We start from the raw sequence: 72,089 nt of genomic DNA, 5'->3' as shown, positions 1-72,089 counted from the left end.
AATGAATAAACAATCATTCTTTAATAGTTTTCAAAAACTCTAAATGATTACTAGCCAATAAAATATCATCTACATATAGAGTTAGAATTATAAATTTTTAACCTTGACGTTTAAGATAAATACAGTGGTCCTCATCAATCATAACAAAGTCATTGTTCATGATGGTCTCATGAAACCTTAAATACCACTATCTCGATGACTGCTTCAATCCATAAATGGATTGTTTGAGCTTGCATACTTTGCGCTCAAATCCAGCGGTAACATACCTCTCGAGTTGTTCTATATATATTTCTTCATTCAGTTTTTCATTTAGGAATGCAGTCTTAACATCAGTTTGATGTAATTCTAAATCTATATGTGACACTATGGCTAACAAAAGGCAAATAGAGGTCAATTTGACTACAGAAGAGAATGTCTCCTCATAGTCTATCCCTGTCACCTATGTGTATCCTTTAGCAATCAAACATGCTTTGTATCACTTGATAGATCCATCAGCATTCCTCTTAATATTGATAACGCATTTGCTCCTAATAAGTTTTCTTTCTTTTGAAAGATTAACAAAATTTCAGACCTCATTGGATGCCATAGATTTCATTTCCTCTTCCATTGCCTTGCGTCATTCATCCCTTTTAGAACAAGATAGAGCATCTCTAACACTCTTAGGTATCTTATCATCTTGGGGCATGACCACAAAGACTTTCCCTTCGATTTAGAATCTCTGACGAGAAATTCTTTTCCTTGAACTCTTTCGAGTTGCCTGATCTTCTTCACAGTCAATATCCACTTGAGTGTTACTCCCACTATCCAATAGTGGTATAGACATATCCTCTTATGTCTCTAAATTATGATGATCAATCTCTTTAGACTGATCTGGATAATTCAATTCATAGAATTAGAAATTATGCTCTATCTCTCCTCTTTTAGTAAAATCACTCTCAATAAATGTGGCATCTCTAGAATCTATTTCAAAAATACTCTCATTTGTATTCTCTAGTAAGAATACATATCCTTTTGAATGTTCATAGTATTTTATAAAGATACATTTTTTTTTCATAGGACCCAAATTTTCATGTTGATGGGAAAGATCATTGACATATGTAGCATACCCCAAGGTCTGAGATAAGCCAAATCAGGCTTTATGTCTGTCCATAATTCATACGGAGTTGAAGAAATAAATTTAGTTGGTACACGATTTAATACATGGGTTGTAGTCAACAAACAATCACCTAAAAGAAAATGAATAAATTTGTCTGCGCCATCATGGACCTGACCATCTCTAAAAGAGTCTTATTCCAGTTTTATGCAATATCATTTTGTTGCAGAGTTCGATGAGTAGTCATTTGTCTATCTATTCCTTTTTCATCACACAATTACTTGAATTGTTTAGATAGATATTAACATCCACGATCTATTCTCAAAGCCTTGATTCTACGATCAAGTTGATTATCTACCATATTCATAAAGAATCTAAAGCAATCCAATGCTTCAAATTTATGTGAAATTAAATACACATGGCTAAATCGTGTATAATCATCAATAAAAGTAATGAAATAAGAGGCTCCATGCCTCGTTGTCACATCCATTGGTCTATATATATCAGCATGAATTAATTAAAGATGATAGGTTGCTCTAACTGCCTTTCCAAAAGGCAATCGAGTCGCTTTTCTAACAAGACAATGCTTACATATAGGCATTTCAATCTTTGCACAAGATCCTAAAAGACCCTCTCGTGCGAGCCTATCCATTCTCTTTTGCCCTATATGTCCAAGTCGAGCATGCCATATAGATACATCTACATTTATATTACTAGCAGCTGAAACAAGAGAAAATCATTTATCACTAACATTCAAACTTTTAAGTTCTATGTCCAACACATAAAAACCATTCATCAAGAAACCAGAAGCAACTATAGTTTGTCCACAAAAGATGTCAGCATTGACATCTCCAAACACAATTTTATTGTTTAACATAGACAAAGCAGAAACTGAAATCAAATTTTGTCGAATCTTTGAAATATGCAGAACATCGTGTAATAATAAAGATCGTCCTTCTCGCAAATCCAATTTGCAGGTCCTGATCTCTTTGACTTCTGCTTTAGTGTTGTTCTTCAAGAACAACCACTTTGAACCAGATGGCATCTTCCTGTATTCGACGAAGTTTGTGCGGTTTTTCGTCACATGGTCAGTGGCTCTTGAGTCTAAAATCTACATAGAATTAGATTCAATAATTAGTGCGCAACTATAAATATTTATCATAAATCAGGAGTTATAAGATAATGTACTTTCTCCTGCTCATGACATTCACGAGCATAGTGACCCAAATTGCAACACTTAAAGCATTTTGTATTCGCCTTATTTTTTCTACTATCATGCTTCTCATAACGCAGATAAGGCTTCTTTTCTTTCTCTTTGTCTTGTCCCTTTTTGAACTTCCTTGGTCCATAAAATTTTGGCCTCTTCGAGCTTTCTGCCATATATGCTCTCATCCTAGATGGTTGAGTCGCTTCTAGGCGATCATTTTTTAGCTCTACATGATGAGCAATATCATCGAAAGTCTTAATACTCTCATTATGGGTCATATTAATTTTCATATGCTCCCAACTGTGTGGCAGAGACCGAATCACAGCCTGGACCTGTTGTTCATCTGTAAGGATATGTCCCGCACTATTGAGTTCTTTTATCATATTTGCCATCCCTCTAAGATACTGACTCATAGTGTGTTGAGGGGACTTCCTGTAGGAATCGAACCTGATGGTCGGCCTTCTAAGCTCTGTGACTGATGTTCCCCCAAACTTATCTTTAAGGGTCATCCACATCTGTTGAGCAGTCTTATAATGCTCAAATTGACACATGATGTTATCTTGCATAGAACATAGCATGGTAACATGCGCAACAATATTCATGCATTTTCATTTCTCATAGGTCTTCATGTCCCTACGAGATTGTGCCCCATTACCACTTTTAGGTCGTTCCACAATATGGTTGAGAGCCTCTAAGGCCTCAGCCTCCCCCAATGTAAACTGAATCTTCCTATGCCATATATCATAGTTATCACCGTTCAGTTTCTCAATCCGTGCTAAGTCCATTATAGATTTGCTTGGTGCAGTCATGTCCTAATAATAAGGATACAATGCGCAATTATGTCATTCATGTATGTTATGATGTAATCGTTAACACATCTATATGCAGTCATAATAACATGATTAGATAATATATAATTTCTCTTAGGGCGTGGAAGCAAAAGCTCACTACGTTCACAATCATCTCGCACTTTCCCTAAGATGATTATATTCATCTAAACTATATTATAATTGTATGAATAAGATAAAATTAACTCCGAACCAAGTTAGGCTATCCCCAACCCAACCGGGTTTCAACAAAAAAAAAACTTGTGGCACCAGCCGTAGGCCATGGGCCTCGGCCCACATGGACCCTGGCTGAATGCCTGGATCCGACCCCAATATAAAAAAATAGGGCATGCGACCCTGTCGCAGTGGGTTTAGTCAAAGGTCGAGCCTATGTTGCAGCGTCCCACCTGGTCGTAGGTCAGGTCCGCAGCCTGGCCGGAGGCCGGAACTGCGGCTACCGTAGCCCGCCTGGCCAAAGTCCAGGTCTGCGGCCTAGCCACTGGGCCTGCGACTGTAGTGGCCCGCCTGGCCAAAGGCCAGCTGTGGCCTAGCCGCTGGGCTTGCGGCTGCAGTGGCCCGCCTGGCCCTGTGGCCTAGCCGTTGGGCCTGGTCAGAGGCTGGACCTGGCCCAGGCACTACAGTTGGATGATCCCTCGCCTTGGTCATGCGACCACTCTCACACGGTCAAAACAACAACAACAATATATATATATATATTGTTGTATGGCGGCCCCGTCGCGTACGTTCACCATGAATTCACATGGTCCCAACCATGTGCATATGAGGAATACACCCGCAAATAAAATGGCATAGAAAAAAGTGTAGCTCTGATACCAATGTAGGATAAAAAAAATTAAATACATACCGTTTTGTAGCGGAAGCGTAAAAGCGATCATTGATGCTCGCAATGCTCAACGGATGCGTGCCCTCTCTTGGAGAGAACAACGAATCCAAGTGCCCCACAACGCACTGTCACCACGAAGATGGCCTCGCTGGCTTCTTCTTTTTATTAAAATGTGCACTCACTGTGCACAAAATTTCTCTCTCTATGTTTCACTGTTGCACACACTTCTCTCTTTGTGTGATATCTCTCTCACACGCACAGTGCACCAGTCCCTCTCTCTCTCTCTCTCTCTTTTGTAACTTCTCACTTTTTCACGTAAAAGAGGAATCAGAGGTAAAGATGGGGAGGTGGGTGGTTTTCAAACCGCCCCCTCCTCATTAGTGGACCGGGTCTGGATCTTGCCCATCATGGGCGGACCTGGTACCCAACCCAACAGGTTGTTACCGCAAATGTCACTTGATGGAGATGTGAGTGGGCGCTTGTTGTTTCCCAGTAAAATTCACAGCTTAAATGAGTCCAGCCCTAGTACAAGGTGATCCACTGCCCATGGTAGACAGTGCAATTTTTTAATGCTCTAAACCGTTTTTACTGAAATTTAAGCTTACAAATGTGTTTATCACAATTCATTTACTAGAAATTGGTTGTTGAATCATGTTTTTATGAAGAAAAAAAATATGATTTTGTGAGTTTAAGATTATAAAAATTATGAGTTTTTGAGTTTTGAAGTCTTATAAAAACCTGTTTACATGTCATAATCGAATTATCTAAAAGCCATTTCTTATCAAACACGCCATGTAGATCACCTTTGTAAAAGTGGGATTCCAAAAAACAAAATGAAAAAAAAAAAAATCTTCCCACCGTCCTACCACTAGTAGGAAACACAGCACCCGGAGGTATCAACTTTCTGTGGTAGTAGGACATTGGCACACTGACTGCAGGCAAATGATTTTCATACAAAACTCACATTTTCATATAAAAGTGATCATTTCTTATAGAGAAGATGGATCAGGTGCAATCGCATTGCACACTTTGAGTGTGCCGCTGCACCTGACCGCCGTCTATCTCTGCGATACAGATTGTCAGCTGTGGGGCTCAACAGAAGATGAAGGGTGGATCAGGTGCAGTGGGCACACTAAAGTGAACAATGATCTGTCATTTGCAAGTGCGAATCTAACAAACGCACCTGGAAAACTTGGAATAAAAATTTGACAAGCTTGATTGTTGCCATATTCACCCTCCACATTTACTTTTGGTGAGAAGGAAATAGCAATCATTCCATGTTTTTGTGCGAGTGTCTTTAATTGATGGGCTTAAATAAGGGCTTGGATATCGGTGACCCCTCTGGGGTTCCTTATTATCGAAGAAAAAAAATTTCCATGTTTTCCATAAGGCTATCCATGTTATCCATATAGTTATTCCTTTCCTTTGAGGCTCTCTATAATTTGATCCATGAATAAAAATGTGATCATATTCACCAGAGTAGTAAGAATTTCAGAAACTTGATTAAGAAGCACCAACTATCAGGTTTATTTGGTGCTTTTGAAACCCTATGATAAGTTCACTTTCAAAGAATGAAAAGCTTGCTTTTTTTATTTTTTATTTTTGAAAAGCAAGCTGGGTTTAGGCCCAGCATGATTTTCCTTTTTGGTTCATATCGCCGACCCCAATTGTTTTGGGATGAAGGCGTAGTTGTTGTTGTTGATGTTGTAAGCTGGGTTTAGGCGGACCCTAACAGAACAACAGCCGCCCAATATGGCAGAGGGATTTGATCTTGGGCCTTGGGCCTTCAGCTTGACAGAGGACTATGAAACTAACTTTGACATTTTTTTCATGAAAGATAGGGAAACCACCCTCGAGATCAGAGAGAGACCTAGTTGCGCTGGCCAGACACGCTTACGAGTTACGATCGCTATCCTGACAGTGTAAACCCATGGTTGGGATCTGTCTCCAGTCTTTAGAAATGCAAATGGGTTGGACTCGTTTCATCCAAATCCAACCTAATTGGATCAAACGCATCTGGACTCCTGTTTGAGTAGACTTTGGGATTCACGCAATAAACCTTAAATATGGATATTTCCCTATCATCCGGTCCAACTTGGATAGAAATTTTCCTTATCCAGATTATGATATTTTCGGACCTCATACCCATTTCAGTTAAAGATCAGATCCAAACCCATGCATATCATTCTAGAATCCTTTATCATAGCCAAACTGAACCACCCAAACTATAGTAACCAATCTTGATCTTTGAGATTTACTTGGCAGGATAATCTCTTAAAATATCCAAAGTTTTTTTTTTATGTTTTGAGGATGAACCGTTAAAAAAATCTAAAAAATAGTAAAAGCTTGTAAAAATCGTAGTTAACATGTGAAATGGTCCTACTAGTGGTCTGGTCATTTGGTTGGAGTGGCTTCTGAGTAGTCAACAAGTTAAGGGGGGCGTCACAAGTTCGAAACCCACAGAAATGCCTCTTTGCCCTGGGGCCAAGCTAGGCACCTTGACGAGCAAAAGGAATATGGGTTTTTATGCTGATGAACTTGGTGCGCGAGGCACTTTTTCCCTGATCATCTGAAAAAAACAAAAGATGACACGAGTAAAGTGTACTAAATAATGAATGAATTGCATTAAAAAAGTTGGGTGAAGAAAACAAAAACAACTGTAAAACTGAGCTACTACTAATAATAAACAATACATATGAGTTTAATTGCATTTTGGTTTTCTAAATCAATGTACAAAAATATAGAGTTTTTTTTTTTTTAATATTTACACCAAGAAAACACTTCAGGATTAGAGACTTTGCCATGCTCTTTGTTCGCCCTAATTATGGTCGCTGTACTGTCAGCTTAAAACTCTGTGAGCTTTCCCCTCGAATGCAAGGAGTTGCCATGCTCAGGCATGCGCAAGGGGTGACACCATGAGATTTGAACCTAGGCCACCTGCCTAGGGGCCTAGGGGCCTAGGTCCCGTCCCACTACACCAAAGGCCTTTGGAGCACATACATATGAGATTTTTCCTTGGAAATCAAGGTAGGACATAGGAACCTTGAAATTCAAATTCACGACTCTTTGATTCAAATCCAAGATCCAACAAATTAATCCAAATTATAACAAGGTTTTTACCCATACTTTGCAAAAGATGAAGTTTTGTTTGTCTATTTGTGACCAAGATCTCGGTTGATCTCCAAAGTTCTGAATACTAAAAAGTTTCATACAACAACCGTCATCCAAACACATGTGCAACTCTATCCTCATTCAAAAACTTTAGTGGGGACATTGGTCAATCATAATAACATGAATGTTTTGATTTTAAGGGTTTTATTTTTTCAATTAGCATACTTTATGATGTTTGTGATGCAGTGACAGCGGAAGCTTTGATACCAAAATGATGTAGAATCGACGTATGAGTTGATTCACGATCCGAGATCCAAATGGATCTCTACGCGCGAAAGCTAAGTAAGTAGGTGCGTCCGACCAAAACTCAAATAATCAGCTATTTGAGGTTTGGGCACTCTGTTTCAACAGAGGTGGCCAACACGAGAAAGTTGCGCGACACACACAACTTTTCAACGAATCTAAAAGCACGGGATTAAGATCTGTGTAGAGAAAGTTACAATAGATTCAATGAGGTGGATGAACATGATACCCTGCAGTGTCAGGTGACCAGTCTGATTGTTTCGAGGAGATTTATGATCCCTCTGACAACTGGATTTGGGAAAACTTGAAACTGAAAAGTTTTGCAATTTTTTTTTAACTTTCGAACAAATCAAAGTTTGTAAATTTTAGAGTAATAGTTTGCAACTTATGCTTAAATTAAGTTGCTATATTTTCTGTTTTAGACTAACCGAGATGCAAAACTGATTTTCTAATATACAACAAAACAAACAACTTTTTGATATATCAGATGATCGATTCAATAAAAACTCAGAACATGAATATTCTCAAGCAGACAACTATCTTTTCAGATCAGATTTTAATTTAAAAAACTAAGCATGGATGATAAAGATACACAATAAATATGACAAGCTTTCAAGCAAATAACAGACATGCCAGTTCAAAAAATAGCTATCGGCAAACAGAGATTGTCGGCTATTTTAAGGTATCAACGTTTTTTATTTAGGAAAAATCATAAACATGAAAGATGCAGTGTATGAGATTATCTTTCCAACAAGATATGATTTGCATTTTTTCATTCAATAATAAAAAAATATATGGAAAACACGAAACAATAGCAGATCTACTTTGCACAGGATAGGACTCTAGTCTTGTCCAGACATCAATGACTTCTCAGGAATTTTCACGGCCAAACAATGATGATTCATGAGAAAGAGTAAACAACAAAGTTGACGGGTAAGATCTTAGCTTTCTAACAAGTCAATGATCATACAATTTGGCCCAATGTTTAGAGAGATATAATCCAAACACTGGGATTGTGTCAGATAGACCCAAACACAGAAATGAGTTTCTTTTGCAGAAACGAGATTCAATCAAACCAAACATACAATTACAAATGAGATGCAGAACAACAAAATCACATAAATAATTTTTTTAGCACTTTGGAGAACAATTTCACAAGTTCTAACAGAAAATCTAGCATACGAAGAACAACTAATATGCAAGACACCAAAACAAAAGTTAACAAGTTTGAAAATTATTATCTTGTTTGCAGCAACAAGATTGAAGAACACTTCAGCCACTTTCACAAGTTCAGCCAACGTCCACGCACAACAACTATCATTCAAGCTTGCTGCCTTCACAAGACGAAAATCTCTCTTCCACAAATCTCAAACCTTCTTCCCTCTTTCTTTACATTTTTTTTTTCAAATGAAAACAAAACCTTCCTGTTGGACCCCCCCCCCCTTGGGCTCTTAAACTCCAAAATTGGAGTGTCATTATGAAGGGAAGGGCCTTACCAATGCAGCTACCCAAACTTAGCTTCTCCATCACTAAGTTTGAGAAAGCATTTACCTTAGCTTCAACATCTAATTTGATTTTCAAAGTCAAATTAGAATGTTCAAATGAAGGTTGAACTCATCCACCTATGGGTAGTGCCAATTAGGGTCAAATATGGGTTTGGATATTAGGCAAGATCCAAACATGCTGTGAAATGGACCCTCACACGATAATGCATTAAAATAAAAAATAAAAACTACCTTTAAGCCTCATACACCCTCTAGTACCACAAAAAGATCTTACAAAGCACTATAACTATCAAGATCTGTAGAATCCAGCATATAAAAAAATAAAAAATAAAAAATAAAATAAAAATGTCTAATATGATTCCTTACTTTGACAAAATAGAATTGATACTACAAAATGCAATTTATAAGAAGGTAAAAGCAAAATCTCATAATTAGAATACAATAATCAAAATGGATTTTGCTCTAAGATCCAATTAGACTCGGATAGTCCTGTATGATATTGGATCTTCGAGGGTATTGCATCTCGGATCGGGTATAGTGAGTTGGGTTTGGATCAAACTCATCTTCTCTGAATTGAAGATATGAATGCTCTACATCAATTTGTTAGGGTTTATGATTTTGTTTAGTTTATTTTTTAAATATAATACATTTTAATTAGCACTTTGGGATTTTTTGTATATTTTTTTTCAATGTTTAGGTTTTTTAATTCTATTATCATTCATTATGATAATTATCATTCATTACGATAAGATGCTTGGTTTTGGTTAGAATATTAGGTTTTTCTTTTCAATTAACATAAATATATGGTTTTTAGAAATTAGGTCATTGATTTGCATTTTTCTAAATGACATAAATGTTTAATTACGATTTTATGGTTTTTTGTGTTCTTTTGTCTTTTCAATTATCATAATGAGTGCTAATAGAATCAACGTTTTGATTTTAAGGGGTTTACTTTTTTCAATTAGAATAATATATGATATTTGTTAAGGTTTAAGCTTTTTATTTAGTTTATTTTATAAATATCATATAATTAGGGTTTTAAGTTTTTTATTTTTTTAATTAGCATTAGGCATGTAATGAATGTTTGATTTTGTTTAGAATATTAGTTTTTTTTTTCAATTAGCATAAACCCATGATTTTTTAGGAAGTAGTGTAGTGATTTATATTTCTCCAAATGATGTGAATGTTTAATTAACTTCGCCTGTGTATAACTGTTTAGTTATACACTGCCGGTCCCAAGCTCGGATAAAGGAGGAGGGTTGTGGTAGGCCTGTGACAACCAACATAAAAACTTAGTCATAGCCTATGAAAATGAACCAATATGAAAATTTCGTTGGGGCGTTCCCTACTGAGCGACGCGCTGTACTCTCTAGGCCCGGAGGCAGTGATAAATGGGCAAGGGTTGCTAGGTCGTCGCCCAAAAGCGACGCGTCACACCGACGCCTGGATGTGGTGTCAAATAGGCAAGGGTTCCCTCATTTTGTTGGACGGGTGGGGGTAAAGAAGTTAGTCCAAGACCATAAAATTATGGTTAGCCACTTGGAACATAGGGTCTTTAACTGGTAAGTTGGTAGAGTTAGTAGATGTTATGTGTAGGAGAAAGATTGATATTTTATGTCTACAAGAGACCAAATGGGTAGGTGAGAAAGCAAAAGTGATAGAACCTTGGGGATATAAGATTTGGTATACAGGAATAAATAGGAATAGGAATGGAGTAGGGATTGTTATGAGTCGTCAGTTTATAGATAATGCAGTTGAGGTCCGTAGGAAGGGTGATAGAATTTTACTTATTAAATTAGTATTAGGTACGGATATTATTAATATTATTAATGTTTATGCACCTCAAGTAGGTTTAGATGATTCCATTAAGCATCAATTTTGGGAAGATTTAGATGGAGTAGTACAAGGGATATCTTATGGAGAAAAGCTTTTCATCGGTGGTGACCTTAATGGACATGTAGGCATTAGTAGGGATGGATTTGAGAGTATCCATGGAGGCTATGGTATAGGAGAAAGAAATGAAAGTAAAGAAAGGATTTTAGATTTTTGTTTGTCCTATGATATGATCTTAGCAAACACTTGGTTTAGGAAGAGTGAGTCTCGCCTAGTAACATTTAAAAGTGGGGTTAATACGAGTCAGATAGATTTTTTCCTACTTAGAAAGAGAGATAGGGGTTGTTGCATCGATTGTAAGGTTATACCGGAAGAAAGTGTAGTTACACAACATAGAGTCTTAATTTTAGATCTTAGAATTAGACAATGCCGCAAAAGGGATAGACATAGGATAGATCCTAGAATTAAGTGGTGGGCACTGAAAGGAACTAAACAAGGAATGTTTATAGAGCATGTAGTTAAGAAAGCTGTTTGGTGTTTCGAAAAGGATTCAGAATCAATGTGGAATAAGATAGCGGGTAGCATGAGAAAAGTGGCTAAGGAGGTATTGGGTGAGTCTAAAGGCGATGCACCACTAGGTAAGGATACATCATGGTGGAACGCGGATGTCAAATTAGCTATTAAGGTTAAAAGAGAGTGTTATAGAAATCTAAGTAAGAGTCATGATAATGATAATTTGGAGAAGTATATGATAGCAAAGAAGGAAGCTAAAAAAGTAGTTCGAAACGTGAGGGCTAAGGTATATAAGAGGTTTATGACAAGTTGGATACCAAAGAAGGCGAGAAGGATATTTATAGGCTTGCAAAGATGAGAGATAGGAAATCGAGGAATTTGGGTATGGTTAGATGCATCAAAGATGAAACGCAAAGGGTTTTAGTCAAAGATAAGGATATTAAGGAGAGATGGAAAGATTATTTTGATAAGTTATTTAATGATAGTCATGCTCAAGATCTTAGAGACTTCTCCATTCATTTTCATGAGATAAATCGTGACTTCATGTGCAAGATTCAAAAGAAAGAAATTGCAGAGGCTTTAAAGAAAATGAAATCAAGAAGGGCAGTTGGCCCAGATGGTATACCTATCGAGGCTTGGAAATGCTTGGGAGAAAGGTTTAGAATGGTTGACAAATCTTTTTAACAAAATTTTGCGAACAAATAAGATGCCTAATGAGTGGAGGAAGAGTACTTTGGTGCCTCTATATAAGAATAAGGGTGATATGCAATATTGCACAAACTATCGTGGTATAAAACTCATGAGTCATACTATGAAACTTTGGGAGAGGGTGATTGAGTCTAGGTTGAGGAAGGTTGTCATGATATCGGAGAATCAATTTGGTTTATGCCTGGAAGATCAACTATGGAAGCTATACATCTTCTTAGACAACTTATTTAAAGATATAGAGAGAGGAACAAATATTTGCATATTGTTTTTATTGATTTAGAGAAGGCATACGATAGAGTACCTAGGGACGTTCTCTGGTGAACAATGATGAAGAAAGGTGTTTCTCTCAAGTACATTAGTATAATTAAAGATATGTATGAAGGAGTAGTAACCAATGTCCGCACTTGTGGAGGGGTGACAACCAATTTTCTGATAATGGTTGGGTTACATCAAGGATCTGCTTTAAGCCCTTTCCTATTTGCGATAGTGATGGATGAGCTTACGAGATCAATTCAAGAAAATGTACCGTGGTGTATGTTGTTTGCTGATGATATTGTTTTGATTGATGAGTCTAGAGCTGAGGCTAATGCTAAGTTAGAATTATGGAGACAAACATTGGAAGCTAGAGGTTTTAAGTTGAGTAAGAGTAAGACTGAATATATGGAATGTCGGTTTAGTAAACAACGAAATAGTGATGGGAGTGTAGTGAAGCTTGGTGAGCAAGAAATACCGGTGAATGATTATTTCAAATATTTGGGATCCATCATTCAAAAGTATGGAGAAATTGATGGAGATGTAAATCATAGGATAAAGGTTGGGTGGATGAAATGGAAAAATGCAACTGGAGTGCTGTGCGATCGTAGAATGCCATTGAGGTTGAAGGGAAAGTTTTATAGGACGACTATTAGACCCGCTTTACTATATGGTACAGAATGTTGGGCTTTCAAGATACATCATATTCAAAAAATGAGTGTAGCTGAGATGCAAATGCTTAGATGGATGTGTGGAAATACAATAAAAGATAAGATTCAGAACGAGGAGATACGTAAGAAGGTAGGTGTTGCACCCATTGAAAATAAGATGCGAGAAAATCGTTTACGGTGGTTTGGACATATTCGGCGAAGGCCTAATGATGCTTCAATTAGAAGGTTGGAGAAATGGGAAAATATATTAGTTAAAAGAGGTCGGGGTAGGCCTAGGAAGACTCAGATGAAGATGATAGGAAAGGATATGAATGCTTTGAACCTCACCGAGGACATGGCATTGGATAGAAATGATTGGAGGAAAAGGATTCATGTGGAAGACCCAAAATGAATTTCTTTTTTGGTTCATATCGCTGACCCCAATTGTTTTAAGATGAAGGCGTAGTTGTTGTTGTTGTTGATGTGAATGTTAATTATGATTTTTGGTTTTTTTTTTGTTCTTTTTTTTCTATTATCATTAAGTATGATTCTACTAATGAATGTTTGATTTTGGTTATCACTCATCAAATCCTTATATCTTTGATTTTTATTAAGATTTAAGTTTTTCAAATGACATTGAATATTTAATTATGTATTTTTGCATTTTTTTCAATCAATGATTAAACCTGTTTTGATGAATGCATGCTTGATTTTGGTTATAATTTTAACGCATTATTTATTTGTTTACAATTAACATATCTATGATGCTTGTTAAGATTTACCAATTGACAGGTTTTTACTAAGAATTTGTGCCCACTCTAGTTTAGATTCCTAGATAGGCCCAGGTACTAATCCATGCACTTAATCCTTCACAATCCCACTAATCACAAACCAAAACCAAAATCACCAACTTAAAAAAAAAAAGAAGAGAAATTTTGTTTAGCTGCCAATTTTTGGTTGCTAATTTATAAAATGGGTGTCACTTTTATGAAATTTCTGATATGTTTCACCTACTCACAACATCCATCGACTTGAGAAAGTTGATTTGATTTTGTTTCCGGGACCTTGAACAGAAAAATGTCTAAGGTACTATGGATGTCGTCCATCATGAAGATGAACGGCATAAAAAAACCAATAAAAATGAATGGTCATAACAAATAGCTGAAAAGTGAACGGTTGAAATTCATCCAAAGTTTCTGATGGGGTTTTGAATGCCATTCATTTTGATGATAGACGGCATCCAAGGTACCTTGACCTGATCATTGGCATTTCCCTGGATGAGTGTGGTGTCCATATTGAAAAGTGTTGAGATGTACAGATCAGCGTGCAGCAGAATAAAAAATGACCCCTTATTGTAATTTGACCTCTGGACCAATAAAAATACAAGAATAACTCGACAGGGCCCCACTTGATACATCCCCGACGTGTGAACTAGCAGCATCCTTATTGCCACGTGTCAAACAAGTGGATCATGTGGTGGGGGATATCCCGCCTTGCCTTCTTCCCTCCTCTTCCTCCGTCCACTCTTCCCCATTTCCCCTTAATTTCTCCTGTTTGGCAGGAGTCCCTAATTCCCCAGATATTCTACTCTGAGGAGAAAGGGAAATTCCGAGAGAGAGAGGGTTGGTGGTCGTCCGGCGCGTGCCATGGTCGATGGGGGCGAGGAGTCGAGGTTGTCGGGCCCGGCGACGGCCGAGGGGGCTCTGTCGTTCATATCTCGCGGGTGGCGCGAGGTGCGCGACGGGGCCGGCGCCGACCTGAGGTTGATGCGCGACCGCGCGAGCTCCTTCCGCTCCCTCGCTTCTTCCTTCGAGGAGGAGCTCGAGAACCTCCTCGCCCGCCCGCCCGCCGCCGTCGGCCTCGTCAAGCGCCTCGAGCCCAAGCTCTCCGAGCTCCGCCGCGCTTACTCCGCCCCGGACTTCTCCGTCGGGGTCCTCGGCAGGTGGGGCTCTGGCTCCCCCGGGTTCGATCTCTCTGGGCTGAAGACCGCGCTCAAGGTGGAGGATGAGGGCGGCAGCGCGATTGTGGAGGTGGACCGGAGGCCCGCGAGGTGGAGGAGGGTGGGGTTTAAGGGCGAGGCGCAGGGATCGCAGCTGGAGTGGGAGCCGATACGGAAGCTGAAGATGCGGTTGAAGGAGTTCGAGCACAAGGCGTCCTCGAGTAACCTTCCGGGGATCGAATTTGTCGAGAAGGTTCGCAAGGGCTTGGTGTGTAGCGTCCTTCGATCCAACCTCGTGTTATTTGTTTCCCTCTCTTCTTTTCTTTTTCTTCTTTGGGGTTAAGCTTCTTTGGTACTTGAATTTTGCGTTAAATTTATTTTGTTCCCCCCACCCCCCTTTCTTTTTCTTCTTTTGGGGTTGAGCTTCTTGATGTTTGAATTTTTCGTTAATTTTCTTTTATCCCCCCCTCTTTTTTCTGGTGTATAGTTTCATGCGATCCAACTTTGTACATGGGAACTGGTAGAAATCCTAGACACCTTTTATTGGAAAAGGAAAATTTTTCAAGCTTAGCATAGTATTTTGTTGGTGGACTTTATGAAGATCGTTATTATCTTCATTCTTCTTGGCACATTTAGCTCTGCCGCTCTTATAATGTTAACAATTGTATTGAGCGTTTCGGGGTCCTCCATAACCATCCTTTAAAAACAGGAACGAATCAAAGTACCAGTCACCATCTTCTCGTAATTAGCAGATAAGGAGTTAATGTCGTAGCAGAAGATATGAAACTATATTGCTGGAGAAGATATGACACTATGTTGCTGGAACTACTCTTATAAATGTTGACAAGCTCAGGGTTTGCAGTTCCTGCTTCACTATTTTTGATATCTATTTCTTTAGTCACTCTCGAATGATATACACAAACTTGTAATTATTATCATTTACTATTATTTGACGGTGCGACGTTATCCTTGTACTGAAATAAGTATTAATGTTTCTTACCATATTGAAGATCCAAATCTTTATTCGTGGAAGTGTTTTTGTAACATGAACACCATTAAATTTTAACTGTTTGGACACTTTTTTTATGGTAACTCGAAGAAAGTGTTATATGCATTAGTATTATTATTCTATGTGACTGTCATTGACATATAAATGTTCATCTTGCAGGAGTCAATCAACAAGGATATTCAAGAATCAAAGGTTGAGATCTTTAACTGACCTTGACCTTAATGTAGTTGCATCTTTCATTACCTCTGTTGAACTTTTGGTGGCCTTGGATAAATCAACTAAATCAAAGTGCATATGCACATTAATGCATTGATCTGACCTTAACCTGGTGCAACAAGGGGATTGATTGGGTTTCGGCATGGCTTGCATTTTTAGTGCAAGCTCAGCTGTACATATGGGTATATGGTGATTTTTGTGAAGTTTTCAATACAACTTAAAAAATATAAAGGGATACATATCTAATGAAATCAAGCATAAAGCAAACCATAATATGCATAAGCACAAGAACAAGTCCTACAAGGGACAATACAAATGCCAAAGGCAATACAAAAGCACCTAAGTATACAATGGCTACAAAAAGCCTAAATGTGCAAAAGCACAAGCTCACAAAGGGACAATACACAAGCCAATCAATGGCAAATACTTAAGATCATAAGAGGCACCAAAGCGCATAAACAAAAGAACACAAGAAAATAATAATCTTTATTGAGATAGAATGCTTAGAAAAGCTTTAACAAACAAGAGTGGGTTTGAACCCATTTATATAGACATTACAAGAGGCCATATAGTTGTTGGGATGCTCCTAACAGCTATAAATATAACCGTTGGGGAGATCCCAATAACTATATTGGACAAAGTCCAATATACCCTTATATAAGAGGGAAACGAGATATAAAAAAAATATACAAAGACAAAACAACCGCTAATTGACAATACTTATTACATGTGTACAAATGACTAAAATGCCCCTACATGGGCAAAACCTATTACAATCTATGTAACACAGACTCTTCTAACAGGGCATGTAAGAATTAACCACAGTTGCATTCAGCTGTCAAGGAATGAGAGGAAAGGGGGTAGAAGGAGAGAGAGAGAATGCTAAAAAAAGACAGCCACTTAAGAGATGGCTAGCCCTAATGCTTTATTATGCAACATATATTACAAAGGGTTTAAAATACAACCAAATAACATAGATGCTATTACATAAAGAAAACACTCTAAGAATAATAAGACGCATGAATATGGATTCGATCCAAATCCGATGACGTCAAAACACATTTTATCACCCTCCCTCAAGTTGTGCATGGTCATGGACCATGGACAACTTGTTCTTTAAGAAACAAAATTGATGTTTTGTTAGGCCTTTGGTGAATAAATCTGCAACTTGGCTTTCTGTACGAATGTGACGAGGCTCAATCTCTTTGTCTTCAACCTTCTCTTTGATGAAATGTTGATCTATCTCAATATGCTTTGTACGACCATGCTTTATATGATTATAAGCAATGTTAATAGCACTCTGATTGTCACACAACAAAAATGATTGTGAGATTCCTTTTTCAAGATCTGCAATAAGATGTCTGACCCATGTAGCTTCAGCTTTCCCAGCTGCCATAGACCTATATTCAGATTCAGTACTAGACTTGACAATGACTTTGTTTTCTGCTACTCTATGACACCAAATTTTTTTTTAATAAATATACAATATCCAGAAACACACCGCCTTTCATCCGGATCCTCAGCCCAATCCGCATCTGTATAAGTGATGATCTCATGTTCCTTATTGTCAATCCAATTTCTTTGATAAAGAAGACAATCACCAATAGTTCATTTCAAAAATCTTAAAATTCTTTTCATAGCTTCAACATGACCAATTCTTGGTTCATGCATGAATTGAGAAACTTGATTAACAAAATATACGATGTCTGGCCTGGTAAAGGTGAGATACTGAAGCATTCCAACGATACTCTGATATTTGGTCGGATCATCATATAAGTCTCCATCATTAGAACTTAGTTTTTGATGTAGAATACAAGGTGTGCTTAGGGGTTTACAATTAGACATAACTGCCTTGCTTAAAAGATCAAGAGTATATTTATGTTGAGTAAGAGTTAAAATATTATCTCTTCTATCCACCTTAACCCCAAGAAAATACTTTAAGTCACCAAGATCTTTCATCTTGAAATTTTGCATCAATAGTTCTTTCACAATTTGTATATGACTGTTAGTCCTGCATGTTAGAATTATGTCATCAACATAGATAAGTAAAAGAGTAGTGACATCCTTCTCCTTGAAAATAAAGAGAGAGTGATCAAGAGAGCATCTGCGAAAACTATAATTTTGAATTTTGAGAGAAAAACTCTCAAACTAAGAACAAGAGGCTTGCTTTAATCCATAAAGAGCTCTTTTCATTTTTCAGACATAATCCTTGGGTTCTCCTTCAGCGTATCCATGAGGTTGCTCTATAAAAACTTCATCATGTAAAAATGCATTTTTAACATCAAGCCAACTTAACTGCCAACCATAATCAACAACCAAAGATATAACAACCCGTATTGTTCCCATCTTAACAACAGGACTGAAAGTTTTATTATAGTCTTGCCCATATTCTTGTGTGAAACCACGTGCCACAAGTCTTGCTTTATATCTTTCAGGACATCTATAAGGTTTATACTTAATCTTTAAACTCATTTGCACCCAACAACATTTTTCTTTTCAGGTCTAGAAACAATTTTTCAGGTTTGACATTCATGAAGAGCTTCCATTTCTTCATTCATAGCCTTTATCCATTTATGCGATTTAATGACTTGATGAAAGTTAACAGGTTCATCATGCTTCTCTATCTAAGACATAAACAACTGAAAATCCATGGAAAAATTATTATAGCTGACCCATCTTTGAATAGGATGACGTACCCTTTTCGATATTCTCAAAGAAGATTGACTCATACCCTGCTCAACATTGTTCGTGACATTATCTCTTGCCCTTTTGACATAAACTTGACCAGAAAATCTTTGGAATTCTATAGGCACCTCATTTTCAAAAGGATGTGAAGGTTCGAGACATTGTTCATTTGAATTCAATTCTTCACAAAATGGCAGACGAGATCTCTTTTCACTCTCAAACAGTTCAACACTTAACCAGGGATCATAAACTTCAACATTTCGAGATGAGTTATGTTCTTGGATTAATGACATGCTCTTAAAATTCTGTTAATCAAAGACAATATTTCTGAAAATCTTGTTACGCTTGGTCACCGGATCATAACATCTGTACCCCTTATAATCATCCGCATATCCTACAGACTTGCACTTTATAGCTTTATCCTAAAATTTATTCCTTAGAGATTTGTCAATATGAACATAACAAACACAACCAAAGGTGCGCAAGTTGTTATAATCAGGATACTTTCCAAGAAGGATAAAATATGGGGACTTGTCTTCTAAAATTCCCATGGGCAGACAATTAATCACATGTACTGCAATATAAAAGGCTTCTGTACAAAGCAGTGTTGTGAAAAGCATTGAGGCGCAGCGAGGCGCTCCACCAAAAACCGAGGCGAGGCGTAAAGCGTAAGCCTCAAATAAATTTTTTGAAAACTTTAAAAAAATTATAAAAAAATATCTAAAAATATAAATAAATAAAGAAATGCTTTATTGATGGAATAACAACCAATAAGAAATAGAAAATATCAAATAAGTACTAAAAAATATGAGTTTAACATATAAAAGTAACTAAAAACTGATTATATAACTAGAAAATATATGAGATTAACCAAAAAAAGTTAAAATATACTAAGAAACTGATTACATAACTGAAATAACTGGAAAATATATGAGATTAACCTACAAAAGTTAAAATATATGAGATTATTCTAAAAAATATGAGATTATTCTAAAAAATATGAGATTAACATATAAAAGTAACTAAAAACAGATTACATAACTGGAAAATATATGAGATTAACCAACAAAAGTTAAAATATACTAAGAAACTGATTACATAACTGAAATAACTGGAAAATATATGAGATTAACCTACAAAAGTTAAAATATATGAGATTATTCTAAAAAATATGAGATTAACATATAAAAGTAACTCAAAAACTGATTACATAACTGGAAAATATATGAGATTAACCAACACAAGTTAAAATATATTAAGAAACTGATTATATAATTGAAATAACTGAAAAATATACGAGATTAATCAATAAAAGTTAAAATATAGTAATATACTAAGAAACTGATTATATAACTGAAATAACTGAAAAATATATGGGATTAACCTACAAAAATCTTATTGATCATGTCTCACAAATCTTGTTGTAAAAAAGATTTTTTTTTGCGCTTCAAGGCGTGTTTTTGATAACACTGGTGTTAAAATACATGTAATTCATATATATATATGTTTATATATATATGTAATTGTCTAAAATACCCGATAGGGGTATTTTAGTCATTTCACAAGTACCCGATAGGGGTACTTGTTATTCTTCTTTTATTTTTCCTTTTATTTTTTGTAATTTATATTTTTTTGTTTTTATGTTTTTTGCTCACACAAAAGGGGCCCCACCATGGAGTCGATGGGGTCCCCAACGGTCACATTTGTGACCGTTGGGGGCTCCCAACGACTACATGGGGAGCCCCTAGGTGGCTCTCCTTTTAAGGCCTTATGGCCATCCCCCCTCTCCTTCATTTGTGTATATATAGGGGTGAACCCCTCTTGTATTCTTCACTCTTGAGAGCTCTCTCTCTTTTTCAATAAGAGACATTTATATTTTTATGTTGTGTTGTCTCTTGTGGGTTTGTGTGTTAGCCCTTTTGTTTGTTCATTAGTGAATGTTGTAAGTGCTTAATGCACTCTTAGTTTTTCCTCATATTTCATTACATGGTATCAGAGCCTTGTGTATGCTCTTCTTCTTAATATAGCTAGTTGAGTAATTATATTATTGGTTTTTGTATCTCTTTTCGTTTGTTCTCTTGTGAGTGATTAAATGGAAGGGGAACAAAAGATTGATCTCTCCTTCAAGCTCAATGGCTCCAACTACATGATGTGGGCCGCCGCCATGGAGAACAACCTCAAAGGTAAAAAGCTTTGGGGATATGTTATGGGCACCATTCCGGAACCACAACTCCAACTCACTAAGATGGATGGTGATCAAGAGAAAGCTCTTGAAGGAAATGCTCGCATGAAGGCCATTGAAGATCACCAATCTAAAGTGGAAGATTGAGAAAGTAAGCATGCGAAGATTCTTGCTTGGTTCATGAACAATGTGGAGCTCAAAATTTGCGCCAACATTGCTAAGTTTCAGATGGCTAATGAAGCATGGTTCTTTATGAAAGGTATGTTTACTCAAAAAGACCTTGCTCGTCAATTCTTTCTTCAAGAAAATATCCGGACTATCAAGCAAGGAGAAATGAGTGTAAGAGACTACTATAGCACTCTTGGACCCTTATGTGATGAGTTATCTTTACTAGAACCAAAGTGGGTTTCTAGTGTGGATGTGGAACTAAGAAGAAAATAAATGGAAAAAGAACACTTTTTCCAATTTCTACACGGGCTTAGGCTCGAATATGAACAAGTTAGATCTTCCCTTCTTCATAGATCTAAGCCTCTTCCCTTGGAAGATGCCATAGCCGAAATATGTCAAGAAGAAACTCGTCTTGGCATGATTAAAGGAGGAGATGATGTTTTGGCCGTATCTAAACCCGACAATCATGTAAAAACCTATAAGCCTCCACACTTTGGAAGACAAAATAATTATAATGGCAACTATAGAAAAGCCATTTGCCAAGAACCGGATCACATAAGACCTAATTGCCCTAAGTTGAATGAAGCACCTAAAAACAAGGTTGCCTCCGTTGAAGAAGCTACTCAAAAGAAGGAGGGAACTATCAAAGGGAAGGAGTCTTTTTCTCTTGCCCATCTATCGGAAGCACTACAAACTCTACTCAAGATTCCATCAACCTCGGGTGCCGCCATAGCTTCTTCCTCTCCTCCAGGTATGTCTTCTTGGATCCTTGATTCTGGAGCTTCCTTTCATATGACTCCTCTTGAAAATGAGCTTTCCGATTTGTGTAATAACTCTAAAAACTCCTATGTTTCAACCGTCGATGATACATCTTTATAAGTAAAAAGTTTTGGAACCTTAAATTTTTCTAAAGATTTCTTTGTGCCAAACGTGAGAGTGGTACCTCAACTTAATTTAAATCTCCTCTCTGTTGCTCAAATATGTGATCATGGATGTGAAATCTCTTTCTCAACTACAGATTGCTCTATACAAGATCTCCGGTCCGGGAAGCAGATTGGGCAAGGCCATAGGAGGGGAGATCTCTATTACATGAGGAACTTGAAACTTCCCACCAACTCTTTTTGTAACCATGTCCAAGATAAAAATATTGAAATTTGGCATCAAAGACTTGGACATCCAAGTTTCTCAAAAATGTACTCCTTTCCATTTGGAAAGAAATTTTGTAATGAGAAACATTTTGTTTGCAAGAGTTGTATTTTTGGCAAAATGAAATCCACCCCATTTCCAAATCGAACCTTTGTGTCCAAAAGACCTTTTGAGTTAGTCCATTTCGACGTTTGGGGTCCTTCCCCGGTCATGTCTAAAGGAGGATACTCCTATTACGTTACTTTCATTGATGACTACATTAGATATGTGTGGATCTACTTTCTCAATTTAAAATCCGAAGTCTTTGACTTCTTCAAAAAATTTCATATGATAGTCAAAAATCAATTTTCAAGTAATATCTCTACTCTTAGATCCGATTCAGGTGGAGAATATCTATCAAATGAATTTCAAAATTATTTAGAAATAAATGAAATTTGTCATCAAAGATCGTGTCCTAGGACTCCTCAACAAAATGGTTTAGCCGAAAGAAAGCATAGCTATGTCACATGGGTGCGGGTGCGACACGGGTGCGGCGCAATTTCAAAAATTTTGGACACGGGGACTCGGCTATATATATATTAAAAAAAAAATAAAAAAATATATATATATATATATATATATATAAGACTCGGTCAAAGTTGTGCCCATTAGGGGACAGGTGATGAGTTGTGAAGGCATTCTGTACACTTTCTTCATACAGGAATAATTCACTTTTGGGCACTTTCTTCATACACTGTAATAATTCACTTTCTTCATATAGGACAAAACCACAAAAACTTGAGTTGTGCCCATTCTGTACTTAAAACTTGAAAGTGTACAGGTTTTTTAGTTGTGATGGGATTTTTTCCTTACAGCTGTAGTCCAGAAAATTTTTAAAAAAAAATTTCAAATTTTTTTTTTTTCAAAAAATGGACCAAAATGACCCTGGGTGCGTTGACCGCACCCAGGGTCGGGTTGACCGAGTCCGAGCCGCACCCGTGTCCGCACCCGTGTCGGTGCGTGTCGACGCGGGTGCGGCGACCTTGGAGCCGAGTCCGTGTGACATAGAAGCATAGACACATCATGAAAACCACTAGGACACTCTTTATTTCCAAAGAAATTTCAAAGAGTTATTGGGCCGAAGCGGCCTTAACCTCAACTTACTTGATAAATAGAATGATATCTTCATCCTTACAAAATACATCTCCATATGAAAAACTATTTGAAAGAACACCCGATTTCAATAGATTAAGAATTTTCGGGTGTAAATGTTTTGTCCTTACTCATAAAAGAGACAAATTATCTCCTAAAGCTATTGAATGTGTTTTCTTAGGATATGGAGAAAATAAAAAAGGTTTTAGATGTTTTGACTTGAAAAATAACAAACTCTATGTATCCAAAGATGTAACCTTTTTGGAAAATGAAAATTGTTTTATGAAAACTAAAGATATTGACGAAAGTGAATATGCTTTCTTATTTGATCTTCTTTCCCAAGAAGATGAGACTCCTCAAGAAGAGAAAATCTCTAATGAGTCGTTGAATGACCTAGAGGATGTTCCTCTTGACAATATTGAAGATGAAAGTGATAGACCAATCCAAACCTATGTTAGGCGTGGTCAACAAGCTCAAATGAGCGCCTTAGAAAAATACTCTCAAGGGTCCAACATAGAAGAATCTTCTTTAGGGAGATCCTGCCGAATCTCCAATCCTCCTAATAGGTTTGTTTCCTATAAGTCCTTAACTCCAAGATATAGAGCATGTCTAATTGCATTACACTCATTTCATGAACCTTCACATTATAATGAAGCCAGAAACATTCCCCAATGGATTGAAGACATGGACTTAGAACTTAGTGCCCTTGAAAAGGTAAAAACTTGAGAAATAACTTCATTACCCACTGGAAAAAGATCGATTGGATGTAGATGGGTCTTCAAAATTAAAACTAAAAGTGATGGTTCATTAGAACGCTATAAAGCCCGATTAGTAGCAAAAGGATATGCTCAGAAATATGGTATAGATTATGAAGAAACTTTTCCACCCGTAGCTAGGATGACCAATGTTAGGACTCTTATCGCCGTGACATCAGTTAAAAAATGGCCTATCTATCAACTAGATGTTAAGAATGCTTTCCTAAATGGCGAATTAAATGAAGAAGTTTATATGGATCCTCCACCAGGAGTGTGTATTGGTAAAGATAAAATTCTCAAACTTAAGAAGGCATTATATGGTTTAAAACAAGCCCCAAAGACTTGGCATGATAGATTTAGTAATGTAATGATAAATTTGAATTTTCGTTCATGTTATACTGACATTGCTTTGTTTGTGAAAAGTGCATGGTCTTCAATAGTTATTTTACTACTTTATGTTGATGATATGATCATCACTGGAAGTGATGAGCAAGGCATTAATGATATTAAGAAGGTTTTGAAAGAAAATTTTGACATGTCTGACCTTGGTTTCTTAAGATATTTTTTAGGGATTGAAGTAGCGTACTCTCCTCGAGGGTACATTCTCTCTCAGATGAAACTTGCTGCTGACATCTGTTCCAAATCTGGTATCTCCGATGATAAGAAGACAGAAACCCTAGAAGTCATCAATGCAAAATTAAGGTTGGAAGATGAAACACCTCTCGAGGATCCTACTCCCTACCGACAACTTGTTGGGTCTCTAACCTACTTATTCATCACTCGGCCAGACATAGCTCATGCTGTCCACTCTGTCAGTCAGTTTAAACATGCTTCTACAACCGTGCACATGAGTGCAGTCTTAAGGATCGTCAGATATATCAAAAACACCATAACTAAGTGAGTTTTTCTTTCCTCTGCCTCGTCACTTGATTTAATTGCTTATACTGATGCTGATTGTGGAGGAAATCCCAATGACCGGATCTCAACTACGAGATTTTGTGTTTTCTTAGGTGACTCTATGATTTCTTGGAGATGCAAGAAGCAGCATAAAGTATCCTTGTCCTCAACGGAAGCGGAATATCGTGCTATGACCACTACAACCATGGAACTTGTGTGGCTAAGAAGTCTCCTCAGTGATATGGGCATTGTCATCTCCACTCCTTCGAAGATGTGTTGTGACAACAAAAGCGCAATCTATATTGCAAGCAATCACACCTTCCATGAGCGTACTAAGCATATTGAGATGGACTGGCATTACGTACGTGATGAATACCTAAGAGGAACCATAGCACTACCTTACGTCACATCTGAGTACCAGTTGACAGACTTCTTCACTAAGGCCCTTGCTGCTCCTCGTTTTTTGTTTCTCCTTAACAAACTTTCGGTTATATCCCCGTAAAGCTTGAGGGAGGGTGTTAAAATACATGTAATTCATATATATATGTTTATATATATATATGTAATTGTCTAAAATACCCGATAGGGGTATTTTAGTCATTTCACAAGTACCCGATAGGGGTACTTGTTATTCTTCTTTTATTTTCCCTTTTATTTTTTGTAATTTATATTTTTTTGTTTTTATGTTTTTTGCTCACACAAAAGGGGCCCCACCATGGAGTCGATGGGGCCCCCAACGGTCACATTTGTGACCGTTGGGGGCTCCCAACGACTACATGGGGAGCCCCTAGGTGGCTCTCCTTTTAAGGCCTTATTGCCATCCCCCCTCTCCTTCATTTGTGTATATATAGGGGTGAACCCCTCTTGTATTCTTCACTCTTGAGAGCTCTCTCTCTTTTTCAATAAGAGACATTTATATTTTTATGTTGTGTTGTCTCTTGTGGGTTTGGGTGTTAGCCCTTTTGTTTGTTCATTAGTGAATGTTGTAAGTGCTTAATGCACTCTTAGTTTTTCCGCATATTTCATTACAACTGGTCCAAAAATTAATAAGAAATTTACTATCATGAAGCATACTCATGGCACTATCAACGATATGTCGATGTTTTCTTTCCGCCACTCTATTCTGTTGAGGAGTGTGTGGACATGACACACGCCTACTTATCCCATTATTTCGAAGAAAATCAACAGTCATTTAAAGAATATTCACTTCGACTATCATATTGGAAATACACAACATTGGAAGAGAAACGATTCTTAACAAGGGCACAAAAATCTTGAAACAATATAAAGACTTTGGACTTATGTTTCATGAAATATATCCAGGCGAAACGAGAATAACTGTCAATGAATAAAACATAATATTGACTTCTTGATGAAGAACATACAGGAGATGACCCCATACATCAGAATACACAATTTCAAAAGCTTTTGATGCTTTTCCATTAACCAGATTAAAAGGAAGAACATGACTCTTACATAACTGACAACTTGGACATTTTTTAACATCTAGGACAGAATTTGAACAAGACTCTGAAATCAAATTTTCTGACACGTTTCTTAATAAAACCATGACTACAATGACCCAAATGACTGTGCCACAAATTTGGCTTATTATAATGAGAAAGACTAAAAACATCTCTATGACAAGACTTGAGACTCTGAAATGTTGGTGCCAAAAAAAGTGACTTCAAGGCAGAAGAAGAATGAGAAGTTAGATCCGCCTTGAAGATAGACATTTTCTTCGTCACTCTCCTTCAACGAATGTCTTCTTCGTTTGAAGATCCTTAACATACACAAGAATAAATTCAACAACAAAATTTGTATCATCAATAAGTTTAGATACATAAACAATATTCTTTTTAATATTGGGAGCAAAAAGAACATTGGAGAGGTTAAGAGAAGTACTAGACAAAGGAATTTGCACACTTTCAACATGAGAAATGTGATGATGTGTTCCATCTCCAGTGACTATACTACCTTTTCCAAAATAGGAAGATAAATTTGAGAGCTTATCATCATTTTCTATAACATGAGTGGCTGCTCTAGAATCTACACATCATTCTCCTTGATCATTTTGCTTAATAATCATTTGTGATAAAGCTGCAAGCAAAAGTTGTTGCATATCTCCAGAATATCTCTGTCCATCAGATTCTCTTTTGCTTCCCTGATTTATTACTCTTTCATTTGTTTTGAGGATTAAACCAATAGTCAGCTTTCACATGTCCTTTCTTATTACACTGAAAACATGTAGGCACTCTTTTCTGATTTTCTGTATTGAAAAATCCATGCTTGGAGTAGGGAGAATTCTACGACCTTCTTGACCAAAGGGTCCTCGACCTCTACTATTTTGAAGGCTACTACTTTCACGTCCAAAACCATGAGATATATCTGATGCCAAAACATTATGTGTTTATGCATGTTCACTACCTTCCGTCAAATGTTTTATGCTCATTTCATACCGAAGAAGTTTAGCTTGAAGATCCTCAAAACTGAGTGACACAGGTAGAACCAATAAAGAAGTGGAATGAACATGATATTCTAGACCCAGTCCATTGAGAGTTTGCTGCACTTTTTCCTTGTCAGAAACAATACATCCAACAATAGCAAACTGATCTATAACAGATTTCACCTTGTTTAAAAATTCCATGACTGACATTGAGTCCTTTTTAAGAGTCTCAAACTCCCTTTTTAGAAATAAAATCCTTGCCTCTGAAATATGAGAATAGGTTTGCTCAAGTTTGTTCCATAATTGTCTAGCAGTGCAATTGATGCAGAGCAGGATCGACCCAGATCCATACAGCCTGACCCAGGCAGGGGACCAGACCTGCACGATGGGACCGAGGATCGGACCCAAGTAGTGGATCCGACCCAAATCGCGGTACAAAGATGCAGGGCTGATGTACCCCTGCATACCTACTCCAGACGAGCACAGGCCTGTGCGTCCCAGATCTAGCAACAAAGAGGAGTCATCTCGGGTCCAGGGCCGGACCCGAGACCCGAGACCCGAGACCCGAATCCAGTTGCACACTTTAAATACCCTATTCTAGGGTTGCATGTGGGGGAGAATATTGGATTTCTGAGCTTTCTGTCCTCTGTCTCGTTCAGCTACAGTCTTCTTTCTTTATTTTGTTTTGTTTTTCTTTCATTTCAGCCGCAAGTTTTCGTTTTGCTATTTACTGTCTTCATTCATGATAGCCCTTATCGGTTTCATTATAAACTGTTGATCGGATCGATTCATCCGATCCCTTGTTTAACGTTTTCATTGAGTTATCTGTTGCTGCACGACTGATCGTGCCTTGGAAGATTAGCATTCAACGTCAGCCCCTAATGTGACAGTGTCGATTCCCTCGTTGCATCAAAGTGGTATCAGAGCTCCAGGCCTCCTCCTTGGTCAACGACATGGCATAAGAGGCGAGAAACGATCCTACAAGCGGGAAGGAGCACGAAGAAACCGACAACGAAGATCCAATGATGCATATGATTGACATGATGACCAAGATCCAAGAAAGTATGCTACGCATAAGTAAGGACGTAGCTGGCATGTCGAAACGATCAGATGGAATCGAAGATCGAATCATGGTCATCGAGTCGTTCGGGGAGGCGCATGCGGCTTCTATGCTGAAAACGGGTGCATGATTGGATGACGGTACAAGCAGTCAAGTAGATGATACTGCAGCCGAACTGGGTTAACTGATCTCTCGAGGTCGCACCACCGCCCCACATCTGGTACCTTCTCTAACGACGGACTCTGTCACGACTGCTAATCAGACCGTCGGTGCTTGCCAGCCAAACCAAGGAGCCCTGGCCGTGTCTCCCAGCGTCAGCTCGGGTGCGCAGGACTGGTCTCGTGCTACAATGCCAGTGCCGCAGTCCGGGCATGGTTTGCAAGGCCCTAGCGTGGCTGCTGGCGCAATTGCGTTAGCTCGAGCAGGGATTGAGCAAGACCAGAAATTGATAAAAAGATTGGTCGATTCTTTTACTCAAGCTTAATTCTTTTTAATGTAGCTAGAAGTCCATACTGGAAAGATATGATTACATCTTTGGCTAACTATAATTTGAGTGGTTATGTGCCTCTTAGTTCAGAAAAACTAAGAACAGTCCTTCTTGTAGAGGAAAAAAATAGAATTGAAGACTTGTTAGAGACTCAAAAATTTGCATGGAAACGACATGGAGTGTCGATTGTTTCTGATGGGTGGACTGATATACAAAGGCGACCACTGATAAACTTCATTGCTTACTCAATGGGACAATCTTTTTGAAGACTGATGATGCATCTGGAGAGTATAAAGATGTTGAATATTTAAAGAGATTATTTGTCGAAGTGATAAAAGAAGTGGGTGAAGAAAATGTGGTGCAAATCATTACTGACAATGCTCCAGTTTGCAGTCGTGCAGGAATGAATTTGGCAAGTGAAGATACATATTCACATATTTTTTGCACTCCTTGTGCAACATACAGTTTAAATTTGACACTTAAGAGTATATGCAATCCATCAAAAGATGATGCACATGCACGTGAAATGTGTTTATGGATTAAGAAAATAGAACATGATGTTCGAAATATTAGAAATTTTGTTGTAAACCATCATCATGCCCTTTCTATATTTAATAGGCATTCTGATCTCAAGTGACTAAAAGTTGTTGAAACTCATTTTGCTTCTCTCATTGTTATGATGAAAACAATTAAGTAACTCAAGAATGCATTGATGATGATGGTGGTTGATCAAGATTGAGATTTTTATCGTACTAAAGATGATGTCAATGCTCAAACTATCAAAAACTGCATCTGTGATGATTTTTGTTGGGATAAAATTACATATTTTGTTGAATTTATAGAGCCTATTTGGGAAATGTTAAAAGAAGTTGACAGAGATGTACCTGTGCTTCATAGAATTTATGAAATGTGGGACAATATGATTGAAAAAGTTCAACGTATCATTTTTAAACATGAGAAGAAAGATATTGCACTTGCTGATTCAAAATTTTACAATCATGTACATTCAGTTTTAGTGAGAAGATGAGATAAAAGCAATACACCTTTGCATTGCATGACACACTCTCCCAATCCAAAATACTATGCAAAAAAATTGTTAACAGGTGTTAGTCGTGTTTCTCCAAATGAAGATCCTGTGATATCAAGAAATAAAATGATATGTTTGGAAAGGCTTTTTAATGATCCTCACATGTTTAAGGTTGTAAATAGTGAGTTTGGAAAGTTTTCTACTGGGAGATTTGATTCTTTAGCAGCACTCGTGGCAAGGGACGAGGAAGATCCCCTTAATTGGTGGGCAACATATGAATCAGAGACACCAAATCTGCAACGTCTTGCAATGAAGTTGTTATCCTAACCTGCTACATCATCTTATTATGAAAGAAATTGGAGTACATATGCTCAAATTCACAATATTAAAAGAAACAAACTCACTAGTAAAAGAGCAGAGGATTTGGTTTATGTTTACTCTAATCTACGATTAATTTCTCGCCGCACCAAAGAAGAGTATAGGTACTTTTTTTTCTTTGTATTTAAATATTTGTATTCAAAGTTTTAAGTAGATACTAATATAATCATTTTTTGATGCAGTTGTGGACCATCCATGAATTGGGATGTAAATCCAGAAGATTTTGACTTGGAGGGAGAACATAATTTGCATACTCTCAACATGGACTACCTCGATCCTGTTCTTCCCTCTAATTCAGACGATGAGGCAGATTTATGATAAGTTTTATTGTTTATCAGACTTACAAGCTTCTTTATGTGTTATATTTTGGTAAGTTTGTGTTGTTAAGAATTGCTTTTTTATTTTTGCTTTAAAATTTACAATCTTTATGTGTTAATTTATTGTAATATATATATATAGCCGAGTCCCCATGTCTGAATTTTTTGAAATTGCGCCGCACTTGTGTCGCACACGCACCCATGTGACATAGTGCCAAACATTTATATCTTTATGTTGGGCAATGTTACAAAAAGAAGTTTTTGGAACTTGAAGAGACTCCATAAAATAGAGGTCACCCTTCATAGAGCCTTCTCCAATCAACTTTCCGGACTGGCGATCCTGTATCCAACATTTATGTGATGAGAATTTTATATCACATCCAAGATCCGAAAGTTGAAAGACAGAAAGAGTTCAAATTTAATTTTGGAATAAATCTAACTTTGGGAACAAAAAAACCTTGTTTTTTAAAATCTCCAATTCCTTTAATTTCAAGAGAAACCCCATCCGCAGTAGAGACAAAGGATGGTGAGTGATTTTTAGAATAGTTGGTCAATGTAAAAGCATTTGGAGTCATATGAAAGGGTGCATCTAAGTCTAAAAGCCAAAGAATTTTACCTGGAGGAGAGAAAGAGGACGCATCGGCTCCAGAAATAGATCCCTTGAGGAGTGGTTGAAGAACTTCAATAATTTGATTTATAGATAGATTGGCATTGTTGGAGGAAGACGACGTCTCCTCTCTGAAGGTTGTCGACATTGCCGCCATCTTTTTCCACTTGGGACACACTGGTTTTATGTACCCTGGTTCTTTACAAAAATGACACACGATTTTACTATAGTCTCTTCTTCCATATTGTTCGTTATTTTCTCTTCCTCCTTGATTCTTGTTGAAGTGGGGAGGTTTATAAGGTTTAACATTGCTTCCTGGTCTAGATACAACGTAAGCTCCCTCATCCTCGTTTTTAGAGGGGACGACCAAAACATTTTGATTGGTTTTATTCATTTTCAATCTAGTCTTTTCTCCACTTAATTTGGTAAGAACATCTTCTAAAGGCGGAGAAGAAAAAGAAGATAAAAGAGAGGATCTAGATTGTTCGAATTTGGGTCTAAGCCCATTTAGGAAATTAAAAAAGTGATCCTCTTGAAGTTGTTTTTGCCTTAGTTCGATTGCCTCTCCACTCTATTTAGGTTCGAGGATAGCAAGTTCATCCCATATAGCGGACAATTTGGCAAAATACTCTAACCGACATCTCTCCTTGTTGTAGAGTCAAAACCTTTTTTTGGAGGTAATACTTATGGGACAAGTCTCTTGACGTATACATTCGTTCAAGATACTCCCATACTTAATATGCCTTCTTGAATTTCAATAAATTGGCATTAATCTTGGTTTCTATCGAAGAGAAAAACCACGAAAGGATTTTATAGTTTTTCATCTTCCACTCTTCATGCCTTTTATTGTATTCTTCAAACGCCTTTTCTCTTTCTTCACCGTCAAGGACCTTAATCTCTCCTTTCTCAATGATAGTAATTTTAGGTTCGGGTTCGGGAATAGTTCCCTGAACATATCCCCAAAGACCCTTACCTTTGATATGAGCCTCTATATTTTCGGCTCATACATGATAATTAGATCCATTTAATTTGAAGCCAAGAGAGAAGTGTGAGTCCTTTTCACCCATTAGAGAGAAGAAAAAGAGAAAGAGATGCATACCACAATGAGATATAAGGTCCTACTTGAGGTAGGATGCCTCTAAAATATTTAATGAAGAAACGAGTCTTCACCCCAATCACCCAAACTTGATGGCATGCTTTTCGAGGCACCCAATAGAGAGAACAAAACACACAATCTTCTTTTCTCCCCAACCAAGCTTTGATACCATGTAAAAATATCTTCAAAGATGTGCACTACAAGCACAAGCTCCACAAAGGGATAGTGTACAAAGACACACCAAGAACACTTGAATAAAAAGTACACAAAGGTACAAAGATAACACTTGAAATGCAAAAGATTGAATCTATTGAGCAAAGGTGAGCACAAAGGCTCCCAAAAGAATGAATACAATTAGAGGGGACACGCCCCTATTTATAATACAAGAAGAGACCAAAAGGAGGGGGTCCTACTAGACGTTGGAGTCCCTCCAACGGTTAGAAATCTAACCGTTGGTGGGGGGTCCAACGTCTCCCCCTCCTTTGACTTTTAGTCAAAAAGGTGAAAAAGAAAAGAAAGAAAAAGGAAGAAAGAAAAGAGAAAAAGAAAAAGGAAAAAGGAAAAAGGAAAGAGAGAAAAGAAGAAAATGAAGAAAAATTACATGCACATTCACAAGGGTGAATATGCGTAAAATAGGAAATGACAGAAATGCCCCTAGGGAATATATATATATATATATAAATATATGTATACATGATATAATTTAACAATACCATGTAATGGAATCAAGCCGAAGGCAAACTATAATGTGCATAAGCACAAGAACAAGTCCTACAAGGGACAATACAAATTTCAAAGGCAATACAAAAGCACCTAAGTGCATACAATGGCTACAAAGAGCCTAATTGTGCACAAACACAAGTCCATAAAGGGACAATACAATCAATGATAAATACATGAGATCATAAGAGGCACCAAAGAGCATACACAAAAGAACACAAAAAACATAAAAAAATAATGATCTTTATTGAGATAGAATGCTTAGAAAAACATTAACAAACAATAGTGGGTTTTAACCCATTTATATAGACATTACAAGAGACCATATAGTTGGAATGCTCCTAACGGCTATAAATATAGCCATTGGGGAGATCCCAATGACTATATTGGACAAACTCTCATATAAAAGTGAAAAGACAAAGGATATAAAAAATGTACAAAGACGAAACAGCCCTTAATGGGCAGTACTTATTGCATGTGTACAAATGACCAAAATGCCCTGACATGGGAAAACCTATTATAATAAAAAAAAGTATAATATATACATATACACTCATATATGAATATATATATTATATATAAATCAATACATTTTAACAACATAATGGAGTGTTCGTATGACATAGACACTCAGGGATGTGGTTGGGGCTGGAAAAAAACAAAAAAATGGTACATTCTTGGTTTTGTTTGACTAAAGAGGGCATAGATCTTCCTGATGATAAATTGCCACTATTTTCCTCATGGTTGATCAAGTTGTGAACAAAAATAGATTTATAAAATACTAACCTACAAACTACCATGTATGCATGCATTCATCTCTGCCTGTGCAATACAATAAAATTTCATTGTCCTTGTATAGTTTGCTGTTTAAATGTGCCACTTTTTCATGTTAGGTGCATGAATTCATTCGTTTCCTAATTGTTGTAGGAAGTAGCTCCATTGGATGTTCCTGAGCTTTTGGCTTATTTAGTCAAGCAATCTGAACCGTTGTTTGATCAACTTGGTTTAAGACAAGGTGAGTAAACAGTTTGCATTTTTATTGCTGAATTATTCCACAAAGCATATTTTCTAGAGGTCTTGAAAAAAACTTTATCACTTTTGTTCTTTAAGCTTATGAAGAAGTGAATACATGATTAGCCTTCATTGTGTGCTACAATTCTGTGAGGTCCTTGGAGACTCCCTCAAGTTGGGTTAATATGTCTATTGTCCTAATTTTCTTTACATCTCTGGATTCTTAGTCTTTCTTCAAATTTATTTAAGATATCCTAAGACTCGTTATGAGGTTTTATATGTGGAGGTTGGAAACTGAAATAGTGTCACTTTCCATCTTCATTTTAATGAAGTGAATGTTTTTTCCTTTTATGATTAAAAGAAGTTGGTGGTAATATGAAATTTTGTATACTTATCTAGGTTTCTAGCCTTTATTTTTGTTGTTCATTCATTAGGAATGGATAATAACCAAATTCCTTTTGAAACCTGCCTTGTAAAATGGCCTTTCAGCGTTGTCAATCGATTGAATTATAATTTTGCTTTGTACCCTTCTATGGAAGCAACATATGTTGAAATAGACCTCCAATTCTTTAAGTTGGATTCATGAGCGGTAGTGGATAAATCCCCATTTAAGGATTATGATTTGCACCGGCATTGTAAAACCCACACTTTTTACACACACAAAAATAAACCGGACTCTGGTCGGATCCAGATCCGACCCTGATCCAAACCCGGTAAGACCCTATTAAATTATGTAAATCAATCTTGTATTTTCGTATATATATTTTATATATATAAGGTAATACATATACATATATATTATATATGTATACGTATCTACCTATTATATATATATAAAATATATATATTGCTAAGGGTAGTTTAGGCATTTTACACATATTCATTTTCATGAATATGTTTTGTAATTTTTCTTTTTATTTTTTCTTTATTTCTTTTCTTTAATTAATGCAGCTTGTACTTGCCTTGGGAGGGGCCCAACCCACTAGTCGTTGGACCCCTCCAACAGTCACATTTGTGACCGTTGGAGGGGCTCCAATGACTATGTGGAGCCCCCCTCCAAGGCCTCCTAAATGCCCTATAAATATGGGCTGCTCCTCTTGTATTTCTTTAAGGGTTTTGGGATTATTGCCCAACCTTTTCTTGTTTATCAATCTTATGAGTGCATTTTCACATTTGTGATTTTGTGTTCTTGTGTTTTTTGCACAAGTGTTCTAAGTGTTCTTGGTGTGTGTATGTTTACACATTTATTCTCAAGGAATCGATTAAAGTATCTTTTTGAAGATACTTTTACATGGTATCAGAGCGAGGTTGAAGAAGAAGGATTGTGATTCGCCTTTACTTGCGTTCCTCGAAAAACGTGCCTTCAAGCTTTTTGGAATCGAAGTGGATCATCTTCTTCGGGCAATATTTTAGAAGCTTCTTTTGACAAGAAAGACGCGAAAAAGTTTTGAGGTAGTATTATTTCTTGTCTTCTTTCCTCTCTAATGGGCGAAAAAGACTCTCATTTCTCTCTTGGGTTTAAGCTTAATGGCTCAAACTATCATGTTTGGGCCGGGAATATGGAAGCCCATATTAAAGGAAAGGGGCTTTGGGGTTACGTTCATGGATCTATACCGGAACCGGAACCGGAACCCAAAATCACCATCATCGAAGGAGGAGATATTAAGATTCTTGAAGGGGAGGAAAGACAAAGGGCTCTTGAAGAGTATTCCAAAAAACATGATGATTGGGAAATGAAGAACTTCAAGATCTTATCTTGGATTTTCTCATCCGTTGAAACCAAGATAAACGCCAATATCATCAAATTCAAAAAGGCTTCCGAAGCATGGGTGTATCTTGAGAAAATGTACACTTCAAGAGATTTATCCCACAGGTACTTTCTTCAAAAGAGAGCCTTGACCCTTCAACAAAATGATATGAGCATTCGGGAGTATTTTGCCGAATTATCCTCTATTTGGGACGAGCTCGCAATTCTTGAACCAAAATGGAGTGGAGAAGCTATCAAATTGAGGCACAAACAACTTGAGGAAGACCGGTTCTTCAATTTTTTTAAATGACCTTAGACCCGAATTTGAACAAGTTCGGTCCTCTCTTCTCTCCGCGTTCACATCTCCCGCACTTGAAGATGTTATCACCAAACTAAGTGGTGAAGAAACACGTATGGGGATTGTAACGACCCCAATCCATACCCTTTTAAAAATGCGGAATATTTTTTTTTTTCTAAGAGTTGCGGAAAACTTCCCAGAGACCTGGGGTCCCTACAGTTCCAATTTCAGTTGGATAACCACACACCACAAACGAAGTTGCAATTATCATCCATATCAACCAACTAAAACTCTTTTATTAATGAGAAATAAAATTTCAAAGACAAAGTTTTCTTCAACTGAAAATAAAATAACAATTGCAGAATTTAAAAGAACTGAAAGACAAAAGAAAGAGCCAATCTATCCTCTACTGAAGCTGATAAGCCCAAGTGTAACTCATCCATCCCCAAATGCATGTCCAACTTCACTGTTCACCCTTACCTGTGAAAAACCAACAAAGTAGGGTGTCAGAACCGAAATTCTGAGCACAGCTACTTCTAAAGAAACAGGTGAGAGAAAGAACATGAATAAGATTTCATGCAGTGATTTGAGTGAATGCAGATATAAAATTTGCAACATTTAAATATCTATAACTACCAATAATTGCATTTCCTCACCAGTCAGGAACAGTACAGCAATGTCACATATCAATAACTAAATAACCAACCTTTCAGCATGATCTCACAAAGTAAAACGTATGCAACCACCAAATGATGTCATGATATCAAGAATGATTCAAACATGCATGATCTAATGCATAACAGAAAAATGCATGATTATGTGCAATGCATGATTTCTTCTGTTATCTTTCATTTAAGTTCCATCTTTCCATATGCATGCCCTATTAGATGCACACATCTTTAAGTTCCTCTTTTTAATTACCGTGGCCCGCGGATATACCAAACGGGTACAAACCCCGAGGTCAAGTAGGTTCCCAGGGTAGCTTAACACACAATTTGTATTTTATTACTGGGTTCCAACTTAGCCCTCGACCGATATCAGGAAACCGCACCATCCATCGGAACATTAGACCTCCACATCTAATGTCGGGGACACAAGGGACACCCCACGCCCACAAGTGCCACTTCCTTGGTACCATAAACTCACAGCTGTGACTAACACACCACTCCCGGGTAAAGTGGCAGACTCTCCCTAAAACCGTGGCTAGGAGAAGAACCTCAATATCGGGTTCAGGGGCAACAACACACACGGAGTTTTTGTATCCTCATAGTCTCCCCAAGACCGGATAACTAAGATTCTCATACTCCAGATGAGATATCCCAGAAGGTATATTACACTGTTCTTATTTATTATATTTTTATTTAATTCCATTCTTTAAGTTTGCAACACAATATGCAAAAGTAAAGTGAAAACCCCGCATCCTCCCTTGCAGGGACCCATTCGGGACTCCAGCCCGTGTAAACACACAGAACAGTGTAGTAAAGTGCAAACCATCTTATGTGGTTTAAGTGATGCATCTAAAAACATATATAAAAGAAAACCCAACCCACGGCTCTCCAGGCCGGTGATGGTCCCATAGGCCATCGGTGCATCACATAATAAAACCAAGTAGTGTCTCATTTACAACACTTGGCCAAAATGCCAAAAGCATATATATTCATGCAAATATAAACCCAAACATATGCATGTCATAATTCATTCATATGCAATTACAATATGTGTATGTTACCTACATCACATATGGATCTTAACCAATCCATGGTTTCTTTAAGGGTGTGAGTGTACATGTACCATTTCACATATAAATCAAGTGTACATGTTCAAGAAGACTTACTAATAATTGAATCATGCTCACACTCATGCGTACCATAGTCATAACAGTCAAGTGAAAACATAAATCTCCACGACAAGTGTATCCCAATGCACATCCATATATGCCAATATAACCATGGACATGAAACAACAACACTCACAAGCATGGTTTCAAAGATTCATGTGCAAGGATTCACATATTTATACCAAAATATATGTTGTCATCCATTGATTAATTTTATTATATCATGTGAACACCCATGCATGTAGATTCAAGCAATAAAGCATTAGTTTCATGATTGCTCATGCCCATGAAAACAACTAGACAACGATATCCAAATCGAGCATAACAAATCAAGTCTAAGCATATTAGCATTTTCATTCACTTGTATGCAAGGAGCCAGGTCTAACACGATTAGCTAGTATTTCTGAAAACTTTGACTTTAGTGTGCTAAGAGGTATGCTTCCAAGTAAGTTCCAAGAGAGTATTTTACAACTACTTAATTTGTTATGAAAGAGATGCATGGTTGGAAACAGTACTGCAAGCAGCCAAAAATGCAATGCAAGCATAATAGTTTTTCTTTAATATTGACACTGAGTATAAAGCCATTGATTAAGACTACTGTAGTCAAATGAACACTTATAAAAGAATTTCTGTACATAAAGTGACTTATAGTTTCTTTACAAAAATATACACAGCAACACTATGGATTTGATTGGTATTCTTCTTCACAACAGTGACATTGCCATTTAGATGTACCAATTTGCATCACATAAGTAATGTGCTTATTCATCACCAATTTCAGATAAAAGGATGCTAGCCCTCCAAAGTCACTCTTCAATGTTGCGGTTAATTCATGTGATTGTCCTTTAGTTCTGGGCTCACCACAAATATGCCATAGACACATCCTGTTAATAGATGTTTTGATCACAACCCAGCTGCTAGCACTGTCGCAACCTTGTAGTTGTAGCCTTACCTCTATAGTGTATGATCCATTTCCTCGACTTAAGGAATATTACAGCATTGCTAGTCCCCAAATAGGACCAGCCACATAAATACCTCATACCTAGAATTGGAACATTCCTGTGCATGTCCAATAAGACCAAACATCAAATACAATTGCTTATTGTAGCATGATTTAACTTCAAATTTACCAATGAATTCTCATCTTATAATAACCCTAATTAATGATATTGTAAATGCATAAGTCGGCAACCAACATCCTTGCTGCATCCAAGTTAAAGAGGTTTCCTAGTAACTAAATTTGGTTTCCAAATCCTGAAGATGTCAATCCAGATCTCAGTCTTCATATGTTATCATTTACATTTATCCTCGTGTATATATATCAGTATACCTATTACACCATACGACTGACGATTCCACAAGATAGCCAACATATAGAACAAGTTGTTGCTTTATTCACACACACGACACCTGGACCGGACTTATTTCTATTAACACTTAAAAAGAGTTCTGGGTTCCCCTAACCCATCAAGACTTCCAACATTACACGCTTCAACAAACCTGCTGCCAATTTCAAAGTCTATGACTCAATGTTACATTGTACTCTAAAATTTAATCTCATCTTTTAGCCCGCCCTTACCTACATAAAATATCAACCTCCAGAAAAATATCTCCCACATCCAAGAGTCATTTACATCATTCCAACAAAAGAGAATATCACAACAATCATCTTTGAATGATGAACATTACACAGATTCAAATATTTTCTTTTTAAATTTGATATGTTAAACAAGAATGCATCAAATCTGTATGCACAAAATGAAGGATAAGTTTTATACTAAAAACAAAGGATCTGATACAAAAACCCAAAAAAAAAAGCATAAATATCTTTAGCCCTTCCCACACTATGACATACAGCATATTGAAATACAGAAAAGTAATAAACTCACAAAAAAAATGCTAAACATCGAGAATTAATCATTAAAGAGATATAGATTTTTGCATAACAACAGGCTGGAAATAAAAGTTACATAGAAATCCCAACAGATCCTACATTATAATCGAAAATCCCAAAAGAAATTTCGAACCACACAAGGCATACTTGAAATAGATATGTATGTAAAAGCACAACCACCTTACTACCAAAGGTTCACGGTTTGGGGCTCCCCAAGCACCTAAACCCCAGATCCTCCCCTCACGGTGGATTTCCAGCAACCATTCAGCCGAAATAACAAAGATAAAACCCCCAAAAACAAAATTTTTGTTTTGTTACTGACGGTAACCCCTCCACACACACACACACGTATTCGAACCCCTCATCAGGAAAAATCCGAAACCCCCAAATCATAGATTTGGGGTTTTTGGTTTTGGGTTGACATAACCCCAAATCCTACACTCAAACCCCCACATGGAATCGAATCTATGTTCGATTCCTCACCCCGATTCCAAGGAGCACCGTACCTTATCCGGCGATCCTTCCGGTGATTGTAGGCTGGGGACGTGAAATAGGACCGACTGGCGTCGCTTCTTGCTGCTGCCGTGACCGGGGAGCTCGCTGCAGTCGCTGATGGCTGTTGGTTGCTCGTCGGCGACCTCCTCCTCTTCGATGCACACTGACAGAGAGAGAGAGACGGGGGAAACGAGAGAGAGCCCGAGAGAAAAGGCTGAGTGAAGAGGGGCAAGACCCCCTCTCCACTCCCCCCTTTATCGGCCCCAAGCCCTCTCCCTTTGCCGAGGGGCGCGGGGTCGGTTACGCCCTGCGTAACCCCCCTGCTGTTTCTGCGATCGGGGTTAGGGTTCTCCCAGACCCCTAACGTTGGCTGAAGGTATCGGGCAACCCTTATCGGGTTGCCTTAATAAAACCTACCTTCCCCCTTTTAAAATCAAGAGGGTCGGGTCCGGGTCCCAGCCTGTACCCGCGACGCTGGGTCCATTATCAAAATGGACCCGGTTCGTCAATAGTAACGGATCCTTAGCTGGATCCGGGTGGATCCAACTGTGGGTCCGACCCCCTTGTTCCAAAATTTTCTTATAATTAATATTAATTATTTATAAAATTCCGAATTTAACATTATACATAAATTTTTTTAACCCCCATCAATATGGATCCGCAAGTCGGATCCATGTGGGTCCAACTGTGGATCCTCGAGTCCACTTAATATATATGTATATTATATTTCTATAGTATTACCAATATTAATATTATTTATTTATGATTATACACACATATATATATATTTAGATATATATAAAAAATATATATATATATATATGGATCCGGTATATGGATCTCATACCCATCTACGCACCCCTATTGAATGATTATTCTCCGAATTATTTAATTAATTAAAATTATTGTACTTATACGTACATATCAAATTTACGAGGTAAATGTATGCGAAAAACCCCTTTATGGGTCCTGGATCTGTAATTTGGATCCAGGCCCAATTTGCAAAATTTTATAATATTTCCGGGTTTTACAGGGATTAGCAAGAATAATCCTAGCATTCTTGTTGCCTCTTCTACTCAAGAAGATGGTGAAATGGTTAATGCCGTGTCAAGACCGGAGAATAACATGAAGACCTATAGACCTCCTCATTTCAAGAACCAAGGTCAAGGAGAAAATGATCGGCATGGCAAAAGAGACTATAGCAAATTGAATTGCTACTTTTGTAAAGAACCAGGACATATCAAACCTATGTGTCCTAAATGGAAGAAATTGATTGCAACGGCTATGGCATCCCAAGCAGAAGAACGACCTCCATCATCAAGTGAGTCTCTTTCCCTTCAACAAATCGTAGAAGCATTACAACCTCTTCTCAAGGGAGCCACTTCTGGAGCCGCTATGTCATCCTCTTCCCCCGGTAAAACATCTTGGCTTTTAGATTCCGGGGCATCCTTTCATATGACCCCTAGCTCTTGCCCTCTTTCAAATCTTTCTAAAAATTCTTTTCCATCATTTGTCTCAACCGCGGACGGAACATCTCTTGAGATTAAAGGAATAGGTAATTTTGAAAGACAAGACTTCTTTATTCCAAAAATTCGTTTTATTCCAAAACTTAATTTAAATCTTCTTTCCGTCTCCCAACTCTCGGACCATGGTTGTGATATAAAATTCTCTTCTAATAAATGTTGGATACAGGATCGCCAGTCCGGGAGATTGATTGGGGAAGGCTCTAGAAGAGGAGACCTCTACTACGTAGATTTTCTTCAAGTTCCCAAGAGTCAATTTTGCAACGTCGTTCAAAACAAAGATATTCATGTATGGCATAAGAGATTGGGTCATCCCAATATTGTTAAAATCTCCTATCTGCCTTTTGTTAAACATCTTTGTAAAAGTGATTTTCTATGTAATGAATGTATTCTTGGGAAAATGAAATGCTTGCCTTTTTCTTAAAGATCCATGTTTACGACAAAACCATTTGAGATTGTTCATTCCGACGTATGGGGTCCGGCTCCTGTGATGTCAAAAGGAGTTTTTTCATACTATGTGATTTTTGTGGATGACTACACTAGGTTTTGTTGGATCTATTTTCTTAAACATAAACATGAAGTTTTTTCAACTTTTAAAAGTTTTCATATGATGATTTCAAATCAATTCAATGGATGCCTAAAAATCCTTAGGTCCGACTCTGGAGGAGAATACCTCTCAAATGAATTCAAAAGATATCTTGAAAATTTTGGTATTCTTCACCAAAAATTTCTCCGAAAACCCCTCAACAAAATGGGTTAGCCGAACGAAAGCACCGGCACATCATTGAAACAATTAGGACTTTACTCATTTCACAAAACATTCCAAAGAATCTCTGGGCTGAGGCAGCTCTTACCTCTGTCTATCTCATAAACAGATTTCCATCAAAGAATTTAAACAAAATTTCTCCCTTTGAAAAACTATACGATAAGGAACCTGATTATAACAGGTTAAGGATCTTTGGGTGTAAATGTTTTGTTCTTACTGATAAGAATGACAAACTTTCGCCTAAAGCCATTCCTTGTGTCTTTCTTGGCTATTCTGAAACCCAAAAGGGTTTTCGTTGTTATGATGTCAAAAGTGATAAACTGTATGTTTCCAGAAATGTGAGTTTTTTGGAAAATCTAAGTGGATTCGAACATAGTGACCCTCATAGTGAAAATATGGATTATTCTTTTCTATTTGATTTACTGAATAAAGACGATGATACTAGTGATGATGAGTCGGATCAAAGTAACCCAAATGAATTTGAAACTGAAGAAAACATCCCCTTGCTTCCTTCGTCACATCAACATATTGATGAAGGATTACCTAGAAACCCTATCACCTATACTCATAGAGATCGAAGCAACTTTAGAAGTGCTCTTGACAGATATGATGATGCTAGTCCCAGTACCGATCAGAATGAAGATATCCCTCGTAGAACCGAAAGAAGTAGAAGGCCTCCTTCTAGGTTCATTTCCTATGACTCCTTTTTACCTAGATATAGAGCCTGCCTTAGTGCCATTCACTCCTATATAGAACCTAGAAATTTTGAAGAAGCACGAAAGTGCCCTGAATGGATTAATGCAATGGACAATGAACTTGAGGCTCTAAGAAAAGCCAAAACTTGAGAATTTCAAAATCTTCCTAAAGGTAAGAAAACAATAGGGTGCAGATGGGTTTTCAAAGTTAAAACTAAAAGTGATGGATCCCTTGAAAGGTATAAAGCTCGTTTGGTTGCGAAATGATATAGTCAAGAATATGATATTGACTATGAAGAAACTTTTGCTCCTGTAGCTCATATGGTCACTGTCCGATGTCTTATAACCGTTGCTTCTATCAACAAATGAAACATCTATCAAATGAATGTTAAATGCCTTTTTAAATGGCGACTTAAGCGAAGAAGTTTATATGGATGCTCCACTTGGAATGGAGACTCCTAAGGGAAAGGTGCTTCGTCTTCAAAAAACACTTTATGGTCTAAAACAAGCCCCCATGGCTTGCTATGATAGGTTTAACTCTGTAATGATTGAAAATGGATTTTCCTCTTGCTTTACTGACACTGCTCTATTTGTTAGAAAATCTAATGCAGGGATTGTGATTTTACTATTATATGTTGATGACATGCTCATCACCGGGAGTGACTCTAATGGGGTTAAGAGTATAAAATCTATCTTAAAAGATAAATTTGAAAAGTCTGATTTGGGTTTTCTAACTTACTTTTTGGGGATTGAAGTAGCATACTCTCTTAGAGGATATTTCTTATCTCAAACTAAGCTTGCTTCTGAGATCATTGACAGGTCAGGTATTACAGATGAGAAGCTTTGTGAAACTCCTGCCGTAGTAGGGGCAAAAATGAAAGTTGATGATGGGGTTCCACTTATAGATCCTACACCCTACAGACAGCTTGTAGGATCATTGATGTATCTGAGTATTACTAGACCAGATATATCCCATGCAGTCCATACTGCAAGTCAGTTTCAGCATGCGCCTACATCAGTTCACATGAGTGCCATCTTACGAGTCGTAAGATACATAAATGGTACTCTAAATAAGAGAGTTTTTCTGTCCTCTTCTTCCGATTTAAAATTAATGGCTTATACTGACTCTGATTGGGGAGGTGACCCAAATAACCGTCACTCCACCACTGGTTTTTGTGTATTCTTAGGTGACTCATTAATTTCATGGAGATGCAAGAAGCAACAAAAGGTGTCACTCTCCTCAATAGAAGCTGAATATCGTGCCATGACAACTACTACCATGGAGATTGTTTGGATTCATCAACTGGTAGAAGACATGGGGATCACAATAGAAGGGCCCACCAAGCTGTGTTGCGACAACAAGAGTGCAATCTATATTGCGAAGAATCACACCTTTCATGAGCGGACCAAACACATTGAAATGGACTGTCACTATGTTCGTGAAGCATATCTCCGAGGAGTCATTGATCTTCCTTATGTCACGTCCGAATATCAGTTGGCAGATTTCTTTACTAAAGCCTTGTGCGCTCGCGGTTCAACTTCCTTCTTGGCAAACTATCAGTCATCTTGCCCTATGTTTGAGGGGGGGTGTTAAATTATGTAAATCAATCTTGTATTTTTGTATATATATAAGGTAATACATATACATATATATTATATATGTATATGTATCTACCTATTATATATATATAAAATATATATATTGCTAAGGGTAGTTTAGGCATTTTACACATTCATTTTCGTGAATATGTTTTGTAATTTTTCTTTTTTCTTTATTTCTTTTCTTTAATTAATGCAGCTTGTACTTGCCTTGGGAGGGGCCCAACCCACTAGTCGTTGGACCCCTCCAACGGTCACATTGTGACCGTTGGAGGGGCTCCAACGACTATGTGGAGCCCCTCTCCAAGGCCTCCTAAATGCTCTATAAATATGGGCTGCTCCTCTTGTATTTCTTTAAGGGTTTTGGGATTATTGCCCAACCTTTTCTTGTTTATGAATCTTATGAGTGCATTTGCACATTTGTGATTTTGTGTTTTTTGCACAAGTGTTCTAAGTGTTCTTGGTGTGTATGTTTACACATTTATTCTCAAGGAATCAATTAGAGTATCTTGTTGAAGATACTTTTATAGACCCCCCTGTGCCTATTTAAAACACGCAGAGGGGCAGGGTTTCTCGTTCGATAAACCCTCCCCCCTCCCGTTGCCATCTCTCTCCTCGCTCGCCCTCCTCCCCCGCACCGCTCCCTCTCTCCCGTTTCGTTTTTCAACCACCCGCAGTCGGCAGCCCTGCTCCGCTGCCTTCCCCCGACGTTGTCCCTCTTTCCCCCCTGCTCTTTCGCTTGCCTGTTTCTGCTCCCTCTTCTCTCCCTTCACTCTGCCTCTCTCACCTCTCCCTCGCTCGACTCTCGCAATCGAACCCTCACTGACCACTCCCCTCTCTCGACCTCGACTCGTCGGAGTGGCCACCATCGCCGGCGACCTCTTGTCGCCCCCTCTCCTCCTTGCTCCACGACGCCACCACCGACCCACCTGTTGCCTGAATCAATCAGCTTTACCCCAACCCGATCCACTCCCCTCTATCGACTCGTTGGAGCCCACCCTCGTATGAGCTACCCACCGCTGACAACCTTCTCCCTCAAGTAACCTCCCGGTCCCCCGTTCTTTTCTCCTCAGAATAGCAAGGAGGGGCGATGCCCCCTTCCTGTTCCCTCTCTCTGTCTTCTCTCCCCGATCCCACCCCATCTCTCTCTCTCTTTGTACCACCGAGGTGGTATCCCATGTGGTAAGCAGGGGCCTCTGTCAAGCTGGATGACCAGGATCGAACCCCTCTGCCATATGGGGGTGACTATTGTTCTGGTAGGAGTCGGCCTAACCCCAGCTCCTGCCTCTCCTCCTCCTCGCTCTCTTCCTTTTCTTCTTCTGCTTCATCTTCCTTTTCTTCTTGCTTTTCCGGCCGGCAGGCAGAGGCGACACCCTTGCTGCAGGGGCAAAGCCCCTGCCTCCTTGATTTTTCGGTAGGCAGGCCCCCTACCTTTCCCTTTTTTTTTTCGATATTCTCCCGTTGATTCCGGCAGGCAGGGGCGAAGCCCCTGCCCCCTCTTCCCTTTTTTTTTAACTGAGGAGGGGCGCCGCCCCTCCCTGGTACCTCTTTCCAGCAAGAGGGGTGCAACCCCCCTGCCTTTTTTTTCTGTCAGGCCGGTGGCCGATGGGCAAGGGCTATACCCCTGCCCCCTGCCTCTTCTTGCCTTTCAGTAGGCCGATGGCAGGGGCATGCCCCCTGCCCCCGTTTTCTTTTCGAACCAGACTGTGAGCAGGGGCTGCGTCCCTGCCCCTCTTCTGTCAAATCTGCAGGCAGGGACTGCGCCCCTGCCCTTTGCTCTCTTCCTCTATTGATCGACGAGTAGGGGTGCAACCCTGCCCTATTTGGGGTCTCGACCCCCTTTTATTTCCAAGCATTTGTATATGGGGGTTAAGTATTCACCATTTTGGTTTTTCGCAGCTCGCGCAACACATCTCGCTCGTGCCCCCAGGTCCGAGCCTTTTGTCACTTACACTTGGAGGCGACCGCAACCCTGAAACTCCCCAAGGTAGGGAAAGTTGCGCAAAGGACAATTAGTGAACTAAATTAAGCGATTAACATTTAAACGAAAAAGGATATATATATATATATATATATATATATATATATATATATATATATATATATATATGTGTGTGTGTGTGTGTGTACGCTTCTGACTCAAGGATGCAGTTTTGCGATCCTTGTCCTTTTTGCTTTCGCATTTACGACTTTCTATCTTTACTTTGCCGCCGCGCTTTAGTGCACAAGTAACACCCAAAAAATCCGAGACTTGAAACTTTTTATGAAAAAGTTTCAAGCTTTAAAATCGATCATTTATCAGAGTTTGAAATAGAGGTTCAGCGAAAAATCATGTTTGAAATAGAAAGTCCCTGGATCTTGGGCGCATTACAGCTCAAACTTTCTCTTGCACAACGGATTTGCAACACTGTACATTTAAGAAATCAAATAGATTATGAAAATGTAATTTTTAATAGTTTAAGACTTGTACAAAGAAGAGATTTTCAAGGAAACCTTTACGTAAATTTATCAAAATGTCCTCAGTTGCAAAACGTTAGGAAAATAGCCTCATCTTGATCTCATCACGTCATCGTGCCATCGCAAGCCGCATTGACCTATGCATCACCTGCCCATGAAATGAGCCAGTTTCATGAAAAACTGGTAGGTGCACATACAGGACAATATAGAACAAAATTGAGCAAAATAAATTTAATACAAGTATATAGGCAAATCAATAACTGAATCTAGGATAAGTAGTTTAACATTACAAGTGTCATATTGCAAACTATCATGAACATAATGCTATAATGCAAGCATTTAACTCGCACGAGTAAGCTAGTTGCCACAAGCAAAGTACTCGTAAGCAGTTAAACTAGCAAGAGCGAAGTTACAACAGGCACACACCGTTCAATAAGTAGTAGAGCATGTCACATGCTACAATTATCACACGTGCATAATTCAACAAATTCTGTGATTAGATTTAACTTATGTTTCAATATTAACCTGCCAAGCGGGTACGCACAAGACACGACTCTAGAAACAACCGAGACTGATCCGAGGGTTTATTATGCTATGTGTTTTATGATGCCCCGAATAGTTGACTGAGTTCGCTCTTAAGGGGACGGTCAATGACCAAGAGAGAATTTCTCAAAGCATACGTAAACAATGGATGCATCCTGCTCATGGGGAGCTACCACCTAGGATAATTATGGTAGCCCCTTTCCCCTAACTCCGATGACTGAGGAAGTCGAATCATTTGCCCATGAGGTGGTTATTAACAACCTGTCCATTGGAGTTTTTGTACCTTCTCGTCCTCTCTCTTGACGGGAGTTAGCGGGTCGAATGGGTGTGTCAGGAGTTAGTTAATTGAAGACCCATCCTGCATGCTCTGGTCTTTCAACCCAATTCGAGCATCTTGCCTGTGAAGGCAGAATCATCACCATTTTAGGTAATCTCAACATTGTGCCATTTGCATGCATCGAGGTTGCCACAACCTCATCCAATCATCGTAACACATACGTGATGTACCTGTCCAAAGGTATGGCTATACATGTCTACAAGTACGACTACGATGAAAGGGTAACATAAATCAATGCAATCATTTTAGTTTAAATTTGCCATGTATGTCATTTGTACGTTTCGAGGTTGCCACAACCTCATCATTCGATCATCGTAACACCAACGTGACGTACTTGTCCAAAGGTACTGCCATACCTGTCCAAAGGTACGACTATGAAAAAAGGAGTAACGGTTTCTCAAAAGAAACCCCAACATTTATCTTTCATAAAAGAAGTGATACAATAATTACTCAGTTTGACAAGATCAAGTCTTTTAAATTATATTAACAACAATGGCATATTGCACGATACAAGATCGTCTCAGATCTCTCATCCGATCATCATAGTACTACCATGCTGCGCATGTCTACAAGTACGTTACGATGAAAGGGGTATAGGTTTTCCAACAGAAACCCCAACACAAAAATTATGCTAAGATTCAATGCAAATCAGAAAAATGCTCCAATGTCGTATTCTCTCTCTTTGGAGCGATGATACAATATTGCATGCAGGAGATCGCTAAGGATCTTGCTTTCGTTTTTCAAAGACACGTCAATTTGGGAGACTTGATTGTTATATCGCAACTCCCGAAACCTTCGAGCTGCTTTGCAAGACTACGCACATGATAACTTGTAACCCTTTTCAGAGTTTTCGAGTCATATCAAAATATCAAATTATAGTTGTAAAACATTCTTTTAAAAAATGCCGACTTGGGAAAACTTAGTTGCACTTTCGCAACCTGCTAGACTTTCAATCTTTGCTTTTGCAAAACGGTGCATTTGAAAATTGAATTCGCATAAGGAATCCTTTTTAAAAGGAACTGTTGCGTACAAGCGCAACTCGCATCCTTTGAAGATGAGCGAAACCAGGATATATAAAAGACTGTATTTACTTGTATATCACAACTGCGAGCATGTGCACATTATAGCGTGCTAACAAAGTACTAAGTAATACTCGATGTGCGAAATCGCATATTGAGCGAAAAATGCACAAGCAAAATGCATGAGGTATGAAACCGTACCTCGGCCAAATATCTGAGCAAGCAAGTAAATGTGCAAATAATGCATGAGGTACGAAACCGTACCTCGACCAATAAGCGTGCAGACAAGTAAATACGCAAAGCAAATAGGTATAGGAAAAATAAAGTAAATTTAGGCATATTTAGCATGGCCATTTTAATTATTTCAACTTAATTTGGTTCATTTACAACCCTTGTTGTGCAGCTTTCTCCTACCTTGGGAAGTTACGATCGTCTCAGCGTAGGTGATGACGGCTCGGGTCGGGGGGTGCGAGCAGGCTCTGTTGTGAAATTCTGCGAAAAGGTAAAAGCGTGAATATACAAACAATTATTCAAAAGAAAACATATAAAGTGCGGGGCAAGCCTGGTTGCCTCGATCGAGCGCAAAGGTGGGACTCGACTGTTAGGTCGAGCCTGACCAAGCCGCGTAGTGGGTTCGATCGTCAGGCTGAGCCTGACCCCCTGGCCCAATAAGCCTAATGCGGGAGTAGGCGGGACCTCGCTTCTTGCTTGCAGGAGCCGCAGAGGCAGGGGCATAGCCCCTGCCTGAAAAGAGGCGGTGGAGGCAGGGCTACGCCCCTGCCGAAAAAGCACGTCGACAAGGGTAAGGCCCCTGCCTGACAACAATATGATAAAGGCAGGGGGCAAGCCCCTGCCGGACCAGTGAATCAGCATGGGGCAAGCCTCTGCCGCAAAAGCAAATCGGCTTGCTCCTGCCTGACGAAATACGGGGAGGAGTCTAACAGGGGGTTTCCCATTTCGTTGCATGGAAAGGGCAACACAGAGGCGAGGGGAAGGGGGGGGGGGAGAAGGGTTTAAACGAAACCCTCACCCCCTCGTGTTTTAACCCTAACGGGCCTGGGTCGGGTCTGGATCTTACCCGAGTCCAATTTTTTTTGTGGGTTTCACGACACAGACTTTTGTTTTCGCATTTACTACTTTCTGTCTTTACTTTGTCATCACGCTTTAGTGCACACATTTTGCTTTCGTATTTACTGCTTTCTATCCTTACTTTGCCGCTGCACTTTAGTGCACAAGCTACTGCTTTACGCATTTATTTGCTTACACATTTATTTAGCTTGATGTGCGGTTTCGCATATCAAGCATCACTTTTTGTCATTTACTTTGCCGCCGCGCTATTGTGCACATGCTCTTGTTTATGCATTTATTTAGCCAGGGTATAATTATGCATTTATTTAGCCGGGGGTACGGTTTCGTACCTTGTGCACGGCTTATGCACTTTACGCTCAATGTGTGGTTTCGCATATCGAGTCTTGCTGTGTACTTCGTCGTCGCGCTGAAATGTGCACATACTTGCATTTTTGATACATGTACTTACATAAATGCAACCTCGCTGGACGCACAAGACCGTAACCTGTTTTCGCTCTTTTTCCAAAAAGACGCGGGTTTGCGCTTGTACGCTACAATTCTTTAAAAGGGGGATTCCTTCCGCGAATCCAGCTTTTCAAGCTCGCAGTTTTTCGAAAGTTAAGTTTGAAAGTCTTTGAGGTTGCAAAATCACAACTAAGCCTTCCCAAGTTGGCGCATTTGGGAGAAGTGTTTTACAATTTCGGTTTGAGTTTTCGATCTAATTCAGATAACCCCGATCAGGGGCATGAGCATGTGTTTGGGTGTTGTTCTGTTGAGAAACCTATACCCCGTTTATCGAAACCAGTATCGCCAGACATGCACAACATGCAAATACTGCGATAGACGGATGAGAGATCCGTGGCGATCTCGTTTCGTGCGAGTTGCACAAAGTTGTATCCATGGTTTGAAAGATAAATCACATCAAAATAAGATATTGGGTTGCAACGTATTCTATTTATTCTCTTGTTTTCAAAGGTTGGAAGTTTGCGCGTGGGCGCTAAAATTCTTAAGAAAAGGATTTCTTTTCTTGAATCCAACTTTCCAAATGTACAATTTTGCAAAGTAAAGTTTGAGAGCCTATAGGTTGCGAAATAACAACTAAGTTTTCTCAATTCAGTGCATTTGAGAGAAGTGCTTTACAATTGTGGTTTTAGATTCCGATACAACTCGGATAACCTCGATTAGGGGTATGTGCATGAGTTTGGGCAAGGTTTTTGCTGAGAAACCTGTTTCGTAAACAGTATCGCAAGACATGCGCAACGTGCTGATACTGCGATAAATTGGATGAGAGATCCATGTCGATCTCGTATCGTGCAATTTGCACAATTTTGTTCAAGTGGTATAAAAAAACTTAATCTTGTCAAACTAAGTATTTGTTGTATCGTTTCTTTTATGAAACATTTCGTTGGGGTTTCTTTTGAGAAACTAATACCCCTCTCATCGTAGCCGTACTTTTAGACAGGCATGACATGTTAGTATTACGATGATTGGATGAGAGGTTCATGTAACCTTGAAGCGTGTGAATGACACATTGTGGAAATCATTTACATATGGTTGTTTCGCTTTCATAGGCAAGATGCTCGAGTTGGTTTGAAAAACCAGAGCATGTCAAGTCAAACTAAATATTTGTTGCATCATTTTTTTTAGGAAACATTGTGTTGGGGTTTCTTTTAAGAAACCAATACCCCTCTCATCATAACCGTACTTTTAGACAGACACGACATGTTTATATTACGATGATTGGATGAGAGGTTCATATAACCTCGAAGCGTGCGAATGTCACTTTGTGGAAATCAGTTACATAGTGATGTTTCGCCTTCACAAGCAAGATGCTCATGTTGGTTTAAAGGACCAAAGCATGTCAAATGTAAACTAAAATGATTACATCATTTCTTTCACAACACATTAAAGCTAGGGTTTCTTTCTGAGAAACTATACCCCTCTCATTGTAGCCGTGCTTTTAGACATGTACAATATGTTTGTACTACGATGAGTAGGATGAGAAGTTTGTGGTAACCTCGAAACGTGCGATGAACACTCTGTTGAAAATCACATGAATGGTGATGATTCGCCTTCACAGGCAAGATGGTCGAGTTGGTTTGAAAGACTAGATCATGCAGAATGGGTCTTCAGTTAAATAACACCTGACGCACCCATTCGCTCTGTTGTTTTTCGTCAAGAGAGAGGATGTGATGGTACAAAAACTCTGATGGTCAAGTTGTTAACAATCACTCCTTGGGCAAATGACTCGACATCCCCAGTCATCGGAGTTAGGGGACGGGAGTATCAAAAAATTATCCTAGGTGGTAGATCCCATAGACTTCTGCAGAAGTTGGATGCATCCCTTGCTACGTATGCCTTTGGAGAATTCTCTCTCGGTCACTGGCTGTCCTCTTAGGAGCGGACTCAGCTAGCTACCCGGGGTATCAAAAATACGTAGCATAATAAGCCCCCAGATTAGTTTCAGTTGTTTCTACGTTTCGTGCCTTGTGCGTACCCGCAAGATAACTAATATCGAAACAAAGTTATCCTGCTCACATTACTTGTTGAATCTAGATTAGTTTATATTACTTGTCGAATCTAGATTTGTTCACATTATTTGTTGAATTGCGCATCATGTATTAATTAACTCTTTATGCTAGTTTTGTTGTATTAATTGTTAAATTGCGCATCATGTTAAATAACTGTTTATGTCATATTCGTTGTATTACTGGTTGAATTGCGTATCATACATGAATCTGATGCATATGTTAGTTGCATTCATAATACTTGCTGAATTGTGTATCATGTACGAATTAAATGTTTTTGCTAGATTTGTTCTTTATTGTCTCACTTGTACACTTACCGGTTTTTCATGAAATTGACCCATCTTATAAGTACAAGTGATGTTTAGGTTTACGAGACAGGCGATGACACGATGACGTGATGGTATAAAGATGAGACTCTTTCCCTGACGTTTCACTCCTAAGAATATTTCTATAATTTTGCATAAAGCTTTTCTTGAAAATTTCTCTTTTGTATAAACTCTAAATTATTGAAACTGCATTTCAGAATCTAGTTGGTTTCAATGAATGTACGGAGTTTCAAATCCGTTGTGTATAGTAAAGGTTTTGCAAGTAATGCGTCGAAGGTCCGTTGTTATTTCAAAAATACAATTTTTCGCTGAATTACTATTTAAAACTATGATAAAGAAATGATTACAAGGTTTTCAAAATTTTCCTAAAAAGTTACAAGTCTGGGATTTTGGGGTGTTAGGCGGTTCTCTTTTAAGGGACTACTCTTACCATAGAATGTGGTGTCTCTTTCATGTGTAAACATGCTTATATTCTTATTATGCATATAAACATAAACCATATATGGATATTAATCTTTAGTTGGATGGGTTCTCCAACCAGCATTCAATACATAGTAGTATCCTTTAGTGCTTTCCCATTCTTTGCTTTAAGTTTGGTTTTATTCTATTTGAGTATCTAATACACATTCTAAAACCGTGGAGTTTTGAAGGAGATAAATTGTATGTTTTCATTGAGATTTCACAATCCCCATTTTTATGGGAATGCTTCTATAGTGTTAATTTCAAGGTTCAGACTATCAAATGTATTTTACTTTGTTTTTTCTTTCTTAGCACCATGTTCTTGTAATAGATATACCATTTTCCACAATCTTAGCTTCAAGTTTGTGATTTTGATCTATTGGAGTGCCTGCTACACATTCTAAAACCCTAGCTTTTGTAAGAAGATAAATTGCGACTTTTTTGTTCAGATGTCACAGTTCCCATATTTTTATGGGGATGCTTCTATAGCATTGTGTTCATGGTTCAGACTAGCATTTTTATTTTATTTTATCGTAGCACCATATTCCCCATATTTCTGTAACAGATATTCCATTGTTGTACGTAAGAAATGTGGGATATAGTGATAATTATGGTGGCAGGTACTTCCAACTATAAATGAAACCCATGATTAGGTAGTGCTCTGAAAAGTTGATCATTGCTTTAACACAAGCGTAGTGGATGAATAAATTATGATTATCTGCTTCTCACAGTGTCATGCAGGTAAATTAAATTGGTCAGTGCAACTTCATGATTCTGTACTGCTAGTTGTTACCTGGTCTTGTTGGTTTATACATTCATATGTGTTATTGTATGCTAACATCATAGATTATACATTCTTTTATCCAACTTTACTGGATCTCTTGATTTTTGATTGCACATATCCGTATTTGTTGGCAGGCATACATGTCAGTGCTTGTGCATTCTTAATCATGTACTATTCTTTACAAAGTAGGACCACCCGTGCCCATTGTAAGGAAATGAGGATCTTCCGCGAAAGCATAAATGCTTGTAATAGGTGTCTATTGAAGACACTATAATCATAACCCACAAAAGGGCATAAATCGAAGAACACAAAAGATAAAATAATAAATTTTATTTCATTAACATAAAATGCATAAAAGCATTGTTAAGTTGGAGAGGAGGATCACCCCTTATTTATATACAAAGTGAGAGTGAGAAAGAGGAGCTCTAAAGAGCTCCATAGAGTCGTTGGAGCTTGTCCAACGACTCTAATTGTAGCCGTTGGACTAGCTCCAACTACTACATCAACTAGTCAAGATCTAGTTGGATCTTGACTAGTTTAAGGTCTAGTTTAAATTGAACTAGACAAAAATAAAAATACAAAAAAGAGAAAAAAAAAAATAAAAATAAAAAGTAAAAATTAAATAAATAAAAATAAAATATTATATATTATATTATATATAGTTACATGGATGAGTACACTTTATAACACTCCCCCTCAAACTTACGGTACAATAAACGAAAGCTTATTTAAGAGGAAATGATATCTAGGAGTAATGAGAGGTTTGGTGAAGAAATTTGCTAATTGGTATTTTGATGTAACATGTGGTAGATCAATGGTTCTATGTAGATACTTCTCTCTGAAATAGTGACAATCCATTTCAATATGTTTGGTGCATTCATGAAATGTTCGATTGCTGACAATATAGATAGCACTCTTGTTGTTACAGCATATGCGTGAAGCTTGTGTCACTTCAACTCTCATGTCAGCCAACGGTCTTTTGAGCCAAACTACTTCCATTGTTGTGGTGGCCATGGTTCGATATTTAGCTTCGATGGACGAAAGAGAGACCTTTTGCTGTTTTTTGCACCGCCACAAAATTAAGGATTCACCTAAGAAAACACAAAAACCAGTGGTTGAGTGCCTATTATTGGATCACCTTCCAAGTCAGCATCAGATAAGCAATTAAATTTAATGAGGATGAAGCAGACAAGAAGAGATCTCGTGAAAGGGAAGACTTGATGTATCTAATAATACGCAAAACTGCTCCCATGTGAATAGAAGTGGGAGTGTGCTGAAACTAACTAGTTGTGTGTACAACATGTGCTATATCAGGTCTAGTAATTGAGAGATAGGAAAGTGCTCTAGTAAGCTGTCTGGAAGGAGGGAGATCATCAAGAGGTTCTTCGTCATCTATTCTCATTTTGATGTTGACAACTTCTAGAGTATCCACTCTCTTATCATCTGTAATTCCAAACCTGAAAACAATATCAAAATCCAACTTAGATTGAGATAATAAATAACTTCGAGGGGAATAAACAACTTTAATTCCTAAAGAAAATCTCAATAAACCTAAATCAATAATTTCAAAATGATTTTTAAGAAGCTTTTTAATGTTTTCAACTCCCTGTTTGTCGCCTCCGATGATAATCATGTCATCCACATAAAGAATAATAATAATAATTCCCGCATCGTAAATCATAATAAACTAAACAGTGTCAGTGAGACAAGTTCTGAATCCAATATCAAGTATAACATGACTAAACCTGTCATACCAGGCTTTTGGTGCCTGTTTAAGACCATAAATAACTTTTTCTAAACGAAGAGCTTTACCCTTAGGAATACTAATACCCAGAGGTGCTTTCATATAAACTTCTTCAACTAAGTTTTCATTGAGGAAAGCATTTTTTGACATCCATTTAAAATATGAGCCATTTTCTAATAGAGGCTAAGGCTATCAGTGTCCTGACTGTGGTCATTTGGGCTACTGGAGCAAAAGTTTCTTCGTAATCGATGTCATATTCTTGGGAATACCCCTTGGCCATTAATCTAGCTTTATATCTTTCAAGAGTTCCGTCACTCTTGGTTTTAACTTTATAAACCCACCTAAAGCCTGTAGGTTTCTTTTCTTGTCGAATATGTTGAATGGTCTAAGTGTTAGCCCTTTCTAATGTTTCTAATTCTGCGTTCATGGCTCCTACCCACTCTATATGGTCTTTGGCTTGAGTGTAGGATGAAGGTTCTACATACGAGTGTATTAATGCAATAAATGCCTTATATATGGGTGAAAAAGATTCATAAAACAAATTTTTTGGGAGGTTTAGACACTGTGGATTGCCTTCGGGTTTGTGTTTCGGAATATTTTTCCAATGCACATGAAAGATTGAATTCTCTACGTCTTGAGTATTATAAACCAGTGTCCTTATGAGTTTGCTCTTCTTTAGTAACATTATGTTCATAATCAACAATACCTTGACCATCGCCTAGGTCGTATTCATAGTCACATTCATCAAATTTTGAAGTCAAATCTATAAAAAAGGAATATTTGGTTACTTTCTTGGTCTTTTCAAAATAAAAAAAACTTTCTTTTTCCAAAAAGGATACATTTCTTGATATATACAATTTTCTATTTTTGAAATCATAACATCTATAGCCTTTTTGATTATCTGCATAACTTAAGGAGGCACAAGAAATGACACGGGGGGAGAGTTTATCATTTTTGTTGGTGAAGACAAAACATTTGCATAAAAAAACTCTCAATCTGGATTAATAAGGAGATAATTTGACAAGTTTTTCAATTAGAGTTATATTTTTCAAAGAAGAAGATGACATTCGGTTAATGAGATAGGTAGCAGTTAAGGCTGCTTTTGCCCATAACTCTTTTGGAATTTGGTTTGCTATCAATAAATTCCTAGTGGTTTCCATAATGTGTCAGTGTTTTTGTTCAACAAAACCATTTTTTGAGGTGTGTGTACAAGATCTTTGATATGTAATGCCATGAAAATTGAGATAGTCTTTAAATTCTTTTGACAAAAAATCTCTCCCTGAATCAGTGCGAAAAATAAAAACATCATTTTGAAATTTATTTTTAGCCATTTTGTGAAATGTTTGAAAATGCTAAAAGACTTCTGATTTATTTTTAAGGAAGTAGATCCAAGTATGCCTAGAGAAGTCATCAACAAAAATGATATAATATGCATATCCGCCTTTTGATATGACCCGTGCGGGACCCCAAACATCCGAATGTGTTAACTCAAGTGGCCTAGATGAAACAAAAGTTCTATCATAAAATGGCAATTTTTTTATTTTACCAAGAATACAATCTTTACCATCAAAACTTTCAAAACTACAAAATTTTCCTAAACTTGAAAGGTATTGGATTTTGGATATACAAAGTGTGAAAGTATCTTCAACAAGATACTAAGATCAAGACCTTAATATTCTTGATAACAAATACGTGTACACATGCACACTAAGAACACTTAGAACACTTAGAAGACTTAGAACACTTGTGCACAAAAACACAAATCAATCTCACAAATGCACTTAAAGAATAAAAAGCTTTATTAAATGCTTGGGCTTTGACCCAAAGCCATAGAAAAATACACAAGGGGAGAGCCCTTTTAAATAGAGGAAGCGGAGGCCTTGGAGGGGCTCCACTTCTAGTCGTTGGAGCCCCTCCAACGATCACAAATAAGACCGTTGGAAGGGGCTCAACGACTAGATGGTGGGCCCTTCCAAGGTACACACTACCTTTTACAAAAAAGAATAAAAATAAAATGAAAAAAGAAAAATAATTACAAAACATATTAAAAAAATGAATGTTGTAAAAAGACTAAACTACCCCTACGGCTAATCAATAGGAATATATATATTTTATATATAATTAGATATATATACATATATATAATATATGTGTATGTATTACCTTATATATATATATATTAGATTACATGGTTGATTACATAATTTAACACCCCCCCTCAAACTTAGGGCAGGATGACCGAAAGTTTGCTAAGGAGGAAGTTGAAGCGCGGAACACTCAAAGCTTTAGTGAAGAAATCTGCCAACAGATATTCGGACGTGACATATAGAAGATCAATGACTCCTTTGAGATACGCCTCACGAACATAGTGACAGTCTATCTCTATGTGTTTAGTCCGCTCATGAAAAGTGTGATTTTTCGCAATATAAATTGCACTTTTGTTGTCACAGCACCGCTTGGTGGGCCCTTCTATTATGATCTCCATGTCTTCTAGCAATTGATGGATCCATACAATTTTCATGGTATTTGTTGCCATGACACGATATTCGGCTTCAGTCGAGGATAGAAAAACTTTTTGTTGCTTCTTACATCTCCACGAAATCAGTGAGTCTCCTAAGAACACACAAAAACCAGTTGTGGAGTGACGGTTATTTGGGTCACCTCTCCAATCAGAGTCAGTATAAGCAATTAATTTTAAATAAGAAGAAGATGACAGAAAAACTTCCTTATTTAGAGTACCCTTAATGTATCTTACGACTCGCAAGATGACACTCATGTGGACTGATGTTGGTGCATGCTGAAACTGGCTTGCAGTATGGACTGCATGAGAGATATCTGGTCTGGTAATACTCAAATACATCAATGATCCTACAAACTGTCTGTAGGGAGTAGGATCCGAAAGAAGAACACCATCATCAATCTTCATTTTAGCTCCTACTATAGCAGGAGTTTCATAAACCTTTTCATCTGTAATACCTAACCTGTCAATGATCTCAGAAGCAAACTTAGTTTGAGATAAAGAATACCCTCTATGAGAGTATGCTACTTCAATACCCAAAAAATAAGTTAGAAAACCCAAATGAGACATTTCAAATTTATCTTTCAAAATTAAATTTATACTTTTAACCCCTTTAGAATCACTATCAGCGATGAGCATATCATCCACATACAACAGTAAGATCACAATCCCTGCATTGGATTTTCTAACAAATAAAACAGTGTCAGTAAAACATGAAGAAAAACCATTTGCTATCATTACCGAATTAAACCTATCATACCAAGACTTGGGGGCTTGTTTTAAACCATAAATTGCTTTTCGAAGACGAAACACTTTCCCTTTGGGAGTCTCCGTTCCTGGTGGAGAGAATCCATATAAACTTCTTTTTTTATATCTCCATTTAGAAAGACATTTTTAACATCCATTTGATAGATGTTCCACTTGTTGATTGAAACAACAGTTATAAGACATCAGACAATGACCATTCGAGCTACAGGAGCAAAGGTTTTCTCATAGTCAATCCCATATTCTTGACTATATCCCTTTGCAACTAATCGAGCTTTATATCTCTCAAGAGACTCATCACTCTTAGTCTTAACCTTAAATACCCATCTACACCCTATTGTTTTCTTACCTTTAGGAAGGTTTTGAAATTCTCACGTTTTGGCTCTTCTCAGAGCTCCGAGTTCATTTTCCATTGCTACTATCCATTCAGGGCACTTACGTGCTTCCTCAAAGTTTCTAGGTTCTATGTAAGAATGAATAACATTAAGACATGCTTTATATTTAGGTGGAAAAGAGTCATATGAAATGAACCTAGAGGGAGCTTTTCTACTTCTTTCGGTTCTACGAAGGTTCTCCTCACTTTGAGGAACACCCCTACTAACATCATCATATCTTTCAAGAGCACTTCTAAAGGTGTTTCTATTTCTATGAATATAGGTGATGGGATCTCTAGGTGGTCCTTCATCAATATGTTGATGAGATGGGGAGATCAGAAGAATGATTTCATCGGTTTCAATATCACTTGAGTCATTCTGATTTGACTCATCATCACTAGTATCGTCTTTAGCTAGTAGATCAAATAGAAAGGAATAATCTACATTCTCATCATGAGATTCAAGACTTTCAAAGCCACTAAGATTTTCCAAAAAACTCACATTTCTGGAAACATACAATTTGTCATTCTTGACATCATAACAACGAAAACCCTTTTGGGTTTCATAATAACCAAGAAAGGCATAAGGAATGACCTTTTGAGAAAGTTTGTCATTTTTATCAGTAAGGACAAAACATTTACATTCAAAAGCCCTTAATCTGCTATAATCAGGTTCGTTTTCGTATAATTTTTCAAATGGGGAAATCTTGTTTAAGTTTTTTGATGGAAGTCTATTTATGAGATAGACTGAAGTAAGAGATGCCTCAGACTAGAGTTTCTTTGGAATATTTTGCGAAATGAGCAAGGTTCTAGTTGTTTCAATGATATGCCTATGCTTTTATTCAGCTAACCCATTTTGTTGAAGGGTTTTTGGATAAGATTTTTGATGGAAAATACAAAAACTTTCAAGATAACTCTTGAATTCGTTTGAAAGATATTCACCTTCAGAGTCAGACCTAAGAATTTTTAAACTTCCATTGAATTGATTTAAAACCATCATATGAAAAGTTTTAAATGTTGAAAAAACTTCATGTTTATGTTTAAGAAAGTATATTCAACAAAACCTAGTGTAATTGTTCACGAAAATTACATAATATGAGAATCCTCCTTTAGATATTACAGAAGCCGGACTCCATGCATCAAAATGAACAATTTCAAAGGGTTTTGTCGTAAACATGGATCTTTGAGAAAAAGGTAGACTTTTCATCTTCTCAAGAATACATTCATTACATAAAAAATCTCCTTTACAAAGATGTTTAATAAAAGGCAAGTAAGAGATTTTAACAATGTTGGGATGTCACAATCTCTTATGCCATACATGAATATCTTTGTTTTGAACGACATTACAAAATTGATTCTTGGGAACTTGGAGAAAATCAACGTAGTAGAGGTCTCCTCTCCTAGAGCCTTCCCCAATCAACCTCCCGGACTGACGATCCTGTATCCAACATTTGTTAGACGAGAATTTTATATCACAACTATAGTCTGAGAGTTGAGAGACCGAAAGTAAATTTAAATTTAATTTTGTTATAAGACAAATTTTTGGAACAAAGAAATCTTGTTTTCAAAATTGCCTATTCCTTTAATTTCAAGAGGTGTTCCATCAACTGTTGAGACAAAAGATGGAAGAATATTTTTAGAAAAATTGGAAAGAGAACAAGCACTTGGGGTCATGTGGAAAGATGCACCGGAATCTAAAAGCCAAGATGTCTTACCGGGAGGAGAAAAAGTTGACGTAGCAGATTCGAAAATGCTTCCCTTAAGAAGAGGTTGTAAAGCTTCCACAATTTGTTGAAGAGAAAGAGACCCATTTGATGATGATGGTTGTTCCTCCGATTGGGATGTCATAGCCATCGCAATAAATGTTTTTCATTTAGGACAAATGGGTTTGATATGCCCCGGTTCTTTACAAAAAATGACAATTTAATTTGCTATAGTTTCTTTTTCCATATCGATCGTTTCCTCCTTGACCTTGATTCTTGAAGTGAGGAGGTTTATAGGCTTTCACATTATTCTCCGATCTTGAAACGACATTTACCCCTTCACAATTTTCTTGAGTAGAAGAGGTAGCAAGAATGCTAGGATTACTCTTACTAATCCCCGTACGGGTTTCCTCACCACTTAACTTGGTGATAACATCTTCAATTGAGGGAGATGTGAAGGCGGAGAAAAGGGATGACCGAATTTGTTCAAATTCGGGTCTAAGTCCATTTAGAAAATTGAAGAACTGATCTTCCTCTAGTTGTTTATGTCTTAATTCGATCGCTTTTCCACTCTATTTTGGTTCAAGCATTGCTAGCTCATCTCAAATAGAAGATAATTCAGCAAAGTATTTCCGAATAGATATCTCATTTTGTTGTAGGGTCAAGGCCCTTTTTTGGAGATAATACTTGTGTGACAAATCTCTTGAAGTATACAGTTTCTCAAGATATAACCAAGCTTCAGAAGCTTTTTTGAACTTAATGATGTTGGCATTTATCTTGGTTTCAACGGATGAAAAAATCCAAGACAAGATCTTGAAGTTTTTCATCTCCTATTCGTCATGCTTTGTTGAATACTCTTCAAGAGCCTTTTGTCTTTCTTCACCTTCAAGGATCTTAATATCTCCCTTTTCAACGATTGTAATTTTTGGTTCGGGTTCCGGTATGGAACCTTGAACATACCCCAAAGTCCCTTTTCTTTAATATGGGTTTTCATATTACCGGCCCAAACATGATAATTTGAACCATTAAGTTTAAACCTAAGGGAGAAGTGAGAGTCTTTTTCGCCCATTAGAGAGGATAGAAGTTGAAAAATAACACGTACCTCAAAAGATTTTTAAGTCTTTTTTGACAAAAAGAGGCTTCTAAAATATTGCCCGAAGAAGATGATCCACTTCAAACTCCAATAGCTTGAAGACACATTTTTTGAGGCACTAAAAAAATGAAGAAATGCACAATCCTCTTTCTTCATCGAAGCTCTGATACCATGTGAAAGTATCTTCAACAAGATACTAAGATCAAGACCTTAATATTCTTGATAACAAATACGTGCACACATGCACACTAAGAACACTTAGAACACTTGTGCACAAAAGCATAAATCAATCTAACAAATGCACTAAAAGAATAAAAAGCTTTATTGAATGCTTGGGCTTTGACCCAAAGCTATAAAAAAATACACAAGGGGAGAGCCCCTTTAAATATAGGAAGTGGAGGCCTTGGAGGGGCTCCACTTCTAGTCGTTGGAGCCCCTACAACGATCACAAATATGACCGTTGGGAGGGGCCCAATGACTAGATGGTGGGCCCCTTCAAGGTACACACTACCTTTTACAAAAAAGAATAAAAATAAAATGAAAAAAGAAAAAGAAAAAGAAAAAGAATTATAAAACATATTAAAAAAAAGGAATATGTTGTAAAAAGACTAAACTACCCCTACGGCTAATCAATAGGAATATATATATATATATATATTTTATATGTAATAAGTAGATACATATACATATATATAATATATGTATATGTATTACCTTATATATAAAATGTATATATTAGATTACATGGTTGATTACATAATTTAACACGAAGATGGCCAAGTCTTTTGTGCCATAGATCCAAATCCATTTTTTTAAACATTATAACAAAAGACATTCTTGGGTAATTCCAAAAAATCCATATAGTAGAGTCTTCTTTCTTTATGACCTTCGCCAATCACCTTCCTTGACTGGCGATTTTGTACCCAACAACCATGAGATGAGAAGAGAAGGAGATGTTACACCCATAATTAGATATTTGAGAGACATAAAAGGTTTAGATTTAGTTTGGAAATATATCTAACTTCTGGAATATTTTTTTTTTGGATTTTTTAAGGTTTTCAAAATGTCCTTTACCTTTTATTTCAAGAGATGTACCATCAACTGTGAAAACTTTTGACACACTTAAGTTATTATTAAGACATTTAGACAAACTATTGATATTTGGGGTCATATGAAAAGAAACACCAGAGTCAAGTTGCCAAGGAAAGTTACCCGAATCGGAGAAGGATGAGCCAACTGCTTCGGTTGAGGCTTTAGTTGAGTAGGATGCTTCTTTGAGAAGATGTTGAAGGATTTCCATTAATTGTGCCATAGATACAAGTGCATCTTGATTGGTTTGATCTTTTGATTCTTGTGATGAACCAATGCAACTTTCTTTTTTTCTCTTTTCTTTAATTTAGGACATTGAGGCCTATAGTGCCCCAGTTCATAACAATGGTGGCAAATGACTTTTTTTTTTGTCATAATCATTATTTTGTCTACCAAAATAAGGCAGCCTATAAGTGCACATATGATTTTCTGGTCTAGATACAGAATCTTCTTCATTCTGTGAAGTATTCTTCTTGAGTCTATTTTCCTCCATAGTTAGTTCATCAATAGTGTCAATAATAGAAAAAACTTTTCCTCTATATAAATGAGTCGATTTGGTTGTTTGAAATTTCGGCCTCAAACCATTTATAAATTGATAAAAATGTTCAATATCGAGTTGTTTTTGGCGAAATTCAATATCTTCGGGACAATGCCACTTTGGTTCAAGAAGGGCCAACTCTTCCCAAAGTTCGAACAACTCATTATAATATTCTCTAATACTTTTATCCTTTTAAGTCAAAGTCTGAACTTTATCTTGCAAATTGGATACATGTGCAATGTCGTTATGAGAATACATATTTCTAAGGTATTCTCAAGCCTTATTGGCATGCTCGAATTTGGCTAGACTAGAGCATTTATTGATGTCAACACTATTAATTATCCATGACATGATTTTGGCATGCCCTATCCTTCATTGTTTCTATTTTTTCTTATAAGTGGCCACTGTTTTGTTTTTCTCTCTTTCCGTGAAAGTGCCCTCTTTCTCATTTTCAATTTTTGTGAGAATTAGTTTTGGTTTTAAATCGGAACCATCTATTATTCTCCACAACCTTTTTTTTTCCCCAAATGTGATGCTTCATTATTAAAGCCTACATCACATAATTGATATCATTTAGTTTCATGGGCATGATGGTGACTTTATCATTGTCATCTATTTTTACAAGGGTGAAGAAGAAAGAGAGATGATAAGAGAGAACAAAGAAAAAAAAAAAAGAAAAAAAGAAAAAAAAGAGAAAAGAGGAAAGGGCAAGAGCACAATCACGATCTTTGTGTAGCCAACGATTCTCCAAACATCTTTTTTCTTCAACTATGATGGCACAAGGCATTTGAATCACGAACAAGAAGATGAATCAACTTTCGTTAAAGAGGCATGAAAATTGAGGTAGAAACTCTCCAAGATCTTTAAGCTTCCAAGCTGTGATACCATGTAAGGAAATGAAGATCTTTCACGAAAGCACAAATGCTTGTAATAGGTGTCTATTGAAGACACTACAAGCATAACCCACAAAGGAGCATAAATAAAAGAACACAAAAGATAAAATAATAAACTTTGTTTCATTCACATGAAATGCATAAAAGCATTGTTACATTGGAGAGGGGGATCACCCTTTATTTATACACAAAGTGAGAGGGAGAGAGAGGAGCTCTAAAGAGCTCCGTAGTCCAACGACTCTAATTGTAGCCATTGGACTAGCTCCAACAGCTACATCAACTAGTTTAAGGTCTAGTTTAAATTGAACTAGACAAAAATAAAAATACAAAAAAAGAAAAAGAAATAAATAAAAATAAAAATAAAAATAAAAATAAATAAATATAGAATATTGTATATTATATTATATATAGTTACATGGATGAGTATACTTTTTAACACCCATGTTGTAGCAATATACCTGTATCCATGTGACAGATTTTTGATTGTCAAGATTGTAAGTTTCTAACTTTAAAACCGAGTTTCCAACCTCTCCTTTTCCCAGTTCAAGAAACATTTTGTACAATGTTCTTTATGTGTTCGTTTTCCCCTTGAGAGATAGGCATCAAAATTTATCTCCATATCACCAGGTGTTTCTTTTTTAATGGACTCTCAAAACTGGGTGTTTTGCATAGATCAATGAGAATATTGCCTTAATCTTCATTTGGTCAAGAAAAACCATTAACAGATAATGATGGAAAGGAAGCAATTGCTCAATGTTCTTTATGTGTTTGTTTTCCAGATGGATAGAGATACACAATCGTAATTAAGTCATTTGATATTTAAATGTCATTTTTCACCTTTGCAAAGTTTCAAACATTGAACCCATACTAGTTTTTTCATAATGTCAAACCCAGTGGGTGTTGATTGTTCTTTGTTGGGAATGCACCCAACCTGATGTACAAAGTATTCTAGGACTCAAAAATTTCAGGTTGTCACTGTGCTATTCAGGGTTACTATGTCCAGGATATTATGAAACTATGTGTCATGCTGACAAGAAACAGTGCATTTGCAAATAAACACATTTGAGAGCTTTTTCTTTTACTAGTTTCTTGCAAGATACGTCTCATACTAATTATTGCTTAGTGGAATGGCGGGTCATGTGATGTTGTGGTTGTTGCAATGTCCACTTAGTGTTCATTTCACTTTGACATCACAGGTATGCGCGACAAGATTGTGGATGTTCTCTGCAGCAAACGAAAAGAACAAGTTGCACTGAATTCCGTATCAACTGGGGAAATGCCTATTCTCTCTTCACATGAAAATGAGAATGTCAGTGATGAACTTGATTTTAGAGTTGCTAGTGTTCTGCAAAGCACTGGATATTGCTATGATGGTGGCCTCTGGACAGATTCTTCAAAGAAAGATGCAGATTCTCGAAAGCGTCATGTTGCAATTGTTACCACTGCCAGCTTGCCTTGGATGACGGGAACTGCGATAAACCCACTCTTTAGAGCAGCATATCTGGCAAAAGCAGCACAGCAAAATGTTACACTGTTGGTCCCTTGGTTATGCAAATCAGACCAGGAGTTGGTTTATCCTAATAATTTAACTTTCAACTCGCCACTGGAACAGGAAGCTTATATTAGGAACTGGTTGGAAGCCCGAATTGGCTTCAAGGCAGATTTTGAAATATCTTTTTATCCAGGAAAGGTATGTCCTTGCACGTTATAATTTCCCTTTCTGAATTTGAGGATTATAGGTCTCAGTAACTTACTCCTGAACTTTTTCAGTTTCACAGGGAGAGGCGAAGCATAATCCCCACGGGGGACACTTCTCAGTTTATATCATCCAGGGAAGCTGATATTGCTATTCTTGAAGAACCCGAACACCTTAACTGGTACCATCATGGGAAGCGTTGGACTGATAAATTCAATTATGTTGTTGGTGTTGTCCACACTAACTACTTGGAATATATCAAGAGGGAGAATAATGGTGCTCTTCAGGCTTTCTTTGTGAAGCATATAAACAATTGGGTTACCAAAGCATATTGTAACAAGGTAAGCTCTAGGATGATTTGTTTTATGGTGGAAACTTGGATTTGGAATGCTCTTCTAGCAATCCATACTTTATATTATATTGAGAGTCCAAAGTGGGTTTTCAATCTACAAAACAACTTGACTTTATATTATGAATATGCAGGTGTTGCGCCTTTCTGCAGCAACACAGGATCTACCAAAGTCTGTTGTATGCAATGTCCATGGCGTCAATCCAAAGTTCCTTACGGTTGGGGAGAAGGTGGCAGCTGACAGAGAGCTTGGGCAGCAAGTCTTTTCTAAAGGAGCATATTTTCTAGGTAAGATGGTTTGGGCAAAGGGATATAGGGAGCTGATAGATCTGTTGGCAAAGCACAAAAATGATCTCAATGGTTTCAACTTGGATGTTTTTGGTAACGGAGAGGACTCTCTTGAAGTCCAGTCAACTGCACAGAAGCTCAATCTAAATATGAACTTTCTCAAGGGTCGAGACCATGCAGACGACTCACTTCATGGGTAATTAAATTTATACTTTTCTCCACCAATTTGTATTAGACGTGATCCATGTGACCTAAGGCTTTGACTTCCATCAGTTTTGTGTGTGTGTGTGTGTGTGTGTGTGTGTGAGAGAGAGAGAGAGAGAGAGAGAGAGAGAGAGAGAGAGAGAGAGAGAGAGAGATTTGTCCATTGAGTGGTTATCTGAATGAAATGGTGTTTTGGCTTGGCTTAATTTATCGTGCATCTCTTTTGCAGGTACAAGATTTTTATCAACCCTAGTGTAACCGATGTGTTGTGCACAGCAACTGCAGAGGCACTTGCCATGGGAAAATTCGTGATCTGTGCTGACCATCCATCAAATGAGTTTTTCAGGGAATTTCCAAACTGCTTGACTTACAGAACGTCAGAAGACTTTGTCGCGAGAGTGAAGGAAGCAATGGCTAGAGACCCTCTGCCTCTTACTGAAGAGCAGAGGTATAACCTCTCCTGGGAAGCTGCTACCCAGAGATTCATGGAGTATGCTGAGCTTGATAAATTTTTGAACAATAGTGAGGAGGTCGCTTCTGCAGGGAAGGTCCATGGCAAGATGACCAAGTCAATCTCAATGCCTAGTTTGACAGAAATAGTTGAGGGGGGGCTAGCTTTCTCACATTACTGCCTCACTGGCAATGAGCTGCTGAGGTTGGCAACTGGTGCTATGCCCAAGACGAGGGACTACAGTGAGCAGCACTGTATGGATTTGCATCTACTGTCTCCTCAGGTGGAGAACCCTGTCTATGGATGGTAAGCAATTCCAAGGCTGTCTCCTACTTGTACTAAGTAATAGTCTTTCTTGTATATATAGGTATCTACTTGGTGTATCATCTCAGGTCTTCTAAGATAATAATTTGAGTTTTGGTTTTCTTGAGTAAGTTTTCCTTCGGTGCGCAGTAGTATATGCATCATCTGCACCAAGTCACCCAGTTATGAACTCATGCTGAATCAAAATTACTCTCTTCCCTGGAAATTCTTATTCTGATGGTGAGCAGAACTCTCTTATTTTGAGTGTTCAAGAATGGGTTTGAACCTCAATTCCTTGGATAAGATGCTACAAACCCCAACCTCATCACATTTTGCCCCTTGCAGAACTTCACAGTGCTTTGTTGGTTCAGATTATGCCAGGATCACCAGCCATACCCCGAACTCAACAAACACTGAAACCAAGATGCATTAGTCATAGTTTATATTGTCAAATTGATAAATGAGTTACAGATTTTAAATAATCTAGTAGCCTAACCGCCCTTTCTGAGGGGTAAAAGTAAAAAAAGGAAGTTTGTTAGATTCTTAAACTTGCTTAGCTACTGATGTACTCAAAGAGGTCAAACTTCAACTAATCATTTTTTTTCTCAACAGTGATTTTTAATTTGAATTAAACATACATAAAGGGGTCAAATGAAATAGCTGGATGGTTAGAGCCCGCCCCCGGTCAGGGCAGTGCTTGGTAAGATGGTGGAATCCCATCTTACCTGGGATCATAACGATGGCTTGCCTGGTGTGTGTCTTTTATGGGCTAGGGCACTCACCCGGGTGGGGGCAATGAAGCGATTCCCACATTGAAAAGACAAAAAAAGGAAATTGCACTATCATAATTGAGAGGTCGTGGGATCAGATGCCTGTGGGGCTTTCCACATTGTATGGGAAAGAGGACAAGACTCTAATCTGTTTGCTTTCATTGAAATTAGGCTATAATTAGATGGGTAAGTTCCTTCCTAAAAGCATGTACATAGTCATATTACCAAATAATTTTAATTTTTTATAAAAATGCATAGAATAATGAATATTTTGGAAATCTAATGAGAAATTAAAAGCTGATAAATTGCCCATTTTAAACTTTTCTCACTGTGTTTAGAACCTTTTTTGTTTGCTTTTTATAGAAAGTCTTTTTTAAACAAAAAATGATCCTAATGTACACATTAATTACACATTTCTCAAAATGCTCCACAATTTTAGAAATTTGCCCTATCTTCAAATTTGCAAATGCCTGACTATTTTAGGACATTTATACCCTTCACTCTAGCAAACCTTTCGAGGTTTGAGAGCTACCATGCGAGTCTCCGATTATCAAAGAGGTCTGCAAATGTGTGGGGACATTAGCACACACACACACATATATATATATATATATATATATATAACCCGAGTGCAATAGGGTTGCTCGTTGTACATAACTTCGCTTCTGGGATACAACCAAACTTGCATCTTTTTGTGCTGCATTGAGTATGTTAGTCTCAACAACACAACTACCTTGAACAATTTTGCAAGAAAAACAAAAGGAGAGAAAGAAGTAGAAAACCCAAGCAAAAGAAAACACATATTTCTTGTTGTTGATGATGATGTTATTGTGGTAGGCAACTAGAGTTTTTAGAGTTTTATAGTTTCAGTGTACATGGTTCTATAAAGGCTCGCTATGGGCAAAACAAGTAACATGAACCCATTACGAAAACTTGCACTCATCCCGATCCAAACGGCTGCATGCGTCATAACGTTCTATCATGTGATCCATGCATTGTTAATGTCCCATCAAAGGGTGCCGTGCATCACTAACCATCCTAACGTGCTTACACATTGAAGCTATCCAAAAGGATAGTTGGTGCCTCCCAAAAAAGTCACAAAAGACCTTTGATTACTTAGGTTAATGACAAAAAACGTTTTTAGAAAAACCTTTTAGAAGAAGTTTTTTATAAGGTACAAAATTGTCCAAAATTGATTAAACTAAGAGTGACCGGGCTTAATCTCGAATCCAAATCAAGTCAAAATTAAATCAAAATTTAAATCCAAATCCAATGTTTAATATTTCATGTTTAAAGTTTATTTGACAAGCCCAAGATCTAATGACCATCATGAAAACACTCATCATGATCCAAGGGACTGCATGCACGTCGCATCGCGTGATCCACACGTCACAAACTCCAAATAGGTATTATTTTGAGCCAAATGACACCATCTTTTGCAAAATAAAAAAACGCCCCAAAATTCGAACCCATGATCCCTCACTGGCAGTCCGAGCACTTTATGATTGAATCAAACAATGGCCTTAATCAGGATTTATTACCCTGGTGTACAAATGCAGCTGTCTGCATAGACCTCTGGCAAACGGTGAATCTTAAAATCCGCATATGCACCTTTCGATAACCTTGCATGCATATTTAATGTGTTTGTTTTTGTTTTTAAGAAAAACATTGAATTCATTGTCATTATAATAAGCATTTCATCACCTACAGGGATGGGGTGTCACCCTAAGGCCATAGGTACAAATGACAGGAAAATAAATCATGTCAAGAGGTTTCTTCATCTTCACGGACAACCGAACTTGGTGAGATCAATCCATTACAAATCTGAATCAGGCCATTTCAGTTTACTTCTTTGTCGTAATTTCTATTGGATCATGACAAGGATGACCCCCCCCTCGGTTTGGAGCATCCATTGAATGTCTGCATGTTTCTCTCTAACCAGATTGTCCTCCATGTTATGGAAAGTCAGCAATGTCACACGAAAACCCATTTGGGACTTTTCTTTGGAAAGTCCCGTGCCAGAAGTTCTCTAAAAGAATGGCAGAGTGTTATCATCTGACCCTAATCTCCCCACGCTTCTTGCTGCATGTCCTTTGCAAATTTACAGTCATTAATTAAACAAATGGTTTGTCGATTCCTCGCAAGAGTCGCACATTCTGCACTTACTCGCAAGGTGAAAACCCCTTGATTTAAAAAACCAATCTGATTTAACTTTACCATCAAAATCAGCCATGGAAAAGTTGGTTCTCTTTGCGGAAAGCCGTCACCCCAAAGAGGTCATAATGCTCGATAGCAAGACTTTACAGAAAAACTCCCACCCGAAGAGAGCTTCCATATTATCTTATCCTCCCGATCCCGCAAAACAACATTGAAGGTAGGGATGGCAGTGGGCGGGGGCGGGGGCAGGGCAAGGTCTCCACCCCCGCCCTGTTTCAAAATCTGAACCTTCATCCCCGGCTCCACCCCCACACGGTGATGAATTTTAACCTCCACCCCCGCCTCCATCCCCGGTCCAAAGGGGGGGTGAGGCGGGGCGGGGCCCATTTTCCCTCGGTCTATAGTCATTCCTTAAAGGATTGGGGAGGCGGGGATTGAGATGGGGACGGGGCGGGGGAAAGCGTAAGTCCATCCCCGCACGGAGATAGATTTTAACCTTCATCCCTGCCTCCATCCCCGTTTCATGCCCTTCATCCCCGGTCCAAACGGGGCGAGGTGGGGCAGGGCCCCATTGTCCCCGGGTCCACTGCCATCCCTAATTGAAGGTGAGTGAGAAGAAAGACTGCTCACATATGCGCGCACCCCTGCTACCAAAAT

The 72,089-nt window shown here is 37.8% G+C and overlaps 1 protein-coding gene across 1 annotated transcript; it reads left to right on the top strand.

The window, feature by feature from the left end:
- The first annotated feature begins 14,391 nt into the window (after nt 1-14,391).
- LOC149848647 (digalactosyldiacylglycerol synthase 1, chloroplastic-like) lies at nt 14,392-68,731 on the top strand. Its single transcript, XM_089996663.1, has 7 exons — nt 14,392-15,053; nt 15,954-15,986; nt 34,040-34,127; nt 66,411-66,904; nt 66,985-67,251; nt 67,394-67,743; nt 67,981-68,731. Exons 1-7 carry the CDS (start codon nt 14,493-14,495, stop codon nt 68,510-68,512), a joined length of 2,325 nt encoding a protein of 774 aa, XP_089852789.1. The 5' UTR covers nt 14,392-14,492; the 3' UTR covers nt 68,513-68,731.
- The last annotated feature ends 3,358 nt before the right edge of the window (nt 68,732-72,089 follow it).

The sequence above is a fragment of the Nuphar pumila genome, chromosome 1 (assembly GCF_984573655.1).
Source record: "Nuphar pumila chromosome 1, dmNupPumi1.hap1.1, whole genome shotgun sequence".
NCBI lineage: Eukaryota > Viridiplantae > Streptophyta > Magnoliopsida > Nymphaeales > Nymphaeaceae > Nuphar > Nuphar pumila.
The sequence above is the reverse complement of the archived record's forward strand: the minus strand, read 5'-3'. Positions and strand labels throughout refer to the sequence as shown.

Bases quoted from the DNA above. Each gene is read 5' to 3' on its own strand.
- LOC149848647 (XM_089996663.1), top strand. From the start codon at position 14,493: ATGGTCGATGGGGGCGAGGAGTCGAGGTTGTCGGGCCCGGCGACGGCC. The intron at 66,905-66,984 runs GTATGTCCTTGC...GAACTTTTTCAG, and splicing joins TATCTTTTTATCCAGGAAAG to TTTCACAGGGAGAGGCGAAG. The intron at 67,744-67,980 runs GTAATTAAATTT...TCTCTTTTGCAG, and splicing joins GCAGACGACTCACTTCATGG to GTACAAGATTTTTATCAACC.